This window comes from Budorcas taxicolor, chromosome 1 (genome assembly GCF_023091745.1).
Source record: "Budorcas taxicolor isolate Tak-1 chromosome 1, Takin1.1, whole genome shotgun sequence".
Taxonomy (NCBI): Eukaryota; Metazoa; Chordata; class Mammalia; order Artiodactyla; family Bovidae; genus Budorcas; species Budorcas taxicolor.
In genome coordinates this window covers 4,831,165-4,903,253 of record NC_068910.1, presented here as the reverse complement: position 1 = coordinate 4,903,253, position 72,089 = coordinate 4,831,165, and the positions used below count along the sequence as shown (strand labels likewise).

The 72,089-nt window shown below is 47.0% G+C and overlaps 1 protein-coding gene across 2 annotated transcripts; it reads right to left on the bottom strand.

Annotated features, from left to right (window-relative positions):
• Window positions 1–22,830: 22,830 nt before the first annotated feature.
• On the bottom strand, window positions 22,831–71,818 carry LOC128045294 (phosphatidate cytidylyltransferase, mitochondrial). 2 transcript variants are annotated; one of them, XM_052637795.1, is made up of 8 exons: window positions 71,480–71,818; window positions 68,672–68,854; window positions 65,606–65,698; window positions 55,602–55,752; window positions 41,312–41,457; window positions 32,741–32,906; window positions 31,419–31,481; window positions 22,831–22,957 (listed from the first exon to the last, which is right to left on the bottom strand). In XM_052637795.1, the coding sequence occupies exons 1-8, from the start codon at window positions 71,612–71,614 to the stop codon at window positions 22,881–22,883; spliced, it is 1,014 nt and encodes a 337-aa protein (XP_052493755.1). In that variant the 5' UTR covers window positions 71,615–71,818; the 3' UTR covers window positions 22,831–22,880. The 2 variants fall into 2 exon arrangements, with proteins under 2 accessions (XP_052493755.1, XP_052493761.1); XM_052637801.1 differs by lacking the exon at window positions 22,831–22,957 and adding an exon at window positions 23,828–23,865.
• Window positions 71,819–72,089: the final 271 nt, after the last annotated feature.

Below are 72,089 nucleotides of genomic sequence, written 5' to 3'. Positions count from 1 at the left end.
CAATCTCTTCAATAAACGATGTTCGGAAAACCGGACATCTACAAGTAAAAGACTGAAATTAGAATATTCTCTAACCATATGCAAAAAATAAACTCAGAATAGATGAAAGACCCAAAAGTAAGACCAGAAGCCATAAAATTTCTACATGAAAACATAGGCAGAACACTCTCTGACATAAATCAAATTTTGACATTGACATAAAGCAACTGTTTTTGATCTGTTTTCTAAAGCAAAGGACATAAAAGCAAAAAGAAACAAATGAGACCTAATTAGACTTAAAAGCTTTTGTACAGCAAAGGGAACCATCCACAAAATGAAAAGACACGCCACAGAATGGGAGAAGATATTTGCAAATGACATGGTGAATAAGGGGTTACTATCCAATACATGCACAGAGCTCATACAACTCAACATCGTAAAAACAAACAAACAAACAATCTGAGTAGAAGCTGGGCCGAAGACCTAAATAGACGTTTTTCCAAAGAGGACATGCAGGTGGGTAACAGGCAAATGAAAAAGTGCTTACCACCATGGATCATTAAAGACACGCAAATCAAAGCCACAATGGGAGATTATCGTACACAGTCACAATTCCCATCATAAAAAAGAGTACAAATAACAAATGCTGGCAAGGATGGGGAGAAAAGGGAATCCTCTTCTACGCTATTAGAGGGACAGCAAATTGGTGCAGTGACTGTAGAAACAGTATGAATGTCTCTCAGAAAACTAAGACTAGAACTATCATAAGACCCAATAATTCCACTCCTGGGTATATACCTGAAGGAAAGAAAAACACTACATTGAAAAGATATTTGCACCCCAATGCTCACAGCAGCATTGTTTACAATAGCCAAGATATGGGAGCAACCTCAGTGTCCATCAATGAATGAATGAATGAATAAAGAAGACGTGATACACACACACACACACACACACACACACACACACACCCTGGAATATTACACAGCCATAAGAAAGAACGAAATCTTGCCATCTACATGGATGGACTGGGAGGACATTATGCTGAGTGAAATAAGTCAGACAGAGAAAGACAAATACTTAATCTGAAAACTACAGCAGACTAGTAAATGCAGCAACAACAAGAGATAAAGAAACAGACTTGCAGATTCAGAGAACAAATTAGTGGCTACCAGTGAGGAGAGGGAAGGGAGAAGGGGCAGCAGGGGGCAGGGGATTCAAAGGTATGAACTTTTCTATTCGAGATAAGCTACAAAGATATATTGCACAACACCAGGGTCGGGGGGAAGCCACTGTTTTATAGCAACTATCAAAGGAGTATAACCTTTAAAATTGTGAATCACTATGTTATACACCCAAAACTTGTATAATATTGTGCATCAACTACAGTACAATGAAAAAAAAATTACAGTACAATTTCCCAACCAGGATAATGAATTGGTAGAATTCACCAATTTTAGTTCTATTCAACAAGAGTACTTAAAGCTCACATACATGCTTATAATCTGCTGCCATAAAATAAGCCCGTTTGAAGTGTATAGTTCAATTATTTTAGTATATTCACAAAACAGTACAATTATCACCACTATCTGAGTCCAGAACATTTTCATCAACCCCAAAAAGAAACTCCCTGTCCATTAGCAGTTACTTCTTTTTCTCTCAAACTCTATCCCCACTTAACCTAGGCCAACCCTTGTCTACTCTCTGTCTCTATGGATTTACCTATTCTGAGTATTTCATATAAATGCAGTCTTACACTATGCGGCCTTTTGTGACCGGCTTCTTTCACTTAGTATAATGTTTCAAGGGTCATCCATCTCATAACACATATTAGAATTTCGTTCCTTTTTAAGGCTGTATAATATTTCTTTGAAAGGGAGACACCACACTTATCCATTTTTCAGTCGATGGACATTTATCGATTTTCAGTCAATGGACGTTTATACCATTTCTACTTTTTTGCTATCATGAATAATGCTGCTGTGAATATTGCTGTGTTTTTGTGCAGAGGTGTGTTTTCATCCCTTCTGAGCACACAGTCAGGAGTGGGACTGCTAGGTCATTTGGTAACTCGATGGACTACCAAACTGTTTTATACATCATCTGTACCATGGTTCATTCCTACCAGAGTGTACAACGGTTCCAATCACTCCGCATCCCACCAACACTTACTACCTGTCTTTTTGATTATGGCCTTCCTAGTGGGTGTGAAGTAACTTGTTGTAGTTTTGATTTACCATTTCCTAAATGGTTAATAATACTGAGCATCTTTTCATGTGCTATTGGCCATTTGTATATCTTTGGGTAGAGGCAGACTACTTTTCAAAGTCCTGAAGGTACTTGATGATAAAGGAAATGTAACAATGTGTTTACCGCATTTTGATGTTAGATTAGAAGAAAAAAAAATATGTATATATATATTTACACACTCACTCATTAAGACATTTTCTGGAGCACCTACGATATTCCAGCTACCAGACATAGGAAAGAACCCTAGCATCAACCGTGAGAAGTGGCCTGGATAAGATGCTGCAGTCAGGTTCCTGGCTCTTTTATGAAGGTCTGTTTCTGACTTATCATCTGGAGGATTCATCTTGGTTCCTGGCAGGGGCAGAAAGGCAATGTGACAGGGTCCCTGATCTCTAGCAGCTCACTGTCTTGTGGGGGAGACAAACACATAAAGACATCATTGCCATCCCATATGGTCAGCACAATGGTGGTTGTCTGTCCAAAGAGCACAGAGCAGGGAGCCATTAATTCTGCTGAGCATCCAGGAAGGGTGCATAGGGGAGATGACATGTGAATTGGGTGTTAAAGGATGTCTAGAGGCCTGACAGATGGAGAAAGCGCAAGGGTGTTGTAGGCTGGGTGAAGGCGTGACATCAGAGCTGATCGTGTGCAGAGGCGGAGGGTGCAAATTCGAGAGGGGTGGGGGTGAGAGCCGGGCTGTGTGGAGCTGCCGGAGGGAGCGCCTGTCTACACAGTGTAAATCGGGAGACTTTTTTTGTAAACAAAAGAATGGTGCAATCGACTCTCAGCTTTAAGAGATCAGCTGCGGTGGCGGGGGTGGGGGCAGCCTGCTAGATGACTTAAGAGGTTGGCAAAATTTCTGCAGGGTCAAATCATAAACATTTTTGGCTTTCCCAAAACATGATCTTCATCCCAGCTTCTCGACTCCACTGCTGTAGTGTGAGCAGCCACAGACAATACTTAAATGTACAAGACTGGCTGTGTCCAAACACAGCTTTATTTACAAGACCAAGAGGAGCCTGTTTGTCTGGAGGGCAGCGGTTTATTGACTGCTAGATCAGACCAGGGGAAGAATGAAAGCAAGTAGACACCTGAGTATCCAGAAGTTCTCTCATTCGTGGTGAAAATCAAAACCAAGCAAGGGGAGTTTTGAGGCAGAGGCTACCATCAGGGTTCCAGAAGAGATAGGTCCTCAGCACAGGCTGGGCTAGAGAGCAGAACTCTGCTTCCCACCCCAGTCCAGCCCCAGCCAGCAACCGGCACAAGGCAAGGCAGAATCCCGAGACTGCTGAAGTACGGCATTGCTTCAGGCCGCTGGAGTTCCCCTGCTGTCCCCTGTATTAGCCATGTGGGACATATGGAGCCTAAACCAGGGACAATCCCGCCAAGGGAAGGAGGCACCTGGATGACAAGTTAGGAAGTCCTGGCAAAGCATAACCTGGTCTGGGACAGAAGAGCCTAGTCTGGGTGATTTAGAGAAGCATGTGATCCAAGGGACCCCCAGGGACCCAGAGGTGGGACGCACAGGTGGTCCTGGACCAGAGCTGGGAGCTGCACAGTAGGAAGCAGGGGCCCGCACTTGGTCTCTGCCGCAGGCTTTGCAAACCAGCTTTCCACCTCGGTGTGCGGAAGAGGTGTCAGCAGGGGGGTGGAGATGCGGAGAAGGTTTGTAAGTGGCCCTAGAAAAACATGCAGGCTTTCAGAAAGCCATTTAAAAGGCTCAGCCTGCTGACGAAAACTGTCAAGCTTCTTCGGTCTTGGCTGGGATTAAATCAACCCTCGGGGTCGTAACCCTGGAATCGCACACTCAACAGCCTCTCTGATTGGCTGCTGGTGACATAAGAGAAGTTCAGGGAGGTGATTGGAGGGCCGGCTGCCGCTGCTGAGCTGTGAACCCAGGAGGGAAACAGAACTGCGGTGGGAGGGGGAGCACCCACCGACATCTTTTAAAGCTTAGGGCGTGTTTTACATAATAAAGATGGTGTTCAAGATAGTGATGTCTCTGTATGGTCGCTAAGGTGCACCTGGGCTCCTCTGTGTTGCTTCTGCCTGCCCTGTGCCAGGTGTCTCACTCTCCCTGGAGACTCGCAGACAAGTGCCAACAGGTCTCCCTCCACCCCTCATCCCTTGCCCTCTGCCCAGACCTGCTGTCTGCAGCCCCAGGCGGGCATCAGGCTCCCACCTGCAGCCCGGCCCGATGGCAGCGTCTCAAGCCATGCCCTGGCGCCAGGGCAGGCAGCCTCCTTGACAAACTCTCCAAACAGAGCGAAGCCGCAGCGGGAGGAATAAACAGAATGAGATGCACAGACGTGTGGGCACAGCCTGGAGAGGAGTGTTTTCTTTAACAGACACTGTCACCAGGAGCTGGGGAGCGGGGGTGGGTTGTGGGTCCCCTGGGGAATCACTGCGTATCCTCTGCCCTTGGCAGGTAGCCAGAGGAGAAGAAATTGCAGGCAACAGCTGGTGCCCTTGAGGGGCAGTAGGGGCTGCTCTCGAAAGGCGCTGGATCCGCGCAGTGTGGTGGGGAAGCAGCTGAGGTTGGATTCTAGGCCTGATGTGCTGCAAACTTGCTGTGTGACTGTGCGGCTCCTCTCTGAGTCTCTGTTGCCTCCTTTGGCGGAGGAGGTGGGGGGGGCGGGGAGGCAGCGGCAGTTGGGGGATACAATTCATTCCCCTCGAGGCCTTTTCCAGCTCAGCCTTTCCCTCCTAATGGAACACTGGTGTTCCAGGAGCTGAACAAAGTGTTCTTGTGCCAAGAGTATTAACAATACCTGGCATTTGTTAAGCCTCATACTATGGAGCAGGTGCTATGCTGGGGGCTTTACAGACACTAACGCTAAACTGGAGAATAATCCTGCCAAGAAGGTATTATCTCCATCTCAAAGAAGAGGAAGTGGGTTCCAAGAGATTGACTAACTTGCCCACTCTCCTAATAGAGAATACTCTTGATTTAAACCCAGGTCTTTCTGACTGCAAAGTCCCGCAAATATAATATTCTTTTCTTTATGATTTGCTAATAAAAAAGCTGCTGCTGCCGCCAAGTTGCTTCAGTTGTGTCCAACTCTGTGAGACCCCAGAGACGACAGCCCACCAGGCTAATGACTAGTAACTTGGTCAATTTTAAGTTTTTCTCCCGACATTTTTCTTTGATGACTACTATCAAATACTAGCAGAGCATCCAGAACTCTTGGCAAATGAATACTGTAAATGAAATGAACGCAGTGGAGACTCTTGGAAACTGGGTCCTGGGGAAACTTGTCTGGAGCCTCAGCAGCTCTTCTCCTCCGTGAGCCAGTCTGCTTGAGGCTGTGGTTTGGTTGTTTCACATAAGTGTGCATGTTCAATCAAGCAAAATGTTTCTGGCCCAACTACATGCGAAGTACATCGGTGTACTCTGAGTTCAACCACGGTTCTTATGAGACATAGAAATGCAGGTGTTTCATCACCCCCTGCAAAGGAAGCTGACTTCCAGGTGCTCTGTCACTGAAAACACCCTGGTTCCAACTCCATGAAGGCTCAACTTACAGGCAGGAACACTTCCTGGAAGAACAGAGCACGGGAGAGTTCTCTCAGCACCTTAGAAATCCCAGCCGGAGGAGGTGTCTGTTTCTCTTCCCTGGGAGTCTGAGGATGTTCCTTCCCTTTAAATGTGCACCTGGAAAGTTCTCCATCAAACAGGCTGACACAGGCAGGCCCTCCACCCCCAATGACTACAGTCATTGAGTCCCAGGGTGGTTGTGGACCAGCTGGCCGGGAGAGCACAAGACGGACTAGCTGGGCCGTGGACAGAGTGGGGTAGGCACCTGCCGTGAAGGGGCCACACGCCCCTGGCCCAGGGGATGGAGCCTGTGACCTCCTGACTCCCACAGCTGCCAATGGACCCCACCTCTCTCCTTTTGAGGTTCAGGCCATGAGCCAGAACACTTTTCTTCTTGCTGTCTCTGAACGACCTCCGACATTCGACATCAGGATCACACTTCCTGCCACCATCCTGGAGATTTCTGCCATCAATGTGTACAGCTTACTCTTCAGCTATGTTTTTCAGGCAGCATTGCCATTTCAGCAAGGTGGCCAGGATCTGGCCTTTCTGTGGTCCCGTCTCCACTGTGTGAACTGCTACAGATTTTAAGAGATGTGTGTGCTAAGTCATTTCAGTTGTGTCAGACTCTGTGTGACCCCCATGGACTGCAGCCGGTCAGACTCCTCTCTTCATGGGATTCTCTAGGCAAGAATACTGGAGTGGGGTGCCACTTCCTTCTCCAGAGGATCTTCCTGACCCACGGATGAACCCATGTCTCTTATGTCTCCTGCACTGGCAGGCAGGTTCTTTAGAGGTGTGTGCTGAGATGCTTTAAAACAAAGTCAAGCCAGTGTGCTGGTGCAAGTAACTTAATTCATATCCAGATGTCTTTACTCGACTCCTACTGAGAGTGAGGTGTTACTATGCACATTATCCCCCTGGATCCCAAAGGTAACCATTTGAACTGTTACTTTTTTATTTTTGGTCTGTCTAACTCTAAGAAGGCTTTCGTTGTTGCCGTTCCAGCTGCTAAGTCATGTCCAACTCTTTGCTAACTGCAGCATGCCAGGCCTCCCTGTCCCTCACTCTCTCCCAGTGTTTGCTCAAGTGCACGTCCATTGAACTGGTGATACTATCCAACCAGCTCATTCTCTGTCACCCATTCTCCCTCTGCCCTCAATCTCTCCCAGCATCAGAGTCTTTTCCAATGAAGCGGCTCTTCACATCAGGTGGCCAAAGTGTTGGGGCTGCTGGGTTTGGGTGTATCCAGAAAGGCAGTTGAGGCATTACTATGTGATGTCAGGATTAATATCACTGCAGTTTTACAGATTAAAAAAACAACAACAATAACAACACTGAGACTTAGAATAAATGTTGGCCCCAAGGCCACATAGCAACTGGCAACATGGAAACTTGAACTTGAATCTAAGAGGTATAAAGAACAGAGTGCAAAGGGGGGACATTAACACTCACCTGGCAGGATCACTGCAAAGCAAACGATGTAGCTTATGTGATGTGCAGGGGCAGGAGGGCAGCAGGTGCTTAAGCAGGGCTGTCTTCCTTCCTCTCCCATCTTCAGATGCTGAGCTCTTTCCATGACACCACCCTGCCTCCTCATCACTGCAGCTCACCAGAGAGGATGTTATACATCAGCTTTACGATGGATAAAACACCACCCCAGTCAGGTAATTTGAGCCTCACGAGGACCCTTGCAAAGTAGGAATTCTCCCTATTTCCTAGAAGAGGAAACCCAACTTTTTAGAGGATAAATGATCTCCTGGGGCCAGTTAGCTGAAAAGAAGCAGGGGTGGGATTTGAATCTAGGTTTGATGACCACCCAGAGGTCACGTCTTTCCTGTTAAGCCACACAGTCACTTTCAGTCAATAATTAAGCTTCTGACAGCAATAGGCATAGAAGGTGTAGGTATTTTCTTTAGATGAAGACTAAAAGTGTTAGTCACTCAGTCGTGTTAAATCTTTGTGACCCCATGGACTGTAGCTCGCCAGGCTCCTCTGTCCACAGGATTTCCCACACAAGAATACTGGAGTGGGTCTCCACTTCCTCCTCTAGGGGATCTTCCCAACCCAGGGATCGAACCTGCATCTCCTATATGGCAGGCAGATTCTTTACAGTATAAGTCACCAGGGAAGCTCCTTTCTTTAGATAAGTTAATACTATGTGGAAATACCATTTGGAAATTGGAAAGCAGAAATGCTTTCTCTTCTCTGAGTAAAAAGAGAAAAACTGAGAAGAGTAGTGGCTACATAATCATATGTATGTACGTAACTGCATAAAGTAATCCTTTTTCACATGAAAACCTGATGGAAACATCATAAAAATATTTTTTTAAAAAGCATAAAAATATTCTGATGGAAACATCATAAAATATGCTTACTGCATATTTTTAAAATAAAAGTATTTTACATTTAGAAATGAGTTAAACATTTCGAAAACTCTCATTCTTTCACTTCAAAAAAATCTTCTTTTTTTGGTCTTGAATAAAAATATCTGGAAAACATATGTTTGCTGTTCTAGTTAAATAAAACCACTGACAGCTCTACATTTGTGCTGGCTGTGGCTGTGCTCCTAATAAAAATAGTGAAAATATGACCCCAAGCCCCTCCCTCACCTGCTCAATTGGAAAATGGGTCACCTCCCAGTGAATTCACTTACGTGCTTCGATTAGCTTCAGGTTCTGGAAGAGCTCCAACGTTTGAAAAACAAACGGCTTTCAGCATCTGGTCCTCCCAAAAAGGAAACCTTAAAATTATGTTCGAGTTATGAAGGATGCATAAAAAGGTGGTGTCAAACAACTAGAGTGAGCTTACAAAAGACACTCAAATGGAGTCTCCTGTCCTAGGGATCGAATCAAGTCTAAATAAATATTTAGCTCACAATATAAATGCATTTGGTTAAAAATTTCAATCAAGGATTTTGGGCTAAAACATAGATTGGACCCTACTCATTTGGTTTCCATCAATTTTTCAATATAAGATTATGTAATTGGCCAAGGAACAGGGGAGGATCAAAACCTCAAATCCCACAGGGCTAGGCAGGTGATCTAAACCAGAGAGACTTGGCTGTGAGCAGTCAACTGTCAGAGGAGAGATGAGAGTTCCCTCACCTGCAAATGAGGATAATATACATCTCACGGCACTCTTATGAGGCTTAAGTTAGACAATGCCCATGAACAAGCTTTCAGAGATGTGTTTATTAAAAGCTGTTAAGCCTCTGCACAAAGAGTAGCCATTGTGTTTGGATGATCTGTACCCAGTTGCTTTCCTTGAATGACAGCACAACACCCCAGTAAGCTACTCTTTCTTTCACACACTTGATGTACCCACAATCTCTCTTCTTTCCCATCTGTGATGAAGCTGATCAACAAAATGGCACAGCAATGTCTGAAAGAGGGAATTTAGCCAAGGAGGGGTGTTCCTGCTTCATCCTTTTCCTCAACAAACTGTTCTGAGGGCTTCCTACGGGCAAGGCATGGGTGACTAGAGGAAATGAGTAGCATTCTTACTGGCCATCCCATGAAGAGAGAACAGCCTTCATCGCAATTCTGAAAAAAACCAGGGTGTGCCAGCCAAGGTGTCCAAAATATTACCATCTCAACATACAATAAATATTAATCAATATCCAACATTACTCATGAGACATTCTACATTCTTTTTTTTTTTCTTTCACACTAAGGCATCTGGTCCCATCACTTCATGGGAAATAGATGGGGAAACAGTGGAAACAGTGTCAGACTTTATTTTGGGGGGCTCCAAAATCACTGCAGATGGTGACTGCAGCCAAGAAATTAAAAGACGCTTACTCCTTGGAAGGAAAGCTATGACCAACCTAGATAGCATATTCAAAAGCAGAGACATTACTTTGAAGACTAAGGTCCGTCTAGTCAAGGCTATGGTTTTTCCTGTGGTCATGTATGGATGTGAGAGTTGGACTGTGAAGAAGGCTGAGCACCGAAGAATGGATGCTTTTGAACTGTGGTGTTGGAGAAGACTCTTGAGGGTTCCTTGCACTGCAAGGAGATCCAACCAGTCCATTCTGAAGGAGATCAGCCCTGGGATTTCTTTGGAAGGAATGATGCTAAAGCTGAAACTCCAGTACTTTGGCCACCTCATGTGAAGAGATGACTCATTGGAAAAGACTCTGATGCTGGGAGGGATTGGGGGCAGGAGGAGAAGGGGACGACAGAGGATAAGATGGCTGGATGGCATCACTGACTCGATGGACGTGAGTCTGAGTGAACTCCGGGAGTTGGTGATGGACAGGGAGGCCTGGCGTGCTGCAATTCATGGGGTCGCAAAGAGTCGGACATGACTGAGCGACTGAACTGAACTGAACTGAAGTCTTTCAAATCTGGTATGAATTCTACACTCACATCACATCTCACTCTGGAGCAGACAAATGTCAAGGGCACTATGGCCCCGTGTCTAGTGGCCACCAGGCTGTTGACATCTCTGGAGAAAAGTGCCAAACAGACATGTTAAAAGTATAGACAGTGGATACTTGAATGTCTGTTCTGTATTACTGGGGCTCTGAGGTTTTACAGTGGAATAGGAGAAACCAGCACCATTCAGATTTCTTTTCAGAAATATACCTCCAGTGGGAATGCAAACTAGTACAGCCACTATGGAGAACAGTGTGGAGATTCCTTGAAAAACTGGAAATAGAACTGTCATACGACCCAGCAATCCCACTGCTGGGCACAGACACCGAGGAAACCAGAATTGGAAGAGACACGTGTACCCCAATGTTCATTCCAGCACTGTCTACAATAGCTAGGACATGAAAGCAACCTCGACGTCCATTGGCAGATGAATGGATAAGAAAGTTGTGGCACATATACAGAATAGAATATTACTCAGCTATTAAAACCAACACATTTGAATCAGTTCTAATGAGGTGGATGAAACTGGAACCTATTATACAGAGTGAAGTAAGTCAGAAAAAAAAACACCAACACAGTATATTAAAACATATATATGGAATTTAGAAAGATGGTAATGATGGCCCTATATGCAAGACAGCAAAAGAGACACAGATATAAAGAACAGACTTTTGGACTCTGTGGGAGAAGGTAAGGGAGGGATGATTTGAGAGAAGAGCATTGAAACATGTATGTTACCACATGTGAAATAGATGACCGGTCCAAGTTTGATGGATGAAACAGGGCACTCAAAGCCGGTGCACTGGGAAAACCCAGAGGGGTGGGATGGGGAGGGAGGAGGAGGGGGGTTCAGGATGGGGGCACATGGACACCTGTGGCTGGTTCCTGTCAATGTATGGCAAAAACCACGACAATATTGTAAGTTGCTTCCAAAAAGAAAGAAACACCCCTCTAACTGTCAGAACTGGACTGCTCCCGGCTGAGGCTTCCTGTTGGACCTGTCATGGGGGAGCACTCTGCAAGGCCACCTGGCCCCAGAGCACCCCTGGAGGACCAGCTGAGGCCTCTACTGCGGCCGTGTCCAGCCCGGCTTCTCCCTCTGCCTGCCCCCACTGCCCCCGCTTCCTTCCAGTGGGTGTCCCTGACAGCAGCCCCACCTCCACCTCCTGCAGGCTGATCCCCTTCTCCGGGTCTGTTCCCCAGGGCACCACCCCCCGCCCCCAGGGGTTCTATCCCCAGTGTGACATCCTCCATCTCCATGGAGGCAGCTGCATCCACAGACCGAGACTTCCGTCTGTCTTACTGGCCCGAGGACTGGAGGTCTGTGGGCCTCTAGCCAGGTGATTATCTGCGGCAAAGGAGGAAGATACGTCGTCCCTGCAAATTCTCTTAAAAGTCCCTCCAGTCTCAGGAATCATACTGGCTTCTCCAGCTTCTGTAAGAGATTTGAGAAACCTGGCTCTCAGACTACGACTGTGGTAAGACTGGATGTCGCTGGATGTCACGACGGGCCATTGTGTTGGTTTTGTTTCCTCATGTGGTGAGATGTGTAGGCACTCAACTCAAAGGTCCCAGCAGCCTTTCCGAGGACAACACGGGCTCCGGGACAGGCTGAGGAATCCTATCTTCCAGGAGATGGCTGGAAACGGTATAGCTTGTCATATCCAGGCACATCTTGGCATCACACTGGAGGGCAAGCAAATGGAACAGACCCCTTTTGAGTTGTCTCTGTGTCCTAAAATCTGGTTTGCTTGGCTTAGAGGTGAGAGGCACCTCTGGTTTGAGACCCTCAAACAAATCTCTAAATTCTCAGGCAAAACAAAGAAAGCCAAAGTCCTGTTTTCTGTCAACTCCTTAACTCTTCCGGTCTTTCTGTCCCATCTCCCTTGTGGTTTCTCTTCGTAACCCCCACAATTCCTCTGAGGCTATCTCAAGGGCCTTCTCCTGAGACCAACCTTTCTTTTGTTTTTAAAAGCTTTATTGAGATATAATTCACATACCATACAATTCACTGTTTAATGAACTTAAACCATTGAATTAAAGTATAATTCAATGGTTTTTAGTATATTCAGAGTTGTGCAACCATAACCACAATCAGTTTTAGAACGTTTTCTTTTTTAAGTTTTATTCATTTGGCCGCAGCGGGTCTTAGCTGCGGCGCTTGGGATCGCTGATTTTCACTGCAGCATATTTAGCTGTGGCATGTGGGATCTTAGTTCCCTATCTGGGGGTTGAACCCAGGCCCCCTGCATTGAGAGCATGGAGTCTTAGCCACTGGACCACCAGGGAAGTCCCTAGAACTTTTTCAATAATTCCAAAAGAAACCCCTCACCTCTTAGCTGTTACTCCCAAATCCCCTCCCTCCCCAACGACCCACCTCCAGCCCCAGATAACTCGCCCACTTCCGTCTCTATACATTTGTTTATCTTCAGTTCACGTCAGTCGCTCAGTCGTGTCCAACTCTGTGCGACCCCATGAATCGCAGCACGCCAGGCCTCCCTGTCCATCACCAACTCCCAGAGTCCACCCAAACCCATGTCCATTGAGTCAGTGATGCCATCCAGCCATCTCATCCTCTGTCATCCCCTTCTTCTCCTGCCCCCAATCCCTCCCAGCATCAGGGTCTTTTCCAATGAGTCAGCTCTTTGCATCAGGTGGCCAAAGTATTGGAGTTTCAGCTTCAACATCAGTCCTTCCAGTGAACACCCAGGACTGATCTCCTTCAGAATGGACTAGTTGGATCTCCTTGCAGTCCAAGGGACTCTCAAGAGTCTTCTCCAACACCACAGCTCAAAAGCATCAATTCTTTGGTGCTCAGCTTTCTTTTTAGTCCAACTCTCACATCCATACATGACCCCTGGAAAAACCATAGCCTTGACTAGACGTACCTTTGTTGACAAAGTAATGTCTCTGCTTTTTAATATGCTGTCGAGGTTGGTCATAACTTTCCTTCCAAGGAGTGTCTTTTATATATCATATATAATATATATAATTATATTATAATATACAATAATATATATTATAGAATTATATATTCTATAAAATATGATTATATAGCATATATATTATGTATTATATATTACATAATATATTACATATTATATATTATATATTGTTATAATAATATTCTTGCTTCTTTCCACTAAGCACAATGTGTGTAGCTTGAAGTGGAGCTGCGAGATGCTGTGGCAACTCTACGTTTAACCGTTTGAGGAACTGCCGCCTGGTCTTCCACAGCAGCTGCACCCTTACATTCCCACCAGCAGTGGATGAGGTTCCGACTTCTCCACCTCTTCACCACTGCTTGGTATTTTCTTTTTTGATTAAAGCCAGCTTGGTGGCGGTGGTTTAGTCGCTGAGTCGTGTCTGACTCTTGCGACCCCACGGACTGCAGCCCGCCAGTCTCGTCTGTCCATGGGATTCTCCAGGCAAGGACACTGGATGGGTTGCCACTTCCTCCACCTTAGAGGGTATAAAACGATATCTCATGGTGGTTTGATATGCCTTTTCCTGATGACTGATGATGTGGAGCATTTCTTCATGTGCTTGTTGGCTGTTTATCTTCTTTGGAGAAATATGTATTCAGATCCTTTGCCCATTTATTTTAAAGTATATTTATTTGGCTGCGTTAGGCCTGAGTTGCAGTGTGTGGGATCCTCGTTGAGTCCTGCAGGGCTCCGTGCAGGCTTAGCTCTTTTGTGGCATGTGGGATCCCAGTTCCCGGCCCAGGGATCAAACCCGTGTCTTTTGAATTGCTAGGTGTATTCTTAACCACTGGACCACCAGCGAAATCCCTGCTTATTTTAAAATGTGGCTGTCTTCTCATTATTGATTTAGATACTTCTTTATAGATCTTGGGTATAAGGGTCTTCTCCAATATATGATTTGCAAATATTTCCTCCCATTCTGTGGGTTGCCTTCTTAGTTTCTTGATGGTGTCCTTTGAAGCACAAAAGTTTTAAACTTTGATGATGTCTAGTAATATTTTTTTTCTTTTCTTGGATGTGCTTTTGGTGTCATGTCTAAGAAATGATTGATTTAATCCAAGAATATAAGGATCTACTCATGTTTTCTTCTAAGAGCGGTATGGTTCTAGCTATTACGTTCAGGCTTCGATTCATCTGAGTTAGGTTTGGTATGATGTGAGGTAAGGATTCAGACCCTCCCAGTTGAATGTGGCCTTTATCAGTCAGGGTAGGCTAGGGTATATTCCAGTAACAGGTAGAATATATTGAGAATTCCCACGTCTCAGAGGCTACACCCACCAATGTTTGCTTGCTACTCATGCTGAGAGTGCACCGTGTGTCAGCCATGACCCTGCTCCATGGCTTCTTCACTCTGGGACCCAGGCTGATGATGCTGCGTCTCCCTGAAATACTGCCAGAGCTGTGGCAGGGGAAGTGAGACAGAAGCTCCGTAAGTTTCCGTTCAGAAGTCACATGTGTGTCCTCTATTCTCCCTTCATTGGCCAAAACAAGTCATAAGGCCAAAATGTGACGTCTACGGGGGCAGACACTGCAAGGAGGAAACACTGATCATTCAGATGAACGGGAATACACTTAACACTTCCTCATCATCCTCTGCATGATTTGCTGCCTTGTTCTCCTGGTTTCCCTCCCAAACTCAGCATGCCCAGACCTGAATTTATCACCAGCTTCCTGCCACCCCCAAATCTGTCCCTCTTCCTGAACCCCCGACTTGGTAAACAACACCCCATTCTCCTGGTTGCCCTAGTCAGAACCTTGACACCACCTTCTCCATATTCAACCAACATGTTGTACTGAGTCTACTTCCTAAACATCAGTTGAACTTGTCCCTCTGGGTCCACTCTCAGTGACTGTGCCCCAGACCACCACTGCCTCTCCACTGGATGATCAGAGTCCTGCCCCTTCTAATCCACTCTCCGTGTTGAGGCCATAATCCTTCTCATAAAATGTAAGTCCAGCCTTCTACTCTCCAGCTCAAAATCCCTGCTGGCTCTCCATTGCTCTGGTGTGTGTGCGTGCGTGCTCAGTCGCTTCAGTCGTGTCTGACTCTGTATGACCCTATGGACTGTAGCCCTCCAGGCTCCTCTGTCCACGGGATTCTCCAGGCAAGAATACTAGATGGATAGCCATGACCTCCTCCAGGGGATCTTCCAGTCCAGGGATCGAACCTGCGTCCATCTCCTGCATTGGCAGGTTTCTTACCGCTAGTGCCCCGGGGAAGCCGTCATTGCTCTGGGGATACTGATTAATACACCAAAGGGCCTTATAAGACCCTTCAATATGTGGCTTCAGTTCTCTCTCCAGTCTTACTTTTGCACGGAATCTGCCTGGCATTTTACTGCTCTTGAGCTAACTTTAGTTCCCCAAAGGCATGGTGGTGACTTCACTCAGGGCTTTTATCCCCATGTGTGGGATACTGTTCCTCCTCTTCTGGTTAACTCATACTTGTTCTTAAAGTAACAGACTGGATATCACTTGCTCCCTCCTTCAGACAAGGTGATCGCTAAGTGATGGGGAGATGGTTTGGCTAAGAGGTTAAGAGGGAGGGTTCTGGAACCTGACGAACCAGTTTTGAACCCCAGCTATGATCTGCAAGCTGTGAAACAGTGTGAGGCATCACTTCCCTGGGCCTCCATGTCCACAGGCATAAAATAGGGGATAATAAGAGTCTCTATTACATAAGGCTGTGGGAAGGATTAAATGAATAAACGCAGAGTGCTGAGAACAGCCCCTGAGACACCATGAGCACTCAACCAAAACTCACCTTCACTTCCATGTATCTTCAGAGCAGCCTATAGTGACTCCTATAACTTAGCATTTATCAGACAAACGTAACTCCCAATTTATTGACCTGACTACTTCTCTGCATTGTAAGATCCTAAGAGTTGGGACAATGCCTTATTGTCCTGTCGGTTCAATTCAGTCACTCAGTCACATTTGACTCTTTGCCACCCCATGGACTGCAGCATTCCAGGCTTCCCAGTCTATCATCAACTCCCAGAGCTTGCTCAAACTCATGTCCATCGAATAAGTGATGCCATCCAGCCATCTTACCCTCCATTGTCCCCTTCTCCTCCTATCTTCAATCTTTCCCAGCATCAGGGTCTGTTCGAATGAGTCAGCTCTTTGCATCAGGTGACCAAAGTACTGGAGCCTCAGCTTCAGCATGAGTTCTTCCAGTGAATATTCAGTGTTGACTTCCTTTAGGATTGACTGGTTTCATCTCCTTGCAGGCCAAGGGACTCTCAAGAGTCTTCTCTAACACCACAGTTCAAAAGCATCAATTCTTTTGCGCTCAGCTTTCTTTATGGTCCAACTCTTACATTCATACATGACTACTGGAAAAACCATAGCATTGACTAGATGGACCTTTGTCAGCAAAGTAATGTCTCTGCTTTTTAATATGCACTCTAGGCTGGTCATAGCTTTTCTTCCAAGGAGCAAGTCTTTTAATTTCATGGCTGCAGTCACCATCTGCAATGATTTTGGAGCCCCCCAAAATAAAATCTGTCACTGTTTATTTTCCCCATCTATCTGCCATGAAGTGATGCAACCAGATGCCATAATGTTCTTTTTTTGAATGTTGAGTTTTAAGCCAGCTTTTTCATTCTCCTCTTTCACTTTCATCAAGGGGCTCTTTAGTTCCTCTTCACTTTCTACCATAAGGGTAGTGTCATCTGCATATCTGAGGTTATTGATATTTCTCCCAGCCAATCTTGATTCCAGCTTGTGCTCCATCCAGCCAGGCATTTCCCATGATGTGCTCTGCATATAAGTTAAACAAGCAGGGTGACAATATACAGCCTTGACGAGCTCCTTTCCCGATTTGGAACCTGTCAGTTGTTACATGTCTGGTTGTTTCTTGACCTGCATACAGATTTCTCAGGCGACAGGTCAGGTGGTCTGGTGTTCCCATATCTTTAAGAACTTTCCACAGTTTTTGTGATCCACACAGTCAAAGGCTATGGTGTAGTCAATAAAGCAGAAGTGGATGGTTTCCCGGAATTTGCTTGCTTTTTCTATGATCCAACAGATGTTGGCAATTTAATGTCGGGTTCCTCTGCCTTTTCTAAATCCAGCTTGAACATCTGAAGTTCTCGATTCACATACTGTTGAAGCCTCAGTTGGAGAATTTTCAACAATACTTTCCTAGCGTGTGAGATAAGTACAATTTTGTGGTAGTTTGAACATTCTTTGGCATTGCCTTTCTTTGGGATTGGAATGAAAACTGACCTTTTTCCAGTCCTGTGACCACTGTTGCCGTTTTTCCAAATTTGCTGTCATATTGAGTGCAGCACTTTTAACAGAATCATCTTTTAGGATTTGAAATAGCTCAACTGGAATTCCATCACCTCCACTAGCTTTGTTTGTAGTGATGCTTCCTAAGACCTACCTCACTTCAGACTCCAGGGTGTCTGGCTCTAGGTGAGTGATCACACTATTGTGGTTATCTGGGTCATGAAGATATTTTTTGTATAGTTCTTCTGCGTATTTTTGCCATCTCTTCTTAATATCTTCTGCTTCTGTTAAGTCCATACCATTTCTGTCCTTTATGGAGCCCATCTTTGCATGAAATGTTCCATTGGTATCTCTCATTTTCTTGAAGAGATCTCTAGTCTTTCCCATTCTATTGTTTTCCTCTATTTCTTTGCATTGATCAAATAGCAATCTCTCCTTGCTATTCTTTAGAACCTTGCATTCAGATGGGTATATCTTTCCTCTTCTCCTTTGCCTTTCACTTCTCTTCTCAGCTACTTATAAGGCCTCCTCAGACAACCATTTTGCCTTTTTGCATTTCTTTTTCTTGGAGATAGTCTTCATCACTACCTCCTGTACAATGTCATGAACCTCTGACCATAGTTCTTCAGGCACTCTATCAAATCTAATTCCTTGAATCTATTTGTCACTTCTACTGTATAATCAAAGGGATTTGATTCAGATCATTCCTGAATGGTCTAGTGGTTTGCTCTACTTTCTTCCATTTAAGTCTGAATTTTGCATTAATGAGTTTATGATCTAACACAGTCAGCTGTATTATTGTCCTGTAGTAAGCAGAGTCCCTTGGACTGCAAGGACATCTAACCAGTCCATTCTAAAGCAGATCAGTCCTGGGTATTCATTGGAAGGACTGATGCTAAAGCTGAAACTCCAATACTTTGGCCACCTCATGCAAACAGTTGACTCACTGGAAAAGACTCTGATGCTGGGAAGGATTGGGGGCAGGAGGAGAAGGGGACGACAGAGGATGATATGGCTGGATGGCATCACTGACTCGATGGACGTGAGTCTGAGTGAACTCCGGGAGTTGGTGATGGACAGGGAGGCCTGGCGTGCTGCAATTCATGGGGTCACAAAGAGTCGGACACGACTGAGTGACTGAACTGGACTGAACTGAACAGTATCTACCTTATATGGCTACTGTGAGGGTAAGATGAGCTAATACATGACACATTCCTTAGCACAGTAAGGACCATCAAATTCTCACCATTCGACACCTAAAGCCTGGAACTGTATTCAATAGAGAAAGTTAATAACAGACTAGACCGACCCAGTGAAGACAGGTCCACTCAGGATGTGGGTCCCGCAGGAATGAAGATCTGGGTCACCCAGCAGGTAAGGAGCTCTGGCCAGCTGAAGCGCCGGCTCAGGACAGCAGAAACACGGAACGAGTGATGGGAGATGCTGGATGTGTCTACCGGTTCAGAAAAATGAGGCGGGTGTCCTTCCTTCCTTGCTTGATAACGTATGTACACACACTCGCAGACACACAGACTCACACACCCACTCACTCAATCACCGACAGGCACGTATGTATTTTTCTCCCCTACGATTTTCTATAAGAAGTGGTAGGAAACTTCACAGGTTAGTTTCTAGGTTACATGGTAGTCAGGTGAGACTGTGATTACAAGAGGAATTATCATCACCCAGTCCATGGGGTCAGTCGGACACGACTTTGAGAATGAACAACAAAACAAGAGATGGATATAAAGCTCTTTTCTGCCAGAAAGCAAGCACATTTTCTTCTATACCTGCTGCTGTGGGGAGCTAGAGGTGCTGTTGCTGGAAGGACATGTATGGGTTAAAGGGTACACGTGGATGCCCTGTCACCAGAGCGGACCTGGCAGATTTTATCTTGTGGGCCTCAGCCACAAGATGAATGTGGCTTTACACTCCACTCTGGACTGTAACTCCCTTCGCAGGCTTTCTGACCCGGTGACTTTCTATCAGGTTCTGCCAGTTGGGGACGGTGGCGGGAGGTCAGAGGGTGGGGAAGGTTCTGGCTTTGCCTCCAACAGCAGTGGCTGCGATGTCTGGTCCCCTGTGGCATCTGGGCAGTGGTGGCACCATTTTGGCAGCTCCCCCAGTGGCAGGGGCACTGGGCCAATTATCTAATGCTGCAACCCCCTCCCAACCTAGTGGCCTTTAACAACAATCATTGTTTTTTGATCCCCGGCCCCTCCCCTCCCTGAGTTCTGGGAGTTGACTGGGGTCCTGTGTCTGGCTGCGGTCACTCACTCACTCGTCTGGCGGCTGGTGCTGTCCCCTGGGGCGGCTACACGTCCTCTCCATGGGGCGGCCTGGGCTTCCTCACAACCTAGCGGCTGGCCCTACGAGCCAGTGTCCTGAGAGCTGGGGGACGGTGTGGCACGACTCAGGACCTCATCGTGTAAGTGAGGGTGTCTTGTCCGCTGCACCCTGTTAGAAATGCAGATAGGCCACTGAGGCTGGTCCATATTCAAGGAGGGGGAATTAAGAGTTCACCTTGATTGGGAAGATGGCCACGGAATTTGCAAACATATTCCGGAACCACCACAGGCAGCATCTCTGGTCACATGGAACAGGTCAGCTTGGAGAGTCTATTCCAGGGATGTCAGCCACTTCCTGATCCCCGGGAGTCATCCCTTCTACCTTCTTCCTTTTGTAACTAATTCCCTTGGTTAAATCCCCTCTATTTGATATACCAAGGACTGTTTCTCTTTCCCTGGTGATGCTCTCTGTGGGCTATCCCCTGGCCATCCCAACTCACCATCTGAACGGACCAGCAGAGCAACTTGTAAGCATGGCGTACTCTCATCTGCCTGGAGCCATGCGGCGCTGTGCATGCTTCCTCATTACAGCTGAATGCCAGCCCTGCCACAGAGCTATGAGCGCATGTACTGACCTCACAGCACACAAACTGAAGCTCAGAAAGGCTAAAATAACTTGCCCCAAAACACGGCTGGGAGGAAGTCTGACTCTCAAGTACATTTATTTTTTGGGTCTTCTGGTGTATGAGAAGAGCTACTTCCTGCCAAAGAATTCCTTTTTCTTCAGAGGAAGTCTCAAGCTTTCATCCTAAGATACCTGTTTGAGGAATCTCAACTTAGATACTTCAAAATGCATGGAGGAAAAGGAAGATAAGACTACATCTTGGGGAAGCGGGACACAAAGACTCAAGTGTTCATCAATTACAAAAGCTAGGGGGTGTGTGGGAAGAGGCACCTTACCAGTCTGCAGGCCTGGGTTGGTCTCAGTCACGATGCTCCTGTGCGTTCTGACTGTCGGCCGCCACTGCCTCTCCTGGGGCATCAGGGATCCCCACTGGAAAGTGACTCTGACATTAACTACTGAGTATCTACTGTGCAAACTAGTTCAGGACATTTTGTTGCTGCTGTTTAGTCGCTAAGTCATATCCAACTCTTTTGCGATGCCATGGACGGTGGCCCACCAGGCTCCTCCGTCCATGGGACTTCCCAGGCAAGACTACTGGGCTGGGTAGCCTAGTATTCGGGGGCCTCCCCAACCCAGGGGTTGAACCTGTTTCTCGGCACTGGCTGAAGCATTCTTTTAACGCTGAGCCACCAGGGAAGCGCAGTCTAATAAAAAGCTCTATTAGATACAGGGGGCACAAGTTACAGTCAAAATAAAGCCAGCTTACAGGTCCTTAACAAGCTTGTTATGGATGGAATGCTTGTGTCCCCGTAACATTCTCTCGGTCCTCCATGTGATGATGTTTCCGAGGTGGGGCCTTTGGGAGGTAATATGATCACAAGGGTGGAGCTCTCATGAATGGGATTAGCATCTTTATAAGAAGAGGCTTAGAGAGCTCTGCTGCCAGCTCCAGCGTGAGAGGAGACGCTGGGCAAACAGCCCTCTGTCACCAGGAAGCTCGCGCTAGAAACCACCCATACCAGCACCCTGGTCTCAGACTTCCCGGCTCCAGAACTGTGAACAATCAACTTCTGCTGTTTATGAGCCAACTGTGGTATCTGACCAAGGCCGATGAGAAATATTTTATCTGATAAACAACTGGAAATCATGTTAGCTTCTTGAAGAACCTGACCCAAAGAAACAAAGGTGTGCAGAAGAAAATCATAACAAAAACAGCAATACAAAACAACAGAGTGACACTGACTGAATGCCCAGGCAGTGTCCTCGTACACAGGACAGGCAGCCTGCCGGACCTTCACTACGGTGACCTTATTCCCTTCTCAGACACGGCCAAACTGTTCAGAGACGCTAAACAACTTGCCCAAAGTCACACAGCTAGTAGCAATGGTATGGCGATTCAAACCCAGCTTGCTCGTATCCCAAGCCTTTGGGGTTGGAAGGAGAAGAACCCAAAGGTAAAAAAAATTATAATAAATAAGCAGAAAGCTATTGTTCCGATTCTCAAAAGAACCTAAGTGTCTGCGATAGGGCACTGGATGATCGAAACAGCGTGAGGTGGGGACAGTCTGAGAAGAGAAAGACGAAACCAGAGTCTGGACTGAAGAGATGGTGAGGAGACAGACCCTGCCTCCCAGCACCTTCTCCTTTCCCAGCTTCCACCAGGCCGCGCGCTCCTCCCTCGTGAGCGGGAAGGGAGGTGGACTCCAGTGCGGCACAAGCTCAGGCTCCCACTTCGGCCTGGCTCCCCCTCATTACAGGCGCAGGGACCAGAAGGTTATCATTAGGGCCCAGGAGCCCAGACAGAGGCTTGCTGGAGTTTCCCTGCTTTTGTAAGAGGGCTTCTGAAGGGAATCCCCTACACCATCTCCCCAAACCTGGATGGGGGCACACACAGTCTTTGAGGCTGTGGTCAGCGGTCTGAGTTAAGAGGCTCGGGAGTCGGCCTTTGTGTGATGTCAACACGGCAAAGGGCAGGGAGAGGCTGGAAACTGGTCTGTTAATGTGCTGATTCAAACCGACACTGACGCCCACCAGCCTCTGACTTCCCAGTTCTCTGACCTAACGAGTCCTGTGTTGTTTCCTCCTCCCCAAACACTCCCGTTACACGGGGAAAGCTCTGTACCGGTCTGTTGCAGGCTCCTCACTTGAGTCACCTCCACGCACCCGCATGGAGAATCAGGAGGAATGGAAGACACCCAGATCCAGGAAGATGCTGATGGGGACTCTCACCAGAGAAAACCGAGTGGGTGAGATGGAGCCGAGGCAGACAGAGCCAAACCTCCTGCCCTGATGAGGGGCTGCTGGTCCGCAGTGCACGCACCACCTCTCAGGCCTCCGAGCCTCGTGGACCCAACAGACCACGGCTGAAGCTCTCAGGACAGCAGGGCCCAGAGGCTTCTCATGCTGAGTCCTCAAACGTACTGGGTCCCACTGGATAAACACGCAGCACAGGCATTTCCAAAATCTAGAAATCGCATCCTACAAACCGAGATATCTTCAAATTCAAGCAACGGGTCAAAGTAACAGACACTGTTCTATCAAAATGGACCATTTTATTCAACTAAACGTAAAATAGACAAAAGCAAGCCAAAGTCAGGATGTTTTTCTCAGCCATCCTTTCCACATTTTGTGCAGTTTGAGTGAACTATAAACCACTGATTTCTTCAGACCTAAAAGAGAAAAGAGGAGAGAGTGAGACACTGAGGCTCCCTGGGCGGATGCTCACTGGAGGCGCCACGACGCCGGGACTGGAGGTGTGTCTTTGGAGTGGAGCCCAGTGGCACTGACTGAGGGGTCTAGGAGACCCCAGGGACTGCCCTGATCGACCGGAGAGAAAAGACTGATTCGACATCTGCCAAAGCAGAGATGCAAAGGTGCCCGAGCTCAGGGCTGAGGGAGTCCTTTCAGTGAAGCGCGTGTTGCAGCCTCTGACTTCAGCACCACGTTCCCATCACCCTCTGCCTGGAGGTGCTGGGTCCACAGGCCTGACTCCCCAGCGACTAAGACGCTGCTCCTCCTGGTCTCACGGCGCCTGTGCTGATGCCCAGAGCGGCACTCGTCACACTGCGCGGCGCTCACCTATCCTTCTGCCCAGCCCTGGAGCTCCCGGAGGACAGGGGCCTGTCCTATTCACCCCTGTGTCCCCACTGCCTAGTGCGGCCCCAGCACAGGGCAGGTGCTCAGCAAACACTTGCTGTGATGGTGCAGACGCACCGCGATCGGCCGTCTGCCCCCAGCTACGGAGTCACAAGTGCCCGAGGAAATGGGAGGAAGGCACTTGGGTTTGCGCCCGACCACGCGGGCACTCCTGCCCGTCAGCCCTCACAGGAGTCTATCTGCAGACAGTGAGATCATGCAGTCTGTTTCAGGGCATGGCTCGGAGATCCCAACGGTCTTTCTCACCCTGAGATCCAGACTGGGGTGTGTGCGGCAGGTGTGACATGCCGCGTGGGCACTGCTGACGAGGTCACAGGACCGGTTCCCCAGACTCCGCGCCCTGGGGTGTGAGTGCTCTAGAAAACACCCGGCCACGTTACCTGGAGGCGGTCGAGTGCACTCAGGATCTTTTACGAGGCGACTGCAGGCAGGGGCAGGTAAAAAGGCAGGGTACCAGTAAAATCATTAGCAAACGCTTCTAGAAACCCTGGCCTCGCTTGTGCACTGAACGAGGACTGCAGAACACCAGTCTTGTCAAGAAACTCGCAGCCCCTTCCCCCGCCTCCACCCCTTTCTCCCTGGAGCAAACGCTCTGGTAAACCTCACCCACTAGAGCGCCAGGACGGGAAACACATTATGTAAGGTGATTTTAGAATTCCAGCCAGAGCAGATCAAGACAGTCTTGCAGCTGCACAGAGGCTCAAGGCAGCACCCGAGACACAGCTGGACAAGGAGACGTCAACACGAGGGTCCCAGCTCAGCTTCGCCAGCCTTGCACGCAGACTCCCGGGAGCCTAAGACCTAACTAAGGTGGACACACCACCGCCCACAAGTGCCACCAGGAAGCCACTGTCTGCTGCTAGTGGAGAGAAACCCCCCTTAATTACAGTCTCTCTCTTCCACGGTTCTGCCAGAGGTGTTTTCAGGGAATGGAGGGAAAAAGCCCTGCAATGGGAGTGAGGAGAACGGGGTGCTGGTCCCAGCTGGGCATGGCGACTTCCCCTCTCTGGGGCTTGACTTCCTGGTCTGCCAAGTGACAGGGCTGGACTACGGGGGCGGTTCTCCAGCGAGGCGCCCACTGACAGGCTTCGAGGCCAGTCTGAGAACTCTCTCAAGTCACAGGGAGGTGTCTCTGTATGCGTGTCTCTGCAGACACGAGTTTTAGTGTTTTTTTAGGCCTGGAGTTTTAGTCAGATTCTCCCAGGGAGCCAGGCTGTACAGATGGTTAAGATCCAAGAGATCAGAGTGAGGGATCTTTTCCACCTTAATATTCCAGTTGCAACCAAGGCGAGGGACTAAACTCCATGAACCTGGAGGGGCAACATTTCCTAAACAAGACAAGAAAGGCTGCCAACCTTAAAGGACAAAGCCTTAAAACTGGACTGAGAAGATTAAGAACTGCTCATCCAAGGACACCAGTGAGACAGTGAGACGATAGGCCTGAGTGGGCCAGTTTAGCATTCCACGTGTCCAGGGAAGGACCTGTACCCAGACTATGCACGGAACTCAGTGCAGAGAAGGAAAGGCAGACAACTCAACAGAAAAATGCACAAAAGCAGAACAGACACTTCACAGAAGAGGACATCCATGTACGCGTGTGAACAAACACCCAGACTTACTGCTCATCAGGAAAGTGTAAGTGAAAACTCCAATACCACCCATCCACTCCCCTCCCAGACGGCCGAGCACGAACAGGCCACACTACCAGGCCTGGTCCCAGGGGCTCTGCAGCAGGGCTCTGCGGCCGGGAGGGCCACCGGGACACTGGTCAGCCAGTATCCACCACTGCTGGACAGCCTCACGCTTTATGACCCAGTAACGCCACCTCTGGCAGCTCACATGGTGAAGAATCTGCCTGCCATGCAGGACATCTGGGTTCGATCCCTAGGTCAGGAAGATCCCCTGGAGAAGAAACAGCAACCCACTCCAGTATTCTTGCCTGGAGAATCCCGTCGACAGAGGAGCCTGTCAAGCTACAGTCTATGGGGCCGCCAAGAGTCAGACATGACTGAGCGACTAACACTTTCATTTTTTCAATTCTGCCCCTAAGAAGAGAGCTAACAGAAAGGCATAACTTTGCTCACCCAAAGATAGGCACCAAGACATGCCGAGCAGGACTCCTTGAAATGGCCCCAAACTGCAAACACCCTGACTCTGCTCCCTCCCCAGCGGGTAGAGATGCAGGTCTCCTCAATCACCTCCTCTAAATCAGGCAGCTCCTTATTCACCTGAAGCTGGCCGTAACAAACTCGGATTAGAATCCGAAGTCAGGATTCAGTTTTGAAAGCCACCGGAAATCTACCCCAACATATGGCTCCTCAGGCCTTCCTTCTGTTCACATCCAGCCTGTTTCATGTGACCTACAGCAAAAACACTACACGTGTAAGACTCTGAATCCCCTACGCGATCTTAAACGGACAAGTTCAGCGACAGACAAAATTCTCTGGGAAACCACGTGAGGCAGAGATGAGACCAGGCTGAGAGGGGTCCACCTCCCTATGACTCTGTACTTCAGATCCACAGGAGAGGAAATCAATAAGCCCTCAACAGTCTTGCAATTAAAAGAAAAAAAAATCTCTTCTGAGGTGGTTTTATTTTTAAAACGTTCAGGTTTAAATGATAAATACATTACCAGAAGAACCTTCATTCTTATTCTTTTTATTGAAATAATAAGTTCTTATTATTGAAATATGGAGGTACCCCAAAACAGGGATAAAATGCTTAGTCATAAGACATGAGAAGGAGAGCAGAGTCAGTGATCCTTCCATCACTTCAGGAAAGGGCTGGTGAGGACAGACGCGAGGCATGTGGAGTCTTCTTAGGAACAAGACTAAACCTGTTTTTGTGAAAGCTGAATCTTCTGAAGCTACAGAGGTTAAGTAGGTATTGACCCGCAAATTAGTTCTGATAGACCAGAAAATCAGACGGGGAAAAAATAAAGCAAGAGATTTTGAAAGTTAAACTTGCCATGCTCTCCGTGTTCCCTCACCTCCAGGAAGGGGACCACCATCTCCCACTTCCCGAGCCATGAGCCTGGGAGCCGGGCCCCCTCGGCGCCATCTAAGCCCTGCCTGCCCCTTGCCTCTCCCCGTGGCCCCGGTCCAGGCCTGCCTCCTCGCCGGGCTGGCTGCGGCGGGCTGACTGCTTTCCCAAGGAAAGGCAGCACATCCCTCGAGCTGCTCGCCAGTCTCCAGCTGCAGCAGTCTTCCGATGATCCTCCAGGGGCTTCCCTCCATCCTCACTGAAACTCTGGATTCCCTTTTAGACTTTTAAGGGCTTTCCCCTGTCTGGCCCCTGCTTGCTTCTCAGTCAAAACTACTAACCCCAGATCCATTTCTCTCCAAGCCCCCAACTCCAGCCCAAACAGATTCCACCTCCCTCCACTCAGATTAGAAACAAGAGCGGCTGCGGCTCCTGTTAGCAGGTTGAGTTGCAATACAATCTGTTGCTGTGGTGAAGGGAGGCACAGGCCAGGAGCGGGGAACTCAACATTGTCCACTCCCCTGAGCTGCTGCCCTGAGACCCTGACGAGAATTGGGCCACTCCACTAACAGCAGTCTATGAAGTCAGCGTTACTTCCCCAGTAACCAACTCCCAGGCTAAAAGGGAAGAAATTGCTTGGTTTTGTAAGGAGTTCGGTGCTCACCCTGGAGCATGGAGGCATCTGACAGTAGGGGAATCTCAGAGAACTAACACAGACAGAGGGCCAGACCACACAGGACACCTGCCACGCCACCCATCACAGCCCACTGGAAAGGGAGTCCTCCCCGCTGCCATGGACACCTGGCTTCCATCCTTGTCCAGGAAGAGAGTGACACTAGGATTCAGACTCACTTGAGTCTATATAGCACCTACTAGCGCTTTATAACGGAGAAGGCAATGGCACCCCATTCCAGTACTCTTGCCTGGAAAATCCCATGGACGGAGGAGCCTGGTAGGCTGCAGTCCATGGGGTCGCTAAGAGTTGGACACGACTGAGCGACTTCACTTTCACTCTTCACTTTCATGCATTGGAGAAGGAAATGGCAACCCACTCCAGTGTTCTTGCCTGGAGAATCCCAGGGACGGGGGAGCCTGGTGGGCTGCCGTCTATGGGGTCGCACAGAGTTGAACATGACTGAAGCGACTTAGCAGCAGCAGCAGTGCTTTATAAAGGACATACTGGGCGATCCCAAAACACACCGCGAGCTGCGTTATCAGCATCCTCTCCATTTCAAAGAAGAAAGGCTGTTTCCATCCCAGGTTAGGAGCAAAGGCATGAAGCACAGCTTCACGCCAGTCTTCTGACTGCAGCCTTAGCTCAGCTCTCCTTGACCTTAACAGTACGCGAATACAGAAGTTCTTCACGAGCTAGGGAGACCCTTCCTTCTTACTTGTAGAGGGGAGGAGTGGTAATGGCTACAAAGGAGGAAAAGCGCAGCCAAATACACTGGGGTCTCCTGGCCCTGCAGGTGACACATTCGGTGGCTGAAGACTGCACAGAGGCAGGACTCCGGAAGGTTCCAGAAGAGGGACCCAGAAAGGCCAGGGGGAATGACAGCCGTGACTATGACAGCAAGAGGACTTCTAAGAGCGGCGTGCAGGAGCTGGGGTCCTGCAGCTTGCCGTGAAGTCAGAGGACAGGGGAAGAGCAAATCAGCCACTCGGGGCCTAAGGCTGCTAGTTTGGTCCAACTGGGGACCTGGGAACGGGCGAATGCTAGCTGAACGTGACAGTGCAAGGGGGCATGATCTAAAGAGAGGTCAGGGAACTTCTTGGTAATGAGACCAAAGGGGAAAGACCAGGAGCCGTGCTAGATGCTTTTATATGTCCTAAGATTGAGTTTTCACAACCCAGTGAGACAAGAATAATTGTCCCTATGAAATGAAAACTCAGAAAAATTAGGCAACTTACCCAAGTCATAGCAGTTAAGCTGGGATTTGAACCCGAGTCTCTGGGGCTCACAAACCCCTGTCCCTAGCCTGGGCCGCCTTCAGCACAGCCCTCCACCACCATAAACCAGAGGAGCAGGGCCCAGGGGGCGCAAACCTGGAGAGTGTGAAGGAATGCACACCACGTCTCACAGTACCTGCAGCCCCAGCGCAGGCTGCAGACATCCTGTCACTCTGCTTCCACAACCCAAGCAGGCGCCTTCAGAGGGAGAGGCAGGCAAGCAGCGAGCCCGGGGAGTTGTCGGGGAGCTGTCGGGGAGCAGCACTGAGCACTAAGCCAGCAGCAATCTGGGCTCCGGGACCCGTGAGGGGTTACCTACTGCCCTCTGCTGGCGACCAGGAAGAACAGGCGGAAACAGGACCCAAGAGTCATTTCAGGCTGAAGGGTCAAGAGATGATCAGGATGGATTTTTAAAAACCTTTTATTAGAGATAAAGTCAAGACAGCATAATATGCTGGCACGTATCTTCACCCAACTTCAACAACTCATGGCCAGTCTCAAGTTACCACCCCACCATGTGCACTTCCTTCCAACGTGTTTTCTTTCCTCCTTTCACTTTTTCATTTTATAGTTGAGCACAGCCAATTAACAAGGTTGTGAGAGTTTCAGGTGGACAGCAATGGGACTCAGCCCAAACGCTTTTCTTCTGAAGAGAATCTCAGACATTGTCATTTCATCTGCAGATCTTTTAGTATGCGTTTCTAAAGAAAGATTTACTTATTTGGCTGCAAGGAGTCTTAGTTGTGATATGCAGAGTCTCCAGTTGCAGCATGTGGGATCTAGTTCCCTAAGAAGTGAACTTGGGCCTCTGGCATTGGGAGCACCTCAGCCACTGCACCGCCAGGGAAGTCCCTTCGTATGTATCCCTAAGGAAAATGATTGTTTAACCCAACACCATCATTATCATGACTAAAAAAAAAAAAGAGTAAAGCCAGTAGTTCCTTATAGCACAGGAAGCCAAAAATAAAGCGCCAAAGCGTCCAGCCTTATCCAAGGAGGAGCTGCAATCATGCAAACACAGTGATAGCCTGAGCCACCCGCACAAAAGAAAGCCCCTCAGCTCCAGCCTGGCCAGGACAGATCAGCAAGAAAGCAGCTTAAATAAAGATTTTAACTGGAAACACAAAGCCACGCACCACTGCGTGAGTGGATCTGGCACCTGAGATACTAAACCTCTGCTGATGGGCTGAACCTTCCCGAAGATTCAGGAGGATGAAGCTTGGCTGTGTCCCCAGGCTGCTGGGGTGAGACGTGAGGAGGTGTGATCATGCAGTCGCCTGGCAATCTCCACCCAGGGATGCGAATCAGGCTGGACGATCACGCCCTTCTGCAGGTTCCCTCTGTGCATCTGTCCCCTGCGCTACAAGCCCCTATGTCTGTGCCGTCTCCTCTTCTAGAGGGTGAAGCCCCTGAAGGCAGGATGGTGTCGCGCTCACCTTGTACTGTCCTGCGTGGTGAGCACCTGAGGGATGCTAGGTGGATGGCTGATAGAGAGACTGAGTGAAAAAAGTGTGGCGTCTGCAACACAGAGTGTCAGAAAGGATGGGGAAGAAAAGAACTTTCATCTACCACAATGTCAAGGTTAACTGGTAACCCACTTTGGCAATCTGACAATATCCAAAGATACATTCAAACGCTTAAGCCCATAAAGCAAGAACAGGGTGTTTTAAATTTCAAAAAAAGGAATATTCTGAGAATTAAAAAAAAGTAGAGATACTAGAAATTAAAATAGCAAAAATAAAACAACAATAAAAAAGCTGGAAACTATAGTTGAGAAAGCAAAGCAAAAGAACAAAGAGATCAAAAAAAAAGAAAAAACCCAAAGGACTTGTCTCAGAGGTCCAATATTTGAGTAAAAGGAATTCCAGCAAGAGAAGAGAGAAAACAGACGGGAAGAAAGAATACAATACATTTTTCCTATATCCTTATACTCTGAGTTTCCAAACTGGGCAAGGAGTATCCAGTATAACTGACAAAAACCGACTCACATCAAAATATACCACTGAGAAACCTCAGAGCCCTGGGGGAAAAAGAAGACCTAAAAGGCTTCCAGAAAGAGCATACACAAAGGATTAAGAATCAGAATGGCTTTGGACCTCAACAGCAATCGGAGAAGTGAGAAGATAACCGGAGCAACGATACCAAAATTCGAAAGGACAATTACTTCTAATCACCGCAAGTCTCAGTCAGTCAGGTGGGAAGGTGACTGCAGACAGACCTGGCCGCACACGGGCTCCAAAGCTGCCTCCCCGGCATCCCTTCCCAGAAAGTGCCTGGACGGTGTGCTTCACCGAAGTGAGGCTGTGCACCACGAGAATCAGAGACGTGAGACACAAGGGTCTCTCCCACGAGACAGGTGAGGACAACTCCATGGGAAAAGAAAGTTGTGCCAGGAAGGAAAAGTGTATCAGGCGGCTCAGCGATGAATCACAGTAACACAGCCAGACAACGGGAACAAGAAGACGTCGTCAAAGCTACGACACAACCATTGAGCACAGAGAGAGCGATGGAGGGATGGACAGACGTACTGATGTACGGACGTGTATGTGTGTCTGTGTGTGTGTGTGTGTGGTGGGGTAGCTGAATTCATAGATGCTGCCTAAAATTAAAAAGGAGAAGCAGTAATACCAGCCCATTATCCAGGGAACCAGCAATGAAAACATAAATAAACCAGCAGGAGAGTCAGCAGGGGTTGTCTTTGGAGAGGAACAGCGGTGGCGGGGGGGGGGGGGGGGGGGGGGGGGGGGGGCAGGGCAATGTACTGCTGTTTTGGCAACATCATCATGAGTAACTTTCAAAGATATAACACCTCCAGGGAAACCCTGCCCATACGGAGTACCTGGGCAGCCAAGCCTTCCAGCAGTACCTCAGGGCCCCAGATTACAGCACCATCTGCCAGTCTGTATCCTAAGTTATGACCAGCAAAATCCAGCCTCTGACAAGTACTTGAAGGATACAGATAAAGCTTTACATTGTAACCCGGAGTGCTGAGGCTGCTCAGTCCAGCAGGTATGTTAAGTGTGGGTTTTTAAACATTCTTACCGGCAGTGAGAACGCCTTTGGTGCTCTGTCTCATACTGGAAGGCCTCACAATTGCTGCGAGCCCTGTGAGGAAAAACCAGCAACAATGCCAAAAAGGCCAGATGTTAGTCGTCGTAACACTTTAAAAACTTGAAACTAAATATTCATTCCAGCTATCCAATAACACCAGCAACTCCATCTCTGTCCTGGTGTCAGAGCGACTAAGGAAAAGGGTTATCAGGACGGACGGCCAGGAGACCCGAGCTGCCAGCTGTGTCGCCGACCAGCTTGTGTGAACCCAAGCAAATGAGCGCCCCCTCTGGGTCTGGACCACCTCATCTTACGACCCGCAGGGAGGAGGGGGTTAGGTGACTCTCGAAGGTCATTTTTTCACTTTAAACCTGCTTAAGCCTGCTGGCTCTCAATTCCAAGATGTGAGAAGATTGGGGGGGGAGAAACAAACACCAAACACTACATGTTTCTACGCAGGAGGCGCTCATCCTGCAACCACGCACAGCACTCGTTGGTGAGGACGGCGAGGGGCCCTTCAGGCCCTCAGAATGGCAGCAGAGCTCACTCCGTGGCCAGCGCCATGCTAAAAAGAAAACAACTGGAGACGGGCCTCCACGCGTATCTTCAGGAGAGGCGCCCGGCGCCCTAAGCACACACGCTGCTCTGCCCACCAGGCAGCCTCGCCTCGCAGCACCGCTGTGGTGACCTGCATCCTGCCAAGGCCCGGCTGCTCCCTGGGGAAGCTCAGCAGAGAAGGGTGAGCCGACTCATAACGATCTCCTTACTGTCTGAACCTGTAAATACCTGTAACCTCTGAAGCTCAGGCTCAGATCTGGGGTTCACCCTAGGGAGGATTTTGGTACATACTGGGGATAATGTGTGAAACATTTCGGGTGCTGGACCTAGTGCATACACATGAGACACACCGAGGGGGCACGGGCCCAGGAGAGTGGTGCTCTTGATGTTACAAGAGCATTAAAAACATCACCAGTCTCCTCCTTCTTCAGACCACCACGGAGAACAAAGCCACGTCTTTGTAATAACTCCTAAAAGTTATGCTTTTGGACCGAAAGAATCATTGTTTTCCTCTCTTGACAGTGATTTTGACGAGGGATCTGAAAATAGAAGGAATTTCAGCACCCTACTTCAAACGAATGAGAATTTAGGCTGGGAAAAACCCCAGACTGTCAGTGCTTTCTTCTTCCTAGAGGCACTTTCTCTCTCCATCTCTAGGCTAGAAAGAAGAAAGAAGCCGCTCAGCCACAAAGTTTGCCTCCCTCCTCCTGCTACCCCCAGCCAGCACCTCCTCCCTGTCAGATTCATGCGCATACCTAGACGCACCACGTCGCCACAGTCAGGGTCATGAGCAACTTGTAATAAAGTCTCTTCCACATCTCTGTTTTTTCCAGGAGGGTCCATAATATGATTTATTTGCTGTTGTAAGGTTTTGGGCAATGTCATTAGCTGAGTGAATTGTCCTTCTGGGCTTTTATCGATCTAAGGGGAAAAAAAAAGTTGTTGATGTCTATGGACGTGCTTTGATTGCTGTAACTATTCAAAGACACAAGGCTTCTCCTTAAAACCACACAAAGTGAATATGAACTCACCTTCTGGACTAGGCAGTGTGCTAAGGAGACTTTCTCCTTTCTGAAACTGAATGCCTAAATGTTAAGGAGTCTCAGCTCCTTCAAACAAGCCAATACTTCTCTGTTTGTACCTAAGAACAGAAATTTCTCTCAAGAATCAATTTGTGACTCTCAGTTAAAAAATTTTTTTCTATTTGTCCTAAATCCAGTAGTTAAGTGAAGATTCAGGTAAAACTGACACCCCAGCAAATCAAGCACTCATTTTAAACACAGGGACACAGAGTAACATGGCCAGGATCACACAGCCAATCAGAGAGTGGGATCTAAACTTGTGTCTCCTGTCTCAACTGTAGGAATAAACTGATGACAGAGACCAACCTTTATTCACCTTTAATCCCCTGGCACATAGTAGGTACTGAAAAAGCAGTGGCTGAATAAGGGGATGAATAACTGTACCAATAAATCTTAGCTGTCATTATTTCTTAAACAACAGTAAGTTACACTAATGGTTTTTGTTCCTAATGTATTCTAAAATATATCAAGTTTAAAGATAAACACAGAAATAAAACATATGTAAAACTATGCATTAGACTTTACTTGGATACCTTTGGGTCAACATTTAGCCACAGAGCTGGGTCCACACCCAGCTTCCCTAACTCCTAGTCTAATATACTTTACTTCATGGAACTAAATTTTTCCAAAATCGCATAAACATCGACTGTCTGCCAAGGTGAGCAGCAGTGTCAGTGCCCTCAACAGCTCATCACATTATTCTCCCAGTAACAATGTCCTGTGTTCTTCTAACAAGTGTTAGGTCTTAACTTAAAGGGAACAGTAAGAAACGAAATTAGACAAAAGAATGTATTCAGTTTTAGATTCAGATTTTTCAGGTATGACCACCCTTCTTGATGATCAGAATTCACGCACTCTACCATTTTTTTTCATTAAACAAATATTTAATGAGTACATGCCTAATGTCTGGATTTTCTAGTTTTATTTATAAAGTCTTTGCAGAAAATAATAAAATGCTATTAATTAGAGGCTCCGCTAAGGTGAAGGGTTTCTTTAACCTAAATGTTTCATACTAATCATTGAGATGTTCCTAAATTCACAGGATTCAATCTCTACTTCTCTTTCGCTAGATAAATGACCCAAAAATGTGAATATTTTATAAAATATGCTAGAAATGACGTTTATAGACTCATGTTTTGGGGCCGAGTATTGTGATTAGTCAATAGGCTCTTATATTTCTCTAAGTCTTTACCTATGAAACTTCCAGGAATTTCAGAGATGCCAAAATGGCTTGAGTAATATGAGGAATGAGAAAATAGCATTTGTCACTGCTTTCTCTGGAGGAAACAAATGCACTGGAGTTTTTGCTTCAAAGTATGTGTTTAAAGACAAAATATTAGGTGACATGTTCAAAGAAGCTGCAAAATTCTAATCATCCTTACTCTTTAGTTCTCATTAAAATACGAATGTGAAAGCAGTTAAATTATGAGTCACATTGCATTTTAACAGCAGATATGGAAAAGCCCACCTGTTATATGACTCCATCTACAGAAGTGTCTGGAACAGGCAAATCCATGGAGCAGAGAGTAGCTTAGTGGCTGCCTGGGGGAGGGGAAGCTAGGGACTGCTAATGGCAATGGAGTTTCTTTTCAGAGTGATAAAAATATTCTAAAATCAGATAGAGGTGATGGTTGCACACCTCTGTGAAGAGACTAAAAACCACCAAATTTTATGCTATGTAAATTATATCTCAACATGGCCTGATGTTTTTAAAAACAGATACAGGCATATGACAGCAGCTGCTGTGTTGTACCAACCAGATCCTGCTTCAGGGCCAAGGCACTCATTCCGCTACCTGCTGGGAAAGCTGGCTGACTCCCTCTCTCAGAGTGCCTCCTAGAACTGGGTACAGCCAAGGGAACTGCCTGTTTCCAAAGACTGGAAAATGCAGGGCTTTGAAGGCTTGGCCTCCTTCCTCCAAGCGGGGACAGCTCAGAAGGGCCATCAAGTTCCACAGTGCCAGCACACGATCAATCAGATGATGTCTTCATTTCAAAACTCCCCAATCCTGATCCTACACAATTGGTACCAAGAGTAGTCCTAGAAAGCATACTCTTCAGATGGTACCCTGGCGCTGTCCCGACGTAGAAGGCCAAGTGGAAGTCTCTGAAGCTGCCATTCTCACCCTCTCGTCAAAAGAGCAATGAGAAAAGAAAACCACACCCCAGGAGAAATGGCAAAGACTCATGTCACATGTAGACCTAAAGGATACAGGGTGTGATGTTTCACTGTATATGTCAACTTGGCTGGGCTACAGGGCCCAGGTGCCTGGTCAAACTTTAGTCCAGATGTTACTGTAAAGGCGTCTTTTTAGATGTAATTCACATTGAAGCCAGCAGACACTGAATAGCAGAAGACCCCTTTTAATGTGGACAGACCTCATCCTGTCAGTTGAAGACCTTGAGAAGAAAGACTAAAGTTCCCCGAGGCAGAAGGTCTGCCTCCAGACTGCCCTTGGACTCCAGAGAACAGCAGACTCCTCCCTGGGTCTCCAGCTGGACCTGCAAATTCCAAACTTGCCGACCCTCACAATGGAGCGAGCCAATTATCTTGTGTAATCTCATGCTGGGCCACTACATCAATGACACGTTGCTACTGCCACCTGGTGAGTAGTAAGGGGCAAGGACATCGGCGGCCTTGGTAGCTGTATGCACTCCGAAGGGTAAAAGACAAACTCCATGAAGTCTCAGGAGCCCAACGCAGCAGGGAAGTCTTTAGGGGTCAAGAGATCTGGAGCATGCTGGGACATCCTCTCCAAAGTAAAGATCAACTGAGGAAATCTCTATCTCTCATCACTAAGAAAGAATTGCGCCGACAGGCCTCTTCAGGTTTCGAGGAAAGATAATGCAGACATGCAATAAGAACGGAATGCTATATATATATATATATATATATATATATATATATATATATATATATGAAAAAAGAACATTCAGAGGAAAATAAAAATTCAACAGATCTGTTGGAATATCAATTCAAACAATTATTCTGGAAAGCAGAACAAAAAAACTACAGAAACAGGAATGAGGGGAAAAAAAAATAACCAGACAAGGAGGTCCAACAACTGATAGGAATTCTAGAAAAAAAATGAAGACAATGGATATGAAGGAATGGTAGAAGAGAATTTCGTTACAGAAATGAAAAAATGATTTCCTAGAACTGAACATCGTGCATTTCCAGAACAGAGTCACAAAGTGCCAGAATAACGTGTAAAAACCAGGGGAATTTCCTGAAGGCTCAGTGGCAAGCACACTTCCACTGCAGGGGCACAGGCTCCATCCCTGGTCAGGGAACCAAGATCCTGCAACACGCGTGGTGTGGCCGAATGAAACACAAATAGCAACAATGATGAAAAAGCATACACAAGGCAAAGGCAAATCATCATGAAATTTGAGAATACTGGAAAAAAAGGAAAAAATACTAAGTAGTATCAGAGAGATAAAAAGATCACATCCAAAGAACAGGGAATCTGAATACTGCTGGACCTTTCTGTTTTAATATGTTGGCTGTGCCCCTGAGCATGTGGGACCCTAGTTCCCCAACCAGGGGTCAAATCCAGGTAGGGTCAAATCTCTGCATTGCAAGGTGGATTTTTAACCAGGGGACCACCAGGGAAGTCCCTGTTGGACTTTTTAGTGCAACAGAAGAAACTAGAAGAAATAAAGCCATGACTTAAAAAACTTCTGAGGGAAAATTACTTCCAGCCTAGAATCTGATGTCTAACCTAAACCCATCCATCAGTTTAAGAGTAGAATTTCCAGATGTACAGGGTCTCAAAAATTTTACCTCTTTCACAAGTACACATTTTAATACTTAAAAATATAAACTGTGAAAGAGGAAAAATTCAAGAAAACCAAAAATTAGCAAAAGGAGAGGGGAAGAAATTCTCAGTGATGAGGAAACAAAGCTCCAGAGAAGAGCTGTGCAGCGTGTCTAGAAAGCAGCCAGTCATGAAAGGAACTGGGGACACAGGACTCCAGGAAGAATGTCCCCAGGAAAAGCAAGAAACAGAGAAAACACCTGATATGTTTGTCTACAATGTAAGATGTTTCAGAGATTTGTAGGAGAGTTTGAGGGTGAATTAGTTACACGTATGTACAAAATACAAGGCCTTCTAGAACCAACATCAAAAGAAGATGTCCTTTCCATCATAGGGGACTGGAATGTAAAAGTAGAAAGGCAGGAGATAGCTGGAGTAACAGGCAAGTTTGGCCTTGGAGCACAAAATGAAGCAGGGCAAAGGCTAACAGAGTTTTGCCAAAGAACGCACTGGTCATAGCAAACACCATCTTCCAACAAAACAAGAGACAACGCTACACATGGACATCACCAGACCGTCAATACTGAAGTCATGTGGGTTATATTCTTTGTAGCCAAAGATGAAGAAGCTCTATACAGTCAGCAAACACAAGATCTGGAGCTGACTATAGCTCAGATCATCAGCTCCTTATTGCAAAATTCAGACTTAAATTGAAGAAAGTAGGGAAAACCACTAGGCCATTCAGGTATGACCTAAATCAAATCCTTTTATGATTATACAGTGGAAGTGAGAAATAGATTTAAGGGACTAGATCTGGTAGACAGAGTGCCTGAAGAACTATGCACAGAGGTCAGTAACACTGTACAGGAGGTGGTGACCAAGACCATCCCCAAGAAAAATAAATGCAACAAAGCAAAATGGTTCTCTGAGGAGGGCTCACAAATAGCTGAGAAAAGAAGAGAAGCGAAAGGCAAAAGACAAAGGGCTAGATACACCCATCTGAATGCAGGGTTCCAAGGAACAGCAAGGAGAGGTAAGAAAGCCTGCCTCAGGGATCGGGGCAGAGAAACAGGAAAACAGAGTGGGAAAGACTAGAGAGCTCCTCGAGAAAATCAGAGAGACCAAGGGGACATTTCATATGAAGATGGGCATAATAAAGGACAGAAATGGTAAGGAACTAGAAGAAGCAGAGAGATTAAGAAGAGGTGGCAGGAATGCATGGAAGAACTGTACAAGTAAGGTTTTAATGACCCAGATAATCCAGACCATGGTGTGGTCACTCACCTAGAGCCAGACATCCTGGATGTGAAGTCAAGTGGGCCTTAGGACGCATTATAACAAACAAAGCTAGTGTAGGTGATGAAATTTCAGCTGAGCTATTTCAAATCCTAAAAGGTGATGCTGGTAAAGTGCTGCACTCAATATGCCAGCAAATTTGGAAAACTCAGAAGTGGCCACAGGACTGGAAAAGGTCAGTTTTCATTCCAATCCCAAAGAAAGGCAACACCAAAGAATGCTCAAACTATCACACAATTGTACTCATTTCACACAGTAGCAAAGTAATGCTCAAAATTCTCCAAGTAAGGCTTCAACAGTACCTGAACCAAGAACTCCCAGGTGTTCAAGCTGCATTTAGAAAAAGAAGAGGAGCCAGATATCAAATTGTCAACATCTGCTGGAGCATAGAAAAAGCAAGAGAATTCCAGAAAAACATCTACTTCTGCTCCATTGATGACACTAAAGCCTTTGACTGTATGGATCACAACAAACTATGGAAAATTCTTAAACAGATGGAAATACCAGACCACCTTACCTGCCTCTTGAGAAATCTGTATGCAGGTCAAGAAGCAACAGTTAGAACCAGACATGAACCAATGGATTGGTTCAAAACTGGGAAAGGAGTATGTCAAGGCTGTATATTGTCACCCTGCTTATTTAACTTATATGCAGAGTACATCATGAGAAACACTGGGCTGGATGAAGTACAAGCTGGAATCAAGACTTCTGGGAAAAATATCAATAACCTCAGATATGCAGATGACACCACCCTTATGGCAGAAAGGAAAGAGGAACTAAAGAGCCTCTTGATGAAAGTGAAAGAGGAGAGTGAAAAAGCTGGGTTAAAATTCAACATTCAAAACACTAAGATCATGGCATCCCATCCCATCACTTTCTGGTAAATAGGGAAAAAATGGAAACAGTGACAGACTTTATTTTCTTGGGCTCCAAAATCACTGCAGATGGTGACTGCAGCCATGAAACTGAAAGATGCTTGCTCCTTGGAAGAAAAGCTATGACAAACTAGACAGTGTATTAAAAAGCAGAGACATTACTTTGCTGACAAAGGTCCATCTAGTCAAAGCTATGGCTTTTTCAGTAGTCATGTAGAGATGCGAGAGTGTGACCATAAAGAAGGCTGAGCACTGAAGAACTGATGCTTTTGAGCTGTGGTGCTGGCAAAGACTCTTCAGAGTCCCCTGGACTGCAAGGAGATTAAACTAGTCCATCCTAAAGGAAATCAGTCCTGAATATTCACTGGAAGGACTGATGCTGAAGCTAGAGCATCATACTTTCATCATGTGATGCGAAGAGCCGGCTCATTGGAATAGACTCTGATGCTGGGAAAGACTGAGGGCAGGAAGAGAAGGGGGTTGCAGAGGATGAGATGGTTGGATGGCATCATTGACTAAATGCATGTGAGTCTGAGTAAATTCAAGGAAACTCAAAGAGTGAAGGGCAGGGAAACCTGGAGTGCTGCAGTCCATGGAGTTGCAAAGAGTCAGACATGACTTAGCAACTGAACAACAACATAGAAATCAAGAAAGTCAGAAAAAATGGACTGATTAACTCCAAGAAAAACAAAGTTGTACTGGAAACTAAATTTCACAGTAGTATATCTCAGCAGTGAAAAAAGCCAGTTGTCCTAATAAGGTAAATACTGACTATTAATTTTAAACTATATAATAATTATGTATACATGCATGTCAGTCACTTCAGTTGTGTCCAACTCTTTTCAGTTCCATGGACGATAGCTGTCTAGGCTCCTCTGTCCATGGGATTCTCCAGGGAAGAGTACTGGAGTGGGTGGCCATGCCCTCCTGCAGGGGATGTTCCTGATCCAGGGCTTGAACTCGGGTCTCCTGCATTGCAGGTGGATGGATTCATTTTCCCAGAAGAACCATCTGGAAAGTCCATGGAATAACTAAATATGGAGCATAGGTGAGTGGTGGTGGGGAGAGACAGGGAGAGAGATAAGAGCATGAAAGTGTGTGTGTGTGGATGGAGTGCATAAGAGTAAAAAATCCTCATGTTCCATAAAACGATAACAAAAAAAGTACAAAACTTTTTAAAAAAAATCAAGAAATAACAGTCAAATCATATTACTTGTAAATAAGGAAGTAAACACCAGAAGAATCAGTGAAGGAGATGAAAGCAGTTGCTCTGGGAAGTAGCACAGACAGGTAGGAAGCTGTGCAGCACGGAACTGCTGTTTTTTGTTCAAAACCTTGGGGTATCACCTGGTTTTTAAAGTGTGCAGGCATCACTTTGAGAAAAGTAAAAATTAAAAACAAAAAACCTCAATCTAAAGCAAACATGGCAAAATCTGTTAAGCTGAGTGGTGGGTTTTTTGGGCATTCATGGTATTCTCCAATGTTACATTCAAAATAATTCCTAGTTTTTAAAGTTGCCTTTCAGTTCTAGAAATACCATTAATTTGTTATTCAACATGATATTAATTGCTCGTATTATTTGGAAAAGAGCATTAAAAAAGTAGAATGGTGTTATCTTAAAGATAAAAAACCGTGAATCTTATAGTTAAAAAAATCTTAAATTCAAGTTACATTTCTCAAAGGAGGGGCTCTTCTTTATTTTCAAAAAACTTAGTATTTTTTTGAAAAAATGTCTGCTATGTCAAAAGAAAAGTCCCAAGACACAATACATATAACAAGTGGGGGGAAAACAAGCTTCAGAATAACATATATGAATACATTTCTATAAAATAAAACCAAATGAAAAAGACCAAGCCACTTCCTACATGTGTACACATGTACAAATACACACAGAAGTGCATGCAATGAGATCTGGAAGCAAACACACCAACCTGTAATGAGACTACCTCTGGGAGGCAGGTGGGTTCGGAGGCGAAGAGAATGTAATTTCAGAGTTTGCTTCTAATTGTTTTTGATTAGTAATTAATATACGTAGCAAGAAGTTCAAATGGCAAAAAAGGTACACACGGTGAAGACCGGTCCCCACCCGGCCTCATGTCAGCCCCGGTCCCCTTCTCCAGAGACAGCCTCCCGTCTGTCACTAGTTTCTTATGTGACCTTTTAGCCTTATTTCAAACATACAGAGAACACATTTACACGCAAAACATACTTTCTATGAATACGTTACTACACTGGTCATACTGCTCACCCGACGTTTCCCCTAAACAGGCTCCTGCCTCAGGACGGACCCGTGATGTCCCACCAACCGCTCACCTCCAGGCTGCCCTGCTGGGCCTTATACACCACCTGGGGGCTCTCCTGCAGAATGCTGCCGTACAGCTCCCGGAAGTGGGCCATGTTGGGCTTCACGATATTCAACACTTTTGCCTTATCCTCTCCAACCACCATCCGAAAGTCACCTGGTTAAAACAAGCACAAAACCAGTTTTGCACGCAACTTCAGAGTCTGCCCTGTGGACTGCGGGCCCCCAAGTGACCTGTGAACCACACCCCCCTAGCTGACACTGCACCAGGTTAGCCTGGCAGGGTCTCTCACTCGAAACACTGGCTTTTTCACCTTCAAGATGCGAACACAGCACCCAGGAACGCAGGCACTTGTTTGGGGGGAAATAGAGCCTCTCAAACCACAAAGCCCTGTAGCCAGTTAAAATATACCGAAGTACAGAAGGAAGTCACCCTGAGAGTTAGTATGCACTTGTTTTTCCAACGCAGAAGCTTCTCTATTTATAAACTTTCATCTTGTTAACAAAACTCTGCCTGTGACCAGAGACGGGGGTTGTGTGTATCTCATCCTTGGTGCTGCTCACTCAGCTTGGCCCTTCCTGCTGCATGTGTATGAGGGCTTTTGAGGCACTCTGTGAATATAAATAACCTTATTATATTTGACAAGGACACAGATTACATTTAGGATGAACTTTAAAGCAGATGTAACTTTAAAGAGTTGCAAGTGGTGAACTGCTGATCTAGAGAAGCAAGAGGCAACGAGGCCTCCTCCTGGGGACAGAGGTGCTGATGGCCACCCTCCTGAGGAGCTCATTCCGCTCATGATTATTCCACTGCGGGTCAGGGCCATCTTGGCATCCTCCGTCCAGCCCGTCAGCACCAGTCTGCTATCCAGTGGGCCAGAACCACCGCAGACCCTACAGCCAGTCACCCGAGGACAAGCCCCGACCACTGAGAGGCCAGCAGTCACAGGCAGCTCCTGGGCCAGAGTGCAGCTTCGCCTATGCGCAGGCCCAGAAGCCAGCCCCGCCTATGCGCATGCCCAGAAGCCAGGGCCCGCCCCAACAGAAGGGTCCATCTCCCCCATACAGGGGGCACCCCTGGAGCAGGGAGTCCTGGTGACCGAAGGGGCATGCTGCTGGGTCCACAGGGCAGCTCCAACAGGAGGCCATAATTGTTGGAAAAATTATCAGATACCCAACAGTAAGTATGTACCCCAGTGAGGAATAAAATACACTGGATTTTTAAGCTTCAAAGGACCAACACGCACTGCAATTTAGTAGAAAGCGTGTGGGGCCGACAAGCTTTGGAAAAGATTCACAGGCAGCCTCTGGAACCTGACCTCTGTGAGATGAGGTGGGGACTGGTTAGGGCAGTGAGCTCGAGTGAGTCCTGTCCTCTCACTGCCCTAATGAGCTGCTCAAACACAGACGACAGCCTTTTCTGTTTGTTTACACAATTACACACGAGGATGACTGCTAGTGAGAGGGTAGAGAAACTGGTTCTCTCACGTAATGCTCTTGACTTCGTACACTGCTACAGTCCTTCTGGAAGCAGCTTCATCTCTGGAGAGTGAGCCCCAAGCCCCAAACCCAAACAGAGACCAGGAGGTGAAGCTCGCTGAGGATCTGGGTCATCGTCCTACCTCGTTTGCCCAAACGGCCGTCCCCTCCGGTGGGCACTGCCGCCTCCCCACGTGGCAAGAAAGGACAGGGACACGGGGACGACAGAACCGGCCTGAGGTCTCCGAGGAAGCCAGTGAACACCCTCCACACACGACTCTTCACTGAAGCACGATTTCAGTTCAGTTCAGTCTCTCAGTCATGTCCGACTCCTTGCGACCCCATGAATCACAGCACATGAGGCCTCCCTGTCCATCACCAACTCCCGGAGTCCACCCAAACTCACGTCCATCGAGTCGGTGATGCCATCCAGCCATCTCATCTTCTGTCGTCCACTTCTCCTCCTGCCCCCAATCCCTCCCAGCATCAGGGTCTTTTCCTGTGAGTCAGCTCTTTGCATAAGGTGGCCAAAGTCTTGGAGTTTCAGCTTCAGCATCCGTCCTTCCAATGAACACCCAGGCCTGATCTCCTTCAGAATGGACTGGTTGGATCTCCTTGCAGTCCAAGGGACTCTCAAGAGTCTTCTCCAACACCACAGTTCAAAAGCATCAATTCTCCGGCACTCAGCTTTCTTCACAGTCCAACTCTCACATCCATACATGACCACTGGAAAAACCATAGCCTTGACTAGATGGACCTTTGTTGGCAAAGTAATGTCTCTGCTTTTTAATATGCAATTTACAACACTGAAATCCTGGCAGCAACCAAATGCCCCTCAACAGGGGAACAGTGCACCCACACCAACCACAGACCATGGACCACCCACACTGACCACCAACCACCCACACCGACCACCAACCACCCACACCGACCACACACCAGGGCATACCCACACCAACTGCGGACCACCCGCACCGACCACAGACTGGGGCGCACCTACACCAACGGCGGACCACCCACACTGACAGTGGACCACCCACACCGACCCCAGATTGGGGCATACCCACACCAATCACGAACCGGGGTGTACCCACACAGACGGTGGACCACCCACACCAACCATGGATTAGGGCACACCCACACCGACCATGGACCACCCACACCGACCAGGGACTGGGGCACACCTGCACCGACCGTGGACCAGGGTGCACCCACACCAACCGTGGACCAGGGCGCGCCCACACCGACCATGGACCAGGGCTCACCCACTAAGAGTTACAGGAGCCACACACTGAGATGGAAAATGACCACAGAATAATGTGCAGCTGAGAAGCCAGGACACAAAAGTACCAAAAGGAAACAACTTTGTAAAAAAACAAGACAAAAGACTACTTTTAAATGGTTATGTTTGCTCTAATAAGAGACACATTTACTGCGGGCTCTTTAAAGGCATGTGCTCCACATCTGCTGTCTCATTTAAGGCTGCCAAGCCTGACAAGGAAGGTGCTGATTATCCTCAATCTCACGGACGAGGACAAGGAACAACCATCTGCCCAAGGCCCGGCCTCCTCTCAGGGTCAGGGCAGCGACATTTCAGGTGCTAACTTCACTTCCCTCTGTAATTCTCCCCTGTAATTTCCCCCCTTTCCCTCACTTCTGTAATGCTGGCTCACTACCTCTAGCGTTCTGAAGTAAGTTCACGGATGCACAGACATGCTGTCCCAGCAAATGTGAATGGAGAGGCAGCTGGGTTGACTTTCAATTGTGTATATACCCTCATGCTTTCATGCAGAGCCTATAAATGTTTTCTATTTCTCCCTGAAGGGATGAAATGTCATCAAACTCTGAGTCTCACACAGCTGGCTCAGAACTGAAGGATCAGTCTGCACCACTGTCGAGTTCTAAATATTTATGCCACCTCCTCACCTCCTGTACATTTAACAAACAAAAGCTCTTACATTTTAGACGGTAACTTTCTGAGAGAGGGAGTATATTTTACCAAAATTTAAAGGCAGATGATCCAAATCCTCCCCAAACAACAACTCCCAGCCACGATGAAAGGAGCTGGGAAACATTAAGGACTTTCTGCGAACAGGGACCAAAGCGTATTTGTCCCTGTGACCCGGCTTCTTGCCCGCTGCCTGGCACATGAAGGCAGATCCATAAATGTCTGCTGAATTAGATTTCTCCAACTGCTGTGCAGCAGAACCGGCTCAGCCACGGGGAACAGCAAGCAAATGGGCTTATCACCCGCTGCTTCAGAACAAAATGAATAAAATTGTGGACACAGCATGAACCAGCATCTGATCCTAAGAATCAATTTTTCTTACCTCCGCAGATATGCTCACAACAAAACAGAGATTGAGGGAAAACTGACTGCTGACTTGTATTTTATGGGAGTTTAACTCTTAACTGCCCAAGCCAGAGAACAGCCTGTCTAATGCAATGGCTAGACCAAAGGGTAATCTCTCCTTGACCTGAAGTAAGACAAATTCAGAGGCTTGTAGTCCATTTGGAGCTGACCTGCTCTGTGATTCCAGCATATCCTCCGCAGTCAGGGACCTTATTAGGAACATAAGGGTATGAGTGGAAAGGCCCTGCTCTCAGGTCAGCCATGTCCCTGGGTGACTGGGGGTGAGTTACTCAACCTTTCTCAGTCAGCTTCCTTCTCTGCAACAGTCACACTAACCTCATAAGACTGCCTTTAGGTTTCAGTGATTAAGGTATCAGAGGATGCTCTGTCCACAGTGAGGCAGACATTACTGCTGTCATGATGTGTATACGGGAGGGGCAGGGCAGAGGGTGCAGGAAGCCCTGGGTTTCTATGACACTGGCAGGCTAACTTTCCCTCTTAGACGAACTGTCATACTCCTGTCATCTCAGTTCAATAAATATCTGGGTGGCTTCTAAGTGCCAGGAGCTGTGTTGGACTCAGGGCATAAAAAGGTACAGACTCTGCCTCAAGCAGCAACTGACATGAAAACGGCATTTCAGAGCAGGTTACTGCCCGGGACTCCTGACGTGGAAGTGGTCAGGAACAGGAGCTCAAACTGGAAGTTGACGTGTGCAACATAGTATTTATTTTAAACAGGTTTTTTTTTTTTTTTTTTTTGAGATATAATTCACATACCATATAATTCTTATATAAAGCACATAATTCTGTTGTTGGTTTTTTTTTAGTGTATTTACAGGGTTATGCAACCATCTAACTTTAGACCATTTCAGCCTCCCTAAAAGAAACCCTGTACCACCAGCAGTCACTTTCCTTCCCTGCTTCCACCCTCAGCCCCACACAGAGACTAATTCACTTTCTCTATATATAGATTTTCTTATTCTGAACACTTTATATGAACTGCACAATACAGGGTCTCTTCTGATTAGCATGATGTTTTTTCAAAGTTCATCATGTTGGAGCACCTGTCAGTACTTATTCCTGTTTATGGCTAAATAATATTCCACTGGGTGGATGTACCACATTTTATATATCCATCTCTCAGTTGATGGGCATTTGGGTGGCTCTTACTTTGGGGCCTTTTTTTTTTTTTAACGAATAACCCTGCCCTGAACATTTGCATAAGAGTTTTTGTGTGGATATATATTTTCATTTCTCTTGGGTAGGTACCCAGGAGTAGAATTGCTGGGTCACATAGTTGCTTTAAATTTAATATTTTGAGAAACTGCCAAACTGTTTTTTCCAAAGTGGCTATATTATTTACATTCCTTCAGCAATATATGCAGGTCAATTTCTTCACAGCTTTATCAACACCTGTTCTCATTTATATTTTGATCATAGGCTTTGGGTGTGAACTGGGGTCTAATGACGAATGCTGCTGAGCACCTTTTCATGTGTTTATCTCCTATTTGTATGTAAAGTGGGCTTCCCTGGTAGCTCAGTTGGTAAAGAATGTGCCTGCAATGCAGGAGACCCTAGTTTGATTCCTGGGTCAGGAAGATCCACTGGAGAAGGGATGGGCTACCCACTCTAGTATTCCTGGGCTTCCCTTGTGGCTCAGTTGGTAAAGAATCCGCCTGCAATGCAGGAGACCTGGGTTCATTCGATCCCTGGGTTGGGATGATCCCCTGGAGAAGAGAAAGGCTACCCACTCCAGTATTCTGGCCTGGAGAATTCCATTGATGGCAGAGTCCATAGGGTTGCAAAGAAACGATGAATGATGCTGAGCACCTTTTCATGTGCTTATTTGCTATTTGTATACTTCCTCTCAAAAAATTGTCTATTCAAATCCTTTGCCCATTTCTATATTGGGTTACTTGTCTTTTTACTGTGTTCTAAGAATTCTTTGAACATTCCAGACACAAGTTCCTTATCAGATAAATGATTTGCAAGTTATTTCTTTTCATTTCATAGGCTTTCTTTTCACTTTCTTGACAGTTTTGTTTGCAGCACAGAAGTTTCAATTTTTACATAGTCCCATTTATTTACTTCTTTTGTTGCTTTTGGTATATATTTAAGAAAACACTGTATAACTCAAACTGACTCTTCTAAAAGTCTTACGGTTTTAGCTCTTACATCCATGATCTGTGTGTGTGTCCTCAGTCACTCAGTCACGTCTGACTCTTTGCAGCCCCAGAGGCTATAGCCCGTCAGGCTCCTCTGCAGAATGGAATTTTCCAGGCAAGAGTACTGGACTGTGGTGCCATCTCCTGCTCCAGGGGGCCTTCCCGACCCAGGATCGAACCCATGTCTCTTGCATCTCCTACACTGGCAGGTGGATTCGTTACCACTAGTGACTCCTGGGAAGACCCATCCATGATCTATTTTGAGTTAATTTTGTGTAGGGTGTGTTAGAGGTCCAACTTCATTCTTTTGCATGTGGAAAAAATAATTATTATTTCAACAAAGATGACTAAGGCAGTATCTCTAGGAGGTAGCCTAACACACCATTCAAAATACATCCTCAAAAATATCTCCATGACTGCAGAAACTATATCATCACTAAACTAACTCACAGAGGTAAGAACAAATAATTGATGCACTGGTGCTATACATTTGAATCACATATAAATTTTTCTCTTGTACACTTTAGAGAACACAAAATAGAGAGGTGTAGGAAGCATCAGGTTTACAATACTGATTCAGGAAGGAACCAGTACCACAACCATCCATCCATCCCCCCATTCCCTAAGCATTTACTGAGCACCTAGTATCTGTCAGGTACCACTATAATCAGTGAAGGAGAGTGAACAACGCAAGAAAATAGGTCGGCCTTCCGCATCCTAGCGGTGGAACAAAGACCAGAGACAAGAAACCCAACAAATAAACTGTACCTCAGACGGTGGAAAGTGCAAAGAAGGAAAACACAAGCAGAGGAAGACGGCCAGGAATGGGGAGGGGACCCAAGGGGCCCTATAGTGCCTACCACAGTCCCCGGTGTGAGCCAGGAAGGGCACGCTCTGCAGGACAGGGAAGGGGAGGAGCGAGGATCCTGGACCAGAGCACCTGCGTTCATCCGCACACTGGGAGCTGCAGGGCCCAGCACGAGCTCACTCCTGCTCTGGGCTTCGGGATCTTCAAACACAGTGCAATATGGAGCGGCAGTACAGAGGGTTCATGAGTTTCCAGGATTAGATGAGTGAACACGTGTAAAGCACTTAGAACACTACCAGCCACACGGTAAGAAACCCGGAGACGTTAGACACGGTTGCTGATTGAAACCCATTCAGGAGCGCGGCATGCTCAGAAACCAGCTAGTGACCGAGTAAAGAAGCGTTCCGAGCGAGGCTTCAGCAAGCGCTCAGGCTTGCCAAGCCTGCAGAAATCTGTTTCCAAATGACTGCGAGAGTCACTCCCAACATGCACGTCACCCAAGCACACTGCTGGCGAGGGCACAGAGGTGTGACTGTCATGGAAGAAATCGCAGGAGCTGTCGCCCCAGAGGAAAAGTCTCTCTACTGGCTTTCACCAGGATCCAGAAATGGGGATGTCCACTCACACTGTAGAGGGCTGGCACTCATTCCTAATTTTTTTTCTCTAAGAAGCACTCAGCTGGCACCTCCTCACTGCTTTGTCTTGTTCCTAGAAGTAGCTGAGCCTGCATTCAGACAGTTTGGCACCGAAAGAAACCTTTCTCTCTCTCGCACACATCAGCAGTTGAAGGGGTTTTTCGTTCCTCAAGGACTGTGAAGGACCAAGTGACTCTACCTGACTTAAGTCCTCTGCTAACTCTGTGAACACGAAGCAGTTTAGTGGTTAGTATATCAGACAACATAATCCCAGTTTGGCAAATGTGTCCAAGGAAGCTAGTGTCCCCCTTTGCTCTCTTCCCTACCAAACAGATTTGGCAGACGTGAGCCACAGTCATGTCATCAGTAAGACAACGGCAGATGAGGGCAGCCTGAGTGTCCACCAGCCACTGAAGCACTGTGGAATCAGGGTGTCTCGGCCTGAGGCAAACCTCTGCAGCCAGCAACGACACACAGTGACAGTGATAAATGAGCAAAGGAGTCATTTTCTGAGCGCCAACCGTCAGTGAGCTGTGATGCTGGGGCTTTTATACATATTATCTCATGGAAAATCTTTTTATGAAATAGTTATTTCCCCTTTACAAAGGAGAAAACGGGCTCGGAAAGGTTCCAGCACCTCCACGAGGCTAGTGTTCAAACTCAGGTCTGACTGCAGCCTCGCCTTTCTGTCTACAGCAAGTGGCTGTGTTGTGTGTGTGTTAGTCTCTCAGTCGTGTCTGACTCTTTGTGACCCCAAGGACTGTAGCCTGACAGGCTCCTCTGTCCATGGAATTCTCCAGGCAAGAATACTAGAGTAGATTGCTATTTCCTCCTCCAGGGGATCTTCCCGACCCCAGGATCAAAACCAGGTCTCCCACACGCAGGCAGATTCTTTACCGTCTGAGCCACCAGGGAAGCCCTATGTTAAGACAAGCAAACATGGATCTAGAATAACGCAGGACGACATTTACTGAGCATTTACGATGTGTCAGGCACATATGATTTAATTTACATGTATGATTTAATTTCATCCATATAAAAACTCCTTTAGAGAGAAAGAAACTGAGTCACAGGGAGATAAGAAACTTGCCCCAAGACAGAAGGTTAATTAAGGTTAAAGCTGAGGTGAACCCCGGAATCTGACTGCAGAGCCCCAGCTTATGAACTCTGCACTAATGCTGCCTTCCATGAAGTGATATAATGATTAAAAAAAACAAAGTACTAAATAGAATGGGCTTCCTGGGTGGCTCAGTGGTAAAGAATCCACCTGCCAATGCATACGTGGGTTCGATCCCTGGGTCAGGAAGATCCCCTGGAGAAGGAAATGGAACCCACTCCAGTATTCTTGCCTGGGAAATCCCATGGACAGAGGAGCCTGGTGGGCTACAGTCTGTGGGGTCACAAAGAGTCAGACACAACTTAGTGACTGAATGGAACACCCAGCTGAGCAGCTGTTTCCATGTGAGGCTGTCGCAGTCCTGAGGCCCTGCCTGAGTGCTCACTGCTGTCCAGACTGGCTGTGCTGTGTCCATCCACCCACACATGTGGAGGGGCCTGCCATGCACCACAGGGCGGGGGGGTTTCTGGAGGCGACCCAATACCGGCCCGGTCCCAACCGTCCTCCCTGCAGGCCCCTCTGCCTGGTCAGCTCTCCCGGGGCTCTCCTCATGGATGCTCAGACACTGGTGCTCAGGTCCCATCTCAGGAGAGGCCGTCTCTGGTTGCACCAAAGTGACGCCTGCCCCCTCCCCTGTTCTGTGCTGCCCCATGTCTGCCATCTGGCTTTTCAACTGCAGAGAAAGCGCCACGAGGGCCGGGACCGTGCCTGCCTTATCCCCAGAGCTTAGAAGGGCGTCCAGCAGAGGAAACTCTCGTGATTAGGTGCTGAGGGAAAAAATGTTCTCATTCTCAGTCTTTCTCCCTCCTGCACACTGCTGGCAAAATTATCTTTCCACAACCACAAATCCTGGCCCGAGCTGCAATGCCAGAAAACTTCTGTGGCTCTTAGTTGTCAAATTCCCATCTGCTCACTTTGTCTTCAACACCCTGCCCAACCCGGGTCTAACCTCTTCTCCAAAACACCAGAGAGGCAGTGAATTTCAGTGGTTAAGATGAGGGCTAACATGGAACTCCGTCAATGTTATGGGACAGCCTGGGTGGGAGGGGAGTCTGGGGGAGGATGGAAACATGTATATCGTTGAGTTGCTCTGCTGCTCACCTGAAACTATTGCAGCATGTTCGTCAGCTATATACCAACACAAAATAAAAAGTTAAAAAAAGAGCGTGGACCAAGATTCCAGCTCTAGCACCTACTAATCTATGAGATAACTGACCTGAGACAGATCTGGGCCTTGGTTTTCTCATCTGTTAAATGGTGCGATAATATAGCACCCTATCAAAGGGTTATGAGGATGAAATGAGTTATTAGATCAAAAGTACCGAGTCATTCCTGACATACGACACAGAATGTGACTTTCTCCTGCCACCAGCATGGGCTTCCGTCACATCCATCTGCTCCTCCTTCCCTGAATGGGACACGCACTTACACACCCCTGCCTTTTCCACCTGGGCTGTTTTGAAGTCTGCCACGGACTCACTATGACTACATATGTTTGTTATAATGCGAAGCTCCTTAGAGCAGACATCGCATCCTTAATTCTTTATAAGGTATGGGACGCTGATTCACTTGATAAATGTTAAACCAGGGATCATCACCTAAAACTAGTCATTAGTTTGTCCTTTCACAAGAGTGTGAAAGGTGGCCCTTTAAAAGTTCATTCAGTTTCCTTTTCTGTTTACTTAAATGCTGACTTGTAAGAATAACTGAAGGATTAGAGGGCTTTCTCCTCCCCAATTCTGCAGGCTCCCATCTCCCACCCACTCCTTTCTCACCATCACTTATAATGATAATGCCATAAATACTGTCCCTGGGGCAGTTAAAGTGATCCTCAAATACTACACAGAACACAGGGATTATTATTATTACTGCTAGTAATACTGACGGATCTTGCCTCCACCAGCAATTACTGGCAGGAACTTGTCCAGTGACACGGAGACAACTGTTTTCTCTGTGTCCCCCAAGACTCCACCAGGGAGAAACGGAACTTTGCACATTAGGGACAACATGTCAGCTCTCTCAACTGAAAACAGGTGTAAAATAGATGTCCAACTTGTAAATAAAAATGAGGTTGGTGAGTAATTTGAAATCTGGAATATTCCAAGGACTTGGGAGGTTTGGGTGGTTTCCAGAAGGGATTAGAATCTGGTCAATTCAAGGATACTGGGTTCTCAGAAGCCTACGAAAGGCAGGTAAAAGAGCTGGTCTTTCAACACATCACCTGGGGCAAGTCTCACATCTACAGAAGACACCTGCCTGCAGGGCCTAGATACCTCCCCACCTGCACCATCCCAGTCTAGTTCCATCATATCACAGGCTGGTTAACCATTAATTACACTGTTTCTGGCTTACCAACAACCATCATATATTATGATGTTTCAATGGGAAAATATATTCCCAATCTAAACAACTGACTTACAGAACACTTTTTGGAAAAGGTCTTATCCACAAGGTAGGGATCACACAGAGTGGGAATCAGCCCTCTCTGGGGAGAATTTGTAAAGCATCGTGTCCTAAGTGTTGCAGGAAAAAGCAGCCAGCCTTTTTGAAATGAGTAATGTAGGCTACTTGGCCAAAGTCGCAGACCCAAGGCTGATTAAGCAATAACAAATATAACAGCTAGAAAACAGGATGAGGTGAGATGAGGAATGGGAGTGAGCAGAGGCCAAGGGGCTGGGGTCAGACACAGCAGGGTGTGAGACCTGGCTCTGGGGAGCAACCCACTCGTCGGTCGGCTCTTCCCCAGCATCCCTGGGCCGGCTCGTAGACACCGTCCCCTGCCTCGGAGGGCCTTCCTGAACCACCCACTGAGAAACAGCCTCGCCCGCAGCCTGCAGTATTCCCTCTCCTCGCGGCACTCACTGCTGTCGGGACTGCCTGCTGCTCCTTGACTGCCAGTCTCTCCCTAAAGAACACGACCTCCCCGAGGAGCTGCACTCGTATCTCGCGTGCGAGCACACACCCGGCCTAGTGCAGTGTGTGGCACGGGGAGACACAGGACGCACACACGTGTGCTGAGCAGACAGGGCGGCACTATGAGGATCCGTGATGGAATAAAGGGGTAAGTGCTCCATCCACCTACCTACGCATCTACCCACCCACCCACGTACCGACCTACGGACGATGGAACAGCATCGCTATACAGCAGCTCTTGATGAATATTCTAGAAGAAGCAGAACAGAGGCTGATTCTGCTATCAATCAGCAAGTGTTTACTGAACAACTGGAGAAACCAGGAGCGTATGACATGGTCCTTTCAGGCGGTGGAACAAAAGTCAGCTCAAGATTGACAGCACCTTGAATGCTTACTTAAAGTCTGTAAATAAATGTCTTCAGTCAATGTTTGGAATTTATAGAGAACTCCTAGAGTCATGACATTAAAAGAGCTTGCTCCTTGGAAGGAAAGCTATGATGAACCTAGACAGTGTATTAAAAAGCAGAGACATCATTTTGTGAACGAAGGTCTGTCTAGTCAAAGCTATGGTTTTTCCAGTAGTCATGTATGGATGTGAGAGTTGGACCATAAAGAAAGCTGAGCACTTAAGAATTGATGCTTTCGAACTATGGTGTTGGAGAAGATTCTTGAGAGTCCTTTGGACTGCAACGAGATCAAACCAGTCAATCCTAAAGGAAATCAGTCCTGAATATTCATTGGAATGACTGATGCTAAAGCTGAAACTCCAATACTGTGGCCCCTTGATGAGAAGAGCTGACTCACTGGAAAAGACCCTGATGCTGGGAAAGACTGAGGGCAGTAGGGGAAGGGGGCGACAGAGGATGAGATGGTTGGATGGCATCACTGACTCAATGGACATGAGTCTGAGCAAGCTCCGGAAGATGGTGAAGGACAGGGGAGCCTGGCGTGCTGCAGTCCACAGGGTCGCAAAGGGTCGGACATGCCTGAGCAACTGAGCAGCAGCAGCAGCCTGCAGTCCGCCTGACACTAAGCTGATGCTGACGACGTGCTCAGAGCCGACAATGTGCTCAGAGCCGAGGACGGCTCTGCACCTTCTCCCACAAAGTTGACTGAAGGCTCAGGTCCACCTCTCCTCACAGGGGAGCGGGGTGGGGGAGACACCCAGACAGAAGCCCCCTCCCCACATGTTCCTCCTGGACGCAGCCCCACCATGCTGGCCCCTTGGCCTTTGCTGACAAGCAGGGAGGCTGCCGTGAGATGCTGGAAGCAACCGAGACCAAGGCTATTTCACCTGCCTTCTCACCCGTGCTGCATGACAGCTGTGGTCACACACACACATTTTGGGAACAAGACTGAAGAGCGAGACCTTTCGCGTCTCTGTGAGCACGGTGTCTCCATGAAATCTTATCTGTACAGGGATTCAGAGAATGAGTCAGCTGCCTCTGCAGTATTTGAGCATAGAGTTCTCTGACTCATACTTATAAGTTGGGAAAGAGGGATATTTAAGATAGTGGTTTTCAAACTACAGTTTAAAAGACAGACTACTTTTCTGAAAATGGAGTTATACACAAGTTCTTAACATGTTAAACAGATCGCTGGGGGGACTCCTGGGGCCAAGGCTACAGTGAGGGGCCAGGCTCTGCCCTCTCGGCCTCCCCCTCCCCGATACCTCTGAGGAGCACAGCTGGCTTAAGGGGAAAGGAAGTTAATATTTAGATAAAAAAATAGATGAATGGAGAACTAGGGAGAAAGGTTTCCTTAATATGAGGAAAGGTGGAGTGGCCAAGTCACCACTTTGCACCCATCATAGTAAAGACTGTTTCCAGCAAGAATCATCAGTGGAAATTCACCCTCGGAGGGAAAGTTTGGTAAGAAATAGGATACTGGCCTGACCTTCAAATGTCTCCCCAGTTTGCTTAGACGGGAGAAAACACTGCTTATCCTCAGGGCACCAACATCACTGGTCTGCAGACTGCAAATATGTGAGCGTCATACGAGACAAAGAGAGGCTGAGGAAACATTACAAATTAAAAGATCAAAGAGATGGCATCTAAATACATTATGCGATCCCTGACGGGATCATGTACTTGAGGGTAAAATATTAGAAAGGGCACTATTGGGACAACCGACAACATTAGAAATGAAGCTCATCAGTTTGATAGAAGTGACGCATCGTTGCTATTTGGCGCCTGCACTGTGGTTCTGCGAGTGGGCGCCCTGTTCTTAGGAAACACACACTGAAGTAATGGGCCTGAATGGGATGTGGCACGTGTGCCCGACTCCCTGACAGCTCAGAAGAACACGCATCATGCGGCGTATTACGTGCAGAGAGGGAGCAGTGGTTCTCAAAGTGGGGTCCCTGGAGGAGCATCCGCATCACCAGGAACAGGAGAGAAATACAGACTTCGGGGCCCCGCTCCAGACCTCCCAAATCAGCTGTCTTGTCTGTCTGACAGGCCCTCCAGGGGGTTCTGCTGTCAACTTCTGAACATCACTGATACAGACAGGATGATAAAACAAGTGTTGTGAGTCGTTTCTGGGGAAAGGGCATAGCTTTCTGGATGATTACTGAAACTTACCTGTACTCTGAAAGTGTTTCAAAATAAAAATTAACAATAACAACAACAGAGGGTTAGCCTATGTAGAGATGTGAAAAGGAAGAGACCCTGGGTGCAAGGAGGCAGATCGCAGGGTTCCTGCAGAGACCTTCACAGAAGTGCTGGGACCAGAACCTCTGTTGCCAGCGAGGGGCGGGGGGTCGGGTCGCTCGGTCTTCCAGCAACAAATCTCCTCCCGGCAGGAAGTGCAGCATGAAACCCTCTAACCTGAGTAGGAGAGCCCGGCGATCTCTATAAACAGGTCTTCTTCAGAAAAGCTTTCGGGGAGCATGAGGAAAGCCGCAGTCACAGCACTCTTCAGGTTTTGATCCAGGGCTGAGCGGAGGGCCACATCCTCATTCATCGCCACGATCTTCACCTGGAAAAGCAGGACGTTCAGAAGAAGACTTCCTGAAGTGGGGCACTGCCCAACGTGGGTGTTACTACATGCACTGGAGCTGTCCAAAACCCTCAGCCCTGAAGATACTGCAGTGTTAGGCCAGTTGACATGAAATAGTCACTAATCTAATTCTGGAGTCTCCTGTTTTAAGCCCAAATCAGAGAACTCATGATATAGGAAAGAAAACAAAATAAATATTTTTCTAAATGAGGAAACCACATGAGTTTTGAAAAAGAAGTCAGTACAAAATGGAATAAATGATCTTTGAGAAATTGAGAATTTTATTTTTTAATCTCTTTGTTCTTCATTTAATTTTATGGTAGATAAAGGCATTTTACTTCTTTATTGAGAACTCATCCCTGTTCTTATCTAACCTGAGCAGGCCATGCTCTATTTTGAACTGATTTGAACCTACCAGTAGTCATGTATGGATGTGAGAGTTGGACTGTGAAGAAGGCTGAGCGCCAAAGAATTGATGCTTTTGAACTGTGGCGTTGGAAAAGACTCTTGAGAGTCCCTTGGACTGCAGGGAGATCCAACCAGTCCATTCTAAAGGAAATCAGCCCTGGGATTTCTTTGGAAGGAATGATGCTAAAGCTGAAACTCCAGTACTTTGGCTTCCTCATGTGAACAGGTGACTCATTGGAAAAGACTCTGATGCTGGGAGGGACTGGGGGCAGGAGGAGAAGGGGACGACAGAGGATGAGATGGCTGGATGGCATCACGGACTCGACGGACATGAGTCTGAGTGAACTCCGGGAGTTGGTGATGGACAGGGAGGCCTGGCGTGCTGCAATTCATGGGGTTGCAAAGAGTCGGACATGACTGAGCGACTAAACTGAACTGAACTGAACTGAAGGAATAAAGAAAGCTAGCTAGCTAGAAGAAACTGCTGTCTTTGACGTTCCCCGCCCATCAGGACGCAAACTGTTCCAGCGTGTCTGACTGGGTGTAAAGGCTGCACTGTAGTCAACAGCTTGTGCTCAAGCCCTGTCTCTGCCTCTCACTGCCTCTGTGACTATGGGTACTATTCTTTACCAGTAAAATGGGGTTAATAACTGAACCAGGCTTACGAGGTTGCTGGGAAGATTCAGTGAGAGCCCGCAGCTCAAGGGAGCTTCCCTATGTGTCTCCTGGTGCACAGAGCACGCGCTTCTCTGAGCTGGGGCTTCTCATCTTTATGAGATCAGAGTCTCCTGCAGGGCTTGTTCGAACACCCATTATTAGGCCCATCCCCAGAGACTCTGACTCAGCAGGCCTGGGTACATTTCTGCCAGGTTCCCAGGTGACACTGATGCTGCTCCAGGGGCCTCATGTGAGCACACTGCTCTAAGGCACGAGCTTAGAACCAGAACTGCCACGTTGCTCTTTGTAGCGACTGTGGCAGTGTGCACTCCCAAGGCGATTGTGGACCATCATGCTGCTTCTGACTGACTTTCTAAGCAAGCAGTGGGTCTAGAAATCCCTCCTGAGGACACTCATGTATCTGAAACGCAGCTGCCATCTCTGAACCATTTAGTACTATAAGCAAACTCTCCTCGTGTTCCAGAAAGTAGGGTTTAGACTGCCTTTCATTAAGACACAAACAGTATGACAAACTCCAAATTAAAATTGTATTAGATGGCAAGGAAAGACAGGAATGATGTACATCCCAAAGTATAGTTTCTTCTCTGTTTTTTCATTAATTGTGAAAAGCAGTATTAGAAAACAACTATTTTATAAATCAGGCTTAAGAACCTGATTGAAGAAAGATTGAAGGTAGGAGGAGAAAGGGACGACAGAGGATGAGATGGTTGGATGGCATCACCGACTCGATGGACATGAGTTTGAGCAAGCTCTGGGAGTCGGTGATAGACAGGGAAGCCTGGTGTGCTGCAGTCCATGGGATGCAGAGTTGGACACGACTGAGCGACTGAACTGAAGAACCTGAATTCTACCTTTTACCTTTTGTCCCTTTTTTAAATGGAGTATTTACAACATACAAAGCTTCATATGGTATGTAAGCTATTTAATTCCATATGCCTCCTCCTTCCTTATAATTACAAGGACTTAATGGCCCTGAATTAAGCCTTGGAGCACTTTGGTGAGTTTGGAATTACCACAAACATCTGCAGAAAGTCAAAGCAAAGAGCAGTCCAAGAGCATGGCCTGCCCAAGGTTGCATAATGAGCTGATGGCAAAGACCAGGGTAACACCCTTGTACTTGGCAAAGCCAGCTCTGAGTATTCAGACATACCCTCACCCATTCTGTCCTACTTAACTTTTAATCTTGGAAGATGATTAAGACAAAATTGAAGGTCCTACAGTAACTCCTCTGTCTAGTCCTTGAGTAGCTTTCCCAAGCCTCACACTCCATATGGAATTGGGGATCTAAGAGGGCAGCCTCCTCATCTCACTAATGGGGAGACTGAGACCCAGAGGGTTAAAAGAGCTCCCCTCAAGGAACAGGCGGCACCCCGGACCAGGACCTGTCCAGTGAGCCTGTGAAGCCTCTTTATTATTTCCTACTCTTCATTCTCATTCACCAGGTCCTGCTCAATAATTCTTCACCCTCTTTTTTTTTTTTTTTTGCAGGGGAGTGAGGAGGTGAACTTTCACAGAAACTCAATGAAAACAGAAGCTATTTTGAGATACTAACGAATCAAAGGTGCAAAGGAAAGAGTAAGTTTGGGAAAATTTTTCCTATTTGATGAAAAATACTCCTCTTCTCTAAGAAAGTTTTTACTTAGGTGTTTTTTTTTTTTTTAAAGGCAGTCTGTTTGCTACTTAAGCTTAAGAGAATGAAAATAAAAGCATCCTAACTCAAAGGAAAAACATGAGTTCAGGACACTCTGCTCATCTGGTTCTCCAGAGGAAGGTGAACCAGGAGCTTGTCTTGGCAGCACTGTTCCTTGCTGTTCAGAGTGAAAAGCTAGTGAACTCTTGGGACACTGCCAGAGAGGCCCCGGAAGAAAAGGGAAGCCCTCAGATTTGTGAATAGCTGTCTGTATCTTACTGGGAATGCCCCGACCTGAACCACAGATCGACCGTCAGCACTACTGCCAAGGGGAATATCCTCACTGGAGAGAGAGGAGGCGTAACACTCGAAGGGACTTTCAAAAGCCCAACTGGAGAGATTTGTGAGTACCTTTCAAGACAGAAAAAAGGACAAAGTCACACATGGTCTCCTCTATAATAGTCACATGGAGAGGAGCTTGAATTGCAAAGAGTGAAGTTATAGTCACAAAGAACACAGCCCTCCCTCCCGTTCAGACACTCGACCATTAATCCAGCGACACTTCCCATAGCAGCTTTCCATTCCAAATGAACAGAAAGGCCAATTTTTCTAAATGGACTCGCTTGAGGACCAAAAAGAAACAGTAGACATTTGAGCTGGATTTTTTAAAAAACCAACCTTATTATCTACCTACTGGACTGTAGGCACTTGAGACTAGAAATGTGGTTGTCTTTTTTTTTTAATTCTCCTGGCATACACAGAGAAAAAACTTAGTCGTCTTTTGAATAAGTAAATGAATGGCTCAATCTTTCATTTCAAAGGCTAGAGGCCCAAAGATTTGCTCTCAGCCAGGCAGAGCCAAGACTAGTGAGCCAGGCCTTCCAAGTCTCATTCAGGGACGTTTTCTACCACTGGGGGAGGTTTTCTACTACAAAAAGTAAGTCAATGAAGTTACAATATGGTGATGCTTGCAAACTGTGAATATACTAAAAAAACCACTGAGTCATACACTTTTTGAAAGGGTTGAAGTGCGTGTGATTATATCTTAATAAAGCTATTATAAAAAAAAAAGCTATATGACTAGCAAATAAAAGAAAAAATATATTAAAATGAATACATTAAAATAAATTAAAATTCCTTTAACAGGGTGGCAAAATACCATTGTTTGTCAATGTGAATACTTTAAATATTTACAGCAAATTATCCATACACTAAAAAAAAAAACCCATGAAATACAAAAATTCAACTTACATCAAATAAATTAGAGGAATAAATACTAATATGACTTTAGACTTCTTTGGCCTAAAGACTGGCTACAACGAGACTCTATTAGCTACTTCACGTGTTTCTCGACTTGGAAAATGGCTTGGTCGATAACGCAAACTCACAGTCGCACTAGAAGTAACACCAGGCTGTCTCCTCAATGATGAGGTAAGGTAACTGTAAAGTATAATAGAAATGCAACTTGTATTCAATTTTTTCCAGAAATGTCCATCTTTTTAAGCAAAGTACTCCTCTATATTCTTTCCTATTTTCTTAATAATAAACTATCTTTTAAAGTAGGTTTAGGTTCACAGCAAAGCCAAATGAGAAGCACAGAAGAATTCCCATATGCCCTCTGCATACTCCTTTTAAAGACTTAAACTGCTAGTGATTGAGAAATCCTATTCCATTTGTAACATGGAGGATAATTTTAGAGCTTCAGACAACATAATTTAATGTAATTCCTTTTAAGACGCATGAAAACAAAAAATTCACACTCATTCCCACAATTCTTTCTTAAGATATTCACCCATTATTTGCGTCCAAAGGCTTCCAACTCTTTCTTTTTATCAGATTTGTTCCTTGGGTTAATATTTGCTGCCACCTAGAGGTTAAAAAAAATCTGTATTTGGCTTCGACAGTAAAGAAGCTGCCTGCAAGAGTCCCAGGTTTGATCCCTGGGCTGGGAAGATCTCCTGGAGAAGGGAATGACTATCCACTCCAGTATTCTTGCCTGGAGAATTCCATGAACAAAGGAGCCTGGCAGGCTACCGACCATGGGGTTTCAAAGAGTTGGACACGACTGAGTAACTAACACTTCCAGGGGTAAAAATAGTTTAAAGATAGTTATCCTGAGAATCAAGATTGCCAGGAGAAATATCAATAACCTCAGACATGCAGATGACACCACCCTTATGGCACAAAGTGAAGAGGAACTAAAAAGCGTCTTGATGAAAGTGAAAGAGGAGAGTGAAAAAGTTGGCTTAAAACTCAACATTCAGAAAACGAAGATCATGACATCTGGTCCCATCACTTCATGGCGAATAGACGGGGAAACAGTGGAAACAGTGTCAGACTTTATTTTTGGGGGCTCCAAAATCACTGCAGATGGTGATTGCAGCCATGAAATTAAAAGACGCTTACTCCTTGGAAGGAAAGTTATGACCAACCTAGATAGCATACTGAAAAGCAGAGACAGTACTTTGCCAACAAAGGTCTGTCTAGTCAAGGCTATGGTTTTTCCAGTGGTCATGTATGGATGTGGGAGTTGGACTGTGAAGAAAGCTGAGGGCCGAAGAACTGATGCTTTTGAGCTGTGGTGTTGGAGAAGACTCTTGAGAGTCCCTTGAACTGCAAGTAGATCCAACCAGTCCATTCTAAAGGAGATTGGTCCTGGGTGTTCTTTGGAAGGAATGATGCTAAAGCTGAAACTCCAGTACTTTGGCCACCTGATGCAAACAGCTGACTCACTGGAAAAGACTCTGATGCTGGGAGGGATTGGGGGGAGGAGGAGAAGGGGACGACAGAGGATGAGATGGCTGGATGGCATCACCGACTCGATGGACGTGAGCCTGAGTGAACTCCGGGAGTTGGTGATGGACAGGGAGGCCTGGCGTGCTGCGATTTATGGGGTCACAAAGAGTCGGACACGACTGAGCGAGTGAACTGAACTGAACTGAACTGATCCTAAGCATTCTCCAGTTAACAGTGATTTACTTCTACAGAAAAGAGAAACTGGAGGCAGGTGTAGGTGGAAGAGTTGATTTATCCATTTATGATTTTTACTCTTTAATTTCATGTGTTATGTTCAAAACCTCAATTGGTTCTTAAGATAGCTTAATTTTCTTGTGCTAGAAGCTTATTTCCTGATGCTAGGAAAGATTGAAGGCAGGAGGAGAAGGGGACGACAGAGGATGAGATGGTTGGATGGGATCATTGACTCAATGGACATGAGTTTGAGCAAACTCTGGAGTTGGTAATGGACAGGGAAGGCTGGCCTGCTGCAGTCCATGGGGTCACAAAGAGTTGGACACAACTGAGCAACTGAACGCAACTGAGAAGCTTCTTAATAAGCCTGTGCACATGTGCTAAGTCACTTCAGTCGCATCTGACTCTTTGCAACCCCACGGACTGTAGCCTGCCAGGCTCCTCTGCCCATGGTATTCTCCAGGCAAGAATACTGGAGTGAGTCGCCATGCCCTCCTCCGGGGGATGTTCCCAACCCAGGGTTCAAATCCGTGTCTCTTATGTCTCCTGCACTGGGAGGCGGGTTCTTTACCACTAGCGCCCCCTGGAAAGCCCAACAAGCCTGAGGGACTGTCATTGTTATCAAGAACACTGTCTTCTCCAAGTAAGCTGAGAAATGCAGTTTTAAATGACCTGAGTGTATCTGAGTGTTGCTTTGAACTGATGTGTTTATTTTATCAGGATACATGATATTCAGATGAAATCTGAGGTCATTTCCAGTGCTTACATTCTGAGATTTCATGGCACATCTGTTTTCTGCAGTCTATTTGTACAAGCTGGATTTAGAAAAGGCAGAGGAACCAGAGATCAAGTTGCCAACATCTGTTGGATCATAGAAAAAGCAAGGGAATTCAAAAAATATCCACTTCTGCTTCATTGACTACACTAAAGCCTTAGACTGTGTGGATCACAACAAACTGTGGAAAATTCTTAAAGAGATGGGAATACCAGACCACGTTACTGTCTCTTGAGAAACCTGTATGCAGGACAAGAAGCAACAGTTAGAACCGGACATGGAACAACGCACTGGTTCCAAATAGGGAAAGAAGTACTTCAAGGCTGCATATTGTCACCCTGCTTATTTAACTTATATGCAGAGTACATCATGTGAAATGCTGGGCTGGATGAATCATAGCTGGAATCAAGATTTCAGAGAGAAATATCACAAACCTCAGATATGCAGATAATACCACTTGAATGGCAGAAAGTGAAGAGTCTCTTGATCGTGGTGAAAGAGGAGAGTGATAAAAACTGGCTTAAAACTCAACACTCCAGAAACTAAGACCATAGCATCCAGTCCCATCACTTTATGGCAAATAGATGGGGAAAAAGTAGAAACAGTAACAGACTATTGGCTTGGGCTCCAAAATCACTGTAGACGGTGACTGCAGCCATGAAATTAAGATGCTTGCTCCTTGGAAGAAAAGCTATGACAAACCTAGACAGCATATTAAAAAGCAGAGATGTTACTTTGCTGACAAAGGTCCATCTAGTCAAAGCTATGGTTTTTTCTAGTAGTCATGTATGAATGTGAGAATTGGATCATACAGTAGGCTGAGCACTGAAGAACTGATGCTTTTGAACTGTGGTGTTGCAGAAGACTCTTGAGAGACACTTGGGCTGCAAGGAGATCAAACCAGTCACTCCTAAAGGAGATCAACCCTGAATATTCACTGTAAGGACTGAGACTGAAGCTGCATCTCCAATACTTTGGCCACCTGATGTGAAGAGCCAACTCATTGGAAAAGACTCTGATGATGGGAAAGATTGAGGGCAGGAAGAGAAGGGAACAACAGAGGACAAGATGGTCACATGGCATCACCAACTCAACAGACATGAGTTTCAGCAAACTCTGAGGGACAGTGAAGGACAGGGAAGCCTGGCATGCTGCAGTTCATTGGGTTGCAAAGAGTTGGATGTGACTTAGTGACTGAACAATAACAACAATGCCAAGCTGTGTTGGGTAGATTAAAAAAAAAAAAAACTTGAAATATTATAAGAACAAAACATAGGACAGAGAATACATTTTCACATTCAACACCTCATTTTATCTCAAAATGACTGAGACAGGTGAAGACACAAAGAAGGGAAAGATGGTTTCCTGAATGTCTGCTAGGTGCCAGGCATCTCAGATCCAGGCATTTCTCAAATGCCTTTTGAGGTCAGTGTCAGCACTCTCAGCCACAAGTGAGGGAGTCCCAAGGCCCAGGCAGATTCAGTCCCTGGTGCCAGTTCACACAGCTAGGGGGTGTCAGAGCTGGGACTCAAACCCTAGAACTATCTGACTTGAAAACACCTGTGTTCTTTCCAGTATTAGCATCCTGCTTCCACTTTTCACCACCTTTGTGAAGAGGGCAGGGCAAGGATTGCTATTCCCATTCCACATGGCACTGGTGGTCATCAGCCTGCCAACGCAGGAGACACAAGAGACGCAGAGAGCTCAGTCTCTGGGTCAGGAAGATACCCTGGAGAAGGAAATGGCGACCCACTTCTGTATTCTGGCCTGGGAAAATCCGTGGACAGAGGAGCCCGGTGGGGTACGGTCCCTGGGGCTGGACACAACTGGGCACAGAGAAGTATAAAACAAGCTGCCTAACGTCGCATAAACAGTGAATAAGCAGCAGGAATGAGTAAGACCCAGGGATTCTAATTCCACATTCATTAATCTTCCTATCAAGCTACATATTTTGTGTATTTAAAAAGAAACTTGGAAAGAAAAGGAATATTTACAAATATCCAATTACATTTATTTCCTCAATTATGAGGAGAGCATGGTAACCCACTCCAGTATTCTTGCCTGGAGATTCCCATGGACAGAGGAGCCTGGCAGGCTATAGTCCATAGGGTCACACAGGGCCGGACATGACTGAAGTGACTCACCACGAACACATACATTGTTTCTGTACTTAAAACAAGCTTCTACTTAAGTAAAACTATATACAGTAAACCAAAGTGATCTACCCAGCACAGCTTGGCAGATTTTTACATATAGATGTACCCACGCTTTCTGGCTAAGATCAAGTGTAGTATGGGGGCTTCCCAGCTGGCACAGTGGCAAAGAATCCACCTGCTGATGGACACAGGTTCGATCCCTGGGCTGGGAAGATCCCCAGGAGCAGGAAATGGCAGCCCACTCCAGTGTTCTGGCCTGCAAAACCCCAGGCACAGGGGAGCCTGGTGGACTGCAGTCCCTGGGGTCGCACAGGTCGGACGTGACTGAGTGAGTGAGCAGCACACTACCCGCGTGCCTATGGCCTGGACCAAAGGAGCCACACCGCTAAATGTGCAGCCTAAACTCAAGGAAAGAGAACCTGGTCCTCCCACACGCCAGGAGGGATTTTATCACACAACCAAGTGAGCTAAGACTACGTAAAACTCTAATCTCTTGCCGTAGCTGACAAAGGCGGAGCAGCAAAGTCACCTATGAGAGGGGTCTGCGAACACTCTGTGAACCCTCTTTGGGGCTGAAGACCCTCTGACAGTTCGAGAAAAATTAATCCTTATTGGGAGATTAGCAATTGTGCCCACTTGGTCTAGATCTTAAACTGTGAAGATATCCTTCTCAGATACAGACTATGCGTCTGCAAAAAGGAAGAAACCTGGTATTTGTGAATGTGTGTCGGAAGCTCAGGTCCTCCGCGCTGCTGTTTGCTGTCACTTCTAGTAAAGCCCAGGGAAAAGCCTGCCCCTGTGGCCTCCTCCAACAACCTCCCAAACAAGGAGGGCGCGGAGACGGGATCCCAGGCACTGTCGGGATAAACTGGCGGACAAGCAGTGCCCCATGGCACTGGCATTCTAGAAGAAACAGTGATCTGGGGGTGGGGTGCGGGCGGGGTGGTTTGCTGATAGAGGCTCTACTGCAGCCTGGGCACCTCCCCTGTCATCCCCCCAACTCAAACGGACTGACTCTGAGTCTCATCCGTTCAGACACCTGGACAATCTTGAGAGAGAGGGAAGCAGCAGTGTAATACCTGGATACTGTTTGGCAACAAATTCTGTACACAGGAAAAGGAGTCTGAAGCTCATTTCTATGCCAATGGAATCACAAAGGTCAAAGTAAGGTCAGGTTTGGAGAGGAGAGACAGTCCTAAGAGAAAACTCACTCACCGGTTTTTGGAGTCGACCAGCAATGTATAAGTTATTCCAGTTGAGGAGATCTTCGATCAAAACACTGGTGCTAATAACTCCGTATTTGATAAGCTGAAAAAGAAAAGAAATGTGCGTGAAAAAGAGCAAACTGCCATACTGACCCTTGTGCAAGTGCAATATATAAAGAACTGAATTTCTGACCAGGGCTGCGGCTACTGCTAAGTCACTTCAGTCGTGTCCGACTCTGTGCGACCCCACAGACGGCAGCCCACCAGGCTCCCCTGTCCCTGGGATTCTCCAGGCAAGAACACTGGAGTGGGTTGCCATTTCCTTCTCCAATGCATGAAAGTGAAAGGTGAAAGTGAAGTCGCTCAGTCGTGTCCGACCCTCAGCGACCCCATGGACTGCAGCCTTCCAGGCTCCTCCGTCCATGGGATTTTCCAGGCAAGAGTACTGGAGTGGGGTGCCATTGCCTTCTCCATCTGACCAGGGCAGAAGCTTGATTTCCAAAGCCACTCAAAAAACCGCCTACCTTGTAAAAACACACATCTCTACGAAATCTTTTGCAAAGGGTTAGTTTCCAAGACTGTCTGTTGCCTAAGGTATTCATGGTGCGATGACCACAGTTTTAACTCTGGCACTTGTGATGTCACAGGCAGAATGGCTCTTATAGGCTGTCCGGTCTTGGTCCTCAATGGACTGGAAATATCAATAAAAACACTGGTCCTGACAGACATGTGGCACAGTTCACGCTCCTCATGTGAGAAATAAGAAACCTGATGCTCAGAGAGAATAAACGATGTGCCCGAGGTGACACCTGGCGGAGCAGAGCCAAACCAGGTCCCTGAATTTCAGTCTGGGCTCCAGTGTTGTTTCATCGCAGAGGATGAGAAATTTTCCTCAAAGTGTTCACTGACATCCTTCACATGGTGAATCTCTCTTTCACGGCTGACTATTTCAAACGCTTCTGTAATTACAATGCAACATGCAAACATAAAGCCTCTTTATCGGCTCTGAACACACGCCAACTATGGTCAAGCTCATTTCGGTAATAGCTTGCACAAAACCCTGAATGCAGTTGTTACCAGTTACAAAACCCCATTTGCTTCAACAGATATCTTCAGACTCACTTCACTGAACTTCAGTATCCAAGCAGCCTTCGCAGGCTGTAAATATCTAAAAAGTAGCTAAAGAATTTCAATTAAAAAGTACAGTCCATTTGGGACACAATTATGCCCAAACATTTGGTTACTGGAGCCTGTAATACTGTTTGAAACTACTAATTAGAGGTCAGCTCAGCATAATATTAATACTGGAGAACGCATACAGCTCCGAGCTCCATGACTAGCGTGGATGTGCAGGGCTGGGCTAAGTGACCGCCTTCCCTCCACTGCAGCCAGCCACCATACCGCAGAGCCCTTCTTGCCGCAGGCGCCTAACAGCTGGGAGGCAGGACCCGACAGCAACCAGAAAAGTAAACGCCTGGCCCAAAGGCGATGCAGACATCACCAACCACAGCGCTCATCCCTGCCTCACTCAGAGAGGCCTGCAAAATCCTTCTCAAGTTGGTACTCCAGCCTCCTGCCTTTCAGTGTGGTCCACCGCCCAGGAGCATCAGCACCACAGATCCTCAGGTGACTCGTCTGCCCTGAGCCATCAGAAGCATGGTGCAGCGTGGGCGTGGCACAGTCATCCTTTGCCTAGCTAACTCTAGGAGGCCCCTGACTCAGCTCCCACTGGGGTCATGCCGGGTTCCTGGCCATCCTTTTAGAGCCTGGACCCCTCATTGGAATGACCACTGGGCAGGGTCCCCACAGTAGGACAATCCTCCGCTGGGATCCAGGGTGCTGCCCTCCAACACTCGTCATCAAATTCCGCCCCACTGATGGCACCGAGGGGTTCCTTTCACTGGGCACCACAGGTTTCCAATTACCTACGATCCGCTCTTCACTTCCAGCTTCTCCCTGGGAGTGTGTGCCTCTCTGTACAGATAAGATTAATTTCCACCCTGATCCACAATGGGTCTGCCCATCCCTCCCACTGACCAAACCAGTGGTTCTCAAGGTGTGCTCTAGACAGGCAGCATCAGCATCATTTGAAAGCTTATTAGAAATGCAAATCCAGGGGGCAGGAGAAGGTGGGGAAAACAGAGAGAGAAGCACTGAAATATACACCATCATGTGTACAAGAGATAGCTACTGGGGAGTGGCTGTTCAACACAGGGAGCTCACCTGATGCTCGGCAACAGCTCGGAGGGGTGGGGTGGGGTGGGCGGTATGTTCAAGATGGAGGGGACATACGTATACCCATGGCTAATTCATGCTGATGTATGGCAGAAACCAACACATCAGTGTAAAGCAATTATCCTCCAATTAAAAATAAAGAAAGAAAGAAAGAAATGCAAATCCTTGCTGCTGAGAGATTAAACCTTAAAAGTTCTCATCACTAAAAAAAGAAAACCAACTATGTCCGGTGATGGGTGTTAACTAGACTCACTGGTTATCAGCCTGCAGTAAGATCAATCATTCCGCCACACACCTGAAACCAGCACAGTGTTACAGGACAATCACCTCTCAATGTGTGAAACAGGCCAATCCTCACACCCTGTCCCAGACCCACTGATTCAGGAACTCCGGGGGTGGGACCCACCATCTGCACGCCTGACAGGCGCTCCGGGGGCTCCTGAGGCACACTGCAACTTGAGACCAAGAGACACTTGCTGTTGTTCAGTCTCTAAGCTGTGTCCGACTCTGTGACCCCATGGACTGCAGCACATCAGGCTTCCCTGTCCTTTACCACCTTCTGGAGTCAAAACTCATCTCCCAGAGTCAAACTCATGTCCATCAAATCGGTGATGCTATCTAACCATCTCATTCTCTGCCGCCCACTTCTCCTCCTGCCCTCAATCTTTCCCAGCCAAAAAACATTCGGCCAAAGGCAAAAAAAAAAAGAGTGACATTCACCACCTTCATCCAGCAAAAGTGTGAACATTTCCTGACTGTAAGAACACACATATTTAGCTGGGATTCTAAGAACAAAGGTTAATATCCACCCAAGTTAAGACAGAGGCCCGAAGTCACTCACCCTCCCATCACATGTGATCAACGGGTTGTAGTAAACGCCGGCACCGTAGTTATTCTGGACAACAGTGATAATCCTTGGCCCCAGCACTTTTAGGAAAGAGTAGTGGTTCCAGTTTTTCTTCAGGTTCTTTGAATGCCACGCGACGGGGTCATCGACCGTGAACACGAAGTCCAGCATTGCATTCTGGGAGGTGAAGAAGAGAGATGGATTTTAGTTTTAACTCCTAGAAAGACACCGAGACAGAGTGGACAGCTCTAAGACTCAATGTAGCTTTGACTAACAGCAGACCCAGGGTCAGAAACTTAAGCAAACCTGTGGAACCAAGCTGAGCTTTGTTTTTTGTCAACTCACTTAAGAACAGTAATGGTTAATGAAGTAATGTTTCAGCCCTCTTTTAAACATTTTCTGTATTATACAGAACTTTTTATCCTCAAAACAATCCTACAAGGTAGATACCATTATAATCATATTTCTATAGGAAAGGAAACCATGGCGCAGAGTAAGCTCCCTGCCCAAGGACACACGGTTAATGAATGACAGACACAGTCTGGCTCCAAATTCTGGGCTAGACCACTTTGCTACACTGTCTTCCATCTAATTCTAGTTAAATGTGCTCCACTTTTCTTCAGATCAGGTAACACCATGTGGACAAGCTCTATAAAGCATTATACAAAGGGAAATAAGTTAACTTCACCCACTAGCCAACCTCTCCCTGATCATCTACGATGAGCTCTGATGGGTCATGAGATAGAGGTAACGAGCTCAAGGTCAGCTGGGGGGAAAAGACAGATTATTAGCGAAAGGACTTGCTAGGGGAATTTCACTCAGAATGGGGTCACAGAAGAAGGAGGAATTTTCCTATAAGACGACACTCTTCAAGACTCTGGTAAGTCTGAGTCTTCAAGAATGCACAACAGTTAAGCAGATTTGGTGAAGTGCTAGGCAAGCCCTGAGGAAGGGGGTCGGGGGAGTCCTGTTAGATGAGAATGCTCTGTGGAGGAGACGAGAGCTGGGCATGTTCTGGGTGCTGCGTCTAGGTCGGTAGGGCTGGATGGGATGCAGGTATAGAGTGGTGGGAGATGGACCAAAGAGGGAGACTGGCTGCCACGGTAAGAAATGCTCCCGCAGCAGAAAGGGAGGGCAGACAAAGGGTGCACCGCCAACACGGGGCTGCCTGCCAGTAACCAGGGCACCGAGGCAGGGACTCATCTGGGACAGACACAGGTGCTGGAATCTACTTGTGAACTTGCAGGGAACGAGGGTGAGGGAAAAGGAAAGACCTTTTCTTGGAGGGAATTCCAGGTCTGCTCAAAGGAAAATCTTCACAGGAAAATGAAGAGATGACTATAGAATCAGGATGCTCTGAGTTTCCTACAAACTAGTGGTGATAGTTAAGATTTTGAGTGGACACGTTTTTAACAATTTTAAGAATAGCCTATTATAACAAATAATTTTCTGTATGCCCCAAATTTATCATTTCTCATATGCTGCCAAATTAAAGTACTACTTAAATTAGGGGGCTTTGCAGGTGGCTCAGTGGTAAAGAATCCACCTGCCAAGGCAGGAGAGGCAGGAACAAGGGTTCAACCCCTGGGTCAGGAAGATCCCCTGGAGGAAGAAATGGCAGCCCACTCTAACATTCTTGCCTGGAGAATCCAACGGACAGAGGAGCCTGGTGGGCTAGAGTCCATGGAGTTGCAGAGTTAGAAAATGCTGAGCGACTAAGCACAATAAAATACAAAACAAGCACATTACTTAAGTACTAGTATAGGTGGGAACCAGGAAATTCAAGCCACAGTATAGATGGCCTCACGAGGAAGTGAACAGGCAAAGATTAACTGAAAGATTACAGCTAGGTAACCTAGTGAAGCCCTAATGCAGACTGCACCAGACCATTTCCTTCCTTTATTAAAGAAACCCAGTCCAGAACACGAGCTGCACAGACAGAAAACAACACTATCTCCACTCCTGCTCCTCCAACCTTAATTCAGCAAGGGCTCAAAAGCCTGTCAGTCAAAGCCAATTAAAAGCCTCACTAAATGGAAAATGACTGCCTGCCACTCTTGGATGTCTTGAATCTCGTCTCCATCTTGGAAGCAAACTTTTTCCCCCTCATACATAAAACAGAGGAAGGGAAAAAAAAATCTACAATCATAAGGAAACCTCTACCCTCACTGCTCTGGTGCTCCGTCAACTTTGAAGAGTAACAATGCTTTGCCCTAAACAGACCCTTGGTAAATGTCCGGGGTAGGAGCAAATATACTGCTCACCCGCTAACTCCCTTCCTGCAAATGCCCGAACCCATCCGTCCGTCAGCTTCCCAAAGTCAGGAGAATCACTTTGTATTTTCTCCTACAGCCAGGGACGTAATTCTCAAGCTTGGCTGCGTAGTAGAATCACCTGGGAAGCTTTTTAAATTCCTACAGCCTAGACCAATTAAAACTGAATCTCCGCAATTGGAACCCAGATTATCAGTATTTTTTTAAGCTTTCTAGAAAACTCCAATGTTCAGCCAAGGCTGAGAACGCTGAACGAGAACCTGGCAAGTGTATATACATATATATATATATGTATTTTTCCGTCTTGTCCCAGCACCAGCTCTTCCCTCCACATAATTGCATCTCCCGCTCTTGGATCCAAGCGGACTCCCACTTGTCCTTCGAAGTGCAGCTCACGCTGCCGCTCTGCTAAGAGTCCTTTCGTAGGGTTTGTATCGGGACTTTGCGCGTTGATACGGGGATGCGCAGAGCGGCCCGGCAGCTCCAGGGCTCGGGAGGGACCGACGGCAAAGGGACCTCCCGGGCTCACCTTCTGGTCTGAGCTGGGCCCCGCCTGGCGGTACACCCCCGAGCCGTAGGCGAAAGCCAGGCTCAGCTCTTCGGGGAAGTGAGACAGGATCTTGCGGAAGGCCACCCCCGAGCTCTGCAGCGCCTGCAGCGCCATGGGGCCGGGGTCACCCAGGGCCCCCCGGAGGACAGCGGGCGGGACCGGGAACCCGCTCGGGGTGCGAGAGGAAAGCCGGGGACTCGCCCGGACGGAAGAAGGCTGGGGCCGGGGGGCGAGGTGAATGGGGCTCGCAAGGACTCGGGGCGGCAGGTCAGTCAGACACGAAGTCTGTCAGACACGAAGTCAGTCAGTCAGGCGGGAGGCAACCGGGACACAACCGAGTAGGCGACGTCCGGCCGCTCAGGAGGCCACGCGGGCCACGCCCCCCGCGCGCACACGTGCTCTGAAGGCGGAAGAGCAAGAGCAGGCGCCCTCCCGCGAGTGGGGACGCCAGGCCTCTGCGGAGCCCCCTGGTGGTCGGAGGAGCGCGTTGCAGGCTGGCCGCCTGGGATTATGATTTGGACATGGGAACGGGAGAGTGACTGCTGATTGAACTGCCTTTGAGCCTTAAAAGTCCTTGCTTGTTCTCGCC

What these genes read in the sequence shown, in the direction of transcription:
- LOC128045294 (XM_052637795.1), bottom strand. Translation starts at nt 71,614, where the DNA reads ATGGCGCTGCAGGCGCTGCAGAGCTCGGGGGTGGCCTTCCGCAAGATC. An exon ending in CTGGTCGACTCCAAAAACCG is followed by an intron (nt 55,753 to 65,605) that starts GTGAGTGAGTTT and finishes CTGCTTTTCCAG; the next exon opens with GTGAAGATCGTGGCGATGAA. An exon ending in TGGCGACGTGGTGCGTCTAG is followed by an intron (nt 31,482 to 32,740) that starts GTATGCGCATGA and finishes TTTTCCTCACAG; the next exon opens with GGCTCGCAGCAATTGTGAGG.